This window comes from Podarcis muralis, chromosome 17 (genome assembly GCF_964188315.1).
Source record: "Podarcis muralis chromosome 17, rPodMur119.hap1.1, whole genome shotgun sequence".
Lineage (NCBI taxonomy): Eukaryota > Metazoa > Chordata > Lepidosauria > Squamata > Lacertidae > Podarcis > Podarcis muralis.
Window position 1 is genome coordinate 33,948,143 of NC_135671.1, and position 60,948 is coordinate 34,009,090.

The window sequence follows — 60,948 nt, forward strand, 5'->3', positions numbered from 1 at the left end:
CAACATATCAAAGCATCAAAATAAAAGGCGTACATTTCCCCAGTTTCCCCCCTCCCTAAACCTTCTCTCCTGGTTTTTCCCTCCATATTGACTTCACCTGCTTGCTTTCTTCTATCTTCATATGGATTCTCACAGGTTATTGTTATCTCTTATCGTTTTAACATCATCTTTATAGTTGTTATATTTATTTTTATAGTTTTTTAATAGTATATATAGGGACACAGGTGGTGCTGTGGGTTAAAGCCTCAGCACCTAGGACTTGCCGATCGAAAGGTCGGCGGTTCGAATCCCTGTGGCGGGGTGCGCTCCTGTCGTTTGGTCCCAGCGCCTGCCAACCTAGCAGTTCGAAAGTACCTTCGGGTGCAAGTAGATAAATAGGGACCGCTTACTAGCGGGAAGGTAAACGGTGTTCCGTGTGCTGCTCTGGCTTGCCAGAGCAGCGATGTCACGCTGGCCACGGGACCCGGAAGTGTCTGCGGACAGCACTGGCTCCCGGCCTATAGAGTGAGATGAGCGCACAACCCTAGAGTCTGGCAAGACTGGCCCGTACGGGCAGGGGTACCTTTACCTTTACCTAATAGTATATATAGTTTTTATATTTATTCTCTTCCGGTTTCCCCCCCATATTGACTTCCCCTGCTTGCTTTCTTCTATCTTCATATGGATTCTCTATATAAATGATTGTTATCTCTTATCGTTTTAACATCATCTTTATAGTTTTTATATTGATTTCGGTTAACTGCAAGTGTTTTCTCAAACCCTACTCGTGAGTGCTTTTCTTTACATTGTTTCTGTAATGGTTCCCAGTCTTTTTTTTAAATTCTCTATTGTCTTTGTCTCTGAGTTTTTCTGTTAATTTCGCCTTTTCAGCATATTCCCTCCGTTTTTGTAGCCCTTCTTCCTTAGCTGGTATTTCTTCCCTTTTCCAGGTAACATCCTAGCCACGGTCGTGCCAAACCTAAATAGTTTATTCTTTCCTCTGGGCAGCTCTGGCCCTGAACTCCCCTTCCCCGCCCCCTCCCTCGCCTGCCAGCCAATCCGCTGGCTGGGGGGCGTGGCCGGGCCCCATTTAAACCGAGGCGCGAGCCGGAGAGCTTCCTCCAACTGCCGGCTTCTGCCTTCCTCGGTCTTCCTCGCTGGGGCTTGGCTCACTCTGCCGCTGCGGGCAGAGCTGCTGCCCCAACCCCCGAGCTACAGCGGAGAGCAGATCTGGGGGCGCCCTTAGCCGCTCTGCCGCTGCGACGGGAGGGAAACCCGCCCTTTGGAGCCATCATTACACCCCCTTCTACTCTTAGGTTGCCCAGCTGTGTGAGTGAAGGGCAAGGGGCTGCTTCGTGGCTCTGCGCAGCCATTGGGACCTTTCCTCAGACCTAAGAATGTGTGTGTGTGTCCCGCCTTCCCTGCAGCCCATATAGTCCATTTGCTCCATTTCCTCGCTTGGCCTCCTGGGCGCCTGTCGGTCTTTGCTTGCTCTGGGAGAGCGAAGTGGGTTAATTTCGCGGAGCTTTAGGGGGGGGGGGCAGTTGATTTCCTTCCCTGAAAGTCAACCTCTCTTCGCCCACCGGCTTTTACTGTGTTATTCTGCCGGCTGCAGGGCTTCCTCATAGCGAGCTTCCCTTCCTTTCCTGACAGTTAACCCATTGGTGTTAGCCGCTCTGGGCGAGGTATAAATAATTTTTATTATTATTATTATTTCTTCGCCCACCGGCTTCTGCTGTCCTGAGGCGTCCGTGTTGTTTTTGGCTACGTGGGTTTCATTACAAGCTCTGTTTACCGTTTACGGTTAACGGTTACGGCGGCCATTTTTGAAGTGGGCAAACGACCTATATTCTACAGGTCTGCGAAGCTTGGCTGTGGGCCGCCATTTGGTCGCACTCGTGGTCCGAGGGCGACCCATCAGAGTCTGTTATACACGTAGTCGCATTCAGCTGCAGCAATAGTAGCAGGCGTGTTAAAACTGCTTTTTGGCTCGGTTTTCTTGTGCTTAAGGCTTTGGCTGGGGGAAATTTTGCGCCGCTGTGCGGGATTGTCAGGTCTTGCTGCATTGGCCCCTAGCGAGCCGCTTCCATTATGAGTAATTGTGTGCTGAAGTTTATTTACTTAATTTTGATTAAATATCACTTTTTTATTTTTACACAATTAAAATTGATTTCCAGAATTTTGATTCTAAGTGAAGCTTTAAAGCATAATTAATAATAATATAAATAATAAATTTGAAATAAAAATAAAAGAAACAAATACATGTAAGTCTGCGCTTAAAAATCTTTGCATCCTATATCTACTCAAGTATTTTTAAGTCCCCTTCAGCAGATGTAGACCAAGTCTGATGCATCATAAAGGCTACAATCCTACATACACTTAGCTGGGAATAGGTCCCTTTGAACCAATTTGGGTTTACTCCAGAGTAGATAAGCATAGGGTTGCATTGGAAATCCCTCTGTTGACACTTTTTATTTCAAAAATATCTTTTTAATTTGCAGGCTTGCCACGTGACCTCCAAAAACAGACTCACCGTTATGAGAAAGCACATCAAATCTAGCCTTGAAACAGAGGCCTCCTTGCACAATAGTTGGGTTGTACCTGCCAATCTGAAAGCAAGCAAACATAGACACTGAACTTTCCAAGTTGCCAGAACACCTGTCATCAAAGTTGCATCTGCACCTGCATCACACAAAGTTGTCAACAAAGTTGCATCTGCCAAGGTCTCTCCTCAATTCTCCTTGCTTCATGATCCACCATTTACTGACAGAAGATTGGTAAGCAATTGATCATGAATTGTTAAAAAACAAAAAAACATAAACACCACCCTACATAGCAAGCTCCACAGCATGTTTCCCGCATAAGGTCACCTTGTCTGTTACCTTTGCCGGGAGAATTGCTCCTCCAGTAGTGTCTGGAATGCAGACAGACAAGGTGCATAGAGAGACTTCTCACACCAGTGAGTGGGAACGCTAGGAGGAGAAGCAGGCACTGGATTCAGCTGACCTAGACACACACCAGTGGTGCATCAAGTGAGCATCTTCCCAGCAACAGCACATTGACGTGGTGCTTGAAATGGTCCTTTGGTCCAATGGTGGAGTTAAGAATCAAGCTCAGTCACTGAAGTCACCCCCCTCCCATGCTAATACTTTGGCTTAAGAAAAAGGGAGCCAGTCGTTATTTGGGCAATGTAGGATAGAGAGGGATAGCAAGACAGAGAGGGATAGCAGTTGCATTGGAAGAAAGCATGGACACCGCAGGGGCTTGAACTCTGTCCTGGGAACCAGGAGTACCAACCACCAGTGTCTTTTGCTTTTTTTTTGAGCAATGCAACAAAGGGAAAAGCAAAACCTGAGAGAACATTCACGGGGGCGGGGGGACCTTAAGATGTTAAGAAGAGCTCTTTGGAGAGAACTGTGGAGAGAGCAACAGAAAAGAAAATGGGAAAAAGGAGACACCAATACAAAAAACATTGTCTTGAAAAAAGACCACTGAGTGGTGGAATGTGAACTTACCTAAAGCAGCACAGCCCAAATGCAGGTGACTCTCACTTCAGGTACAGTGAACTCTTGAAAACTTGAAGGAAAGAGGAGCTGGAACAAAAGAAGTGTTCTCTCACCTGCAGGTGAGCCTCCTTGTGGTAACATGGAATAGGGCCTCTTCTGACAACTTAGTCACCGCAACCCGATAAGAGTTTTGGCACAATGAGTTGCAGACAGAACACAGTAGAGATTTTCTCCCTAGCCAAGAAAGGCATACTCTGGGAAGCCTGAAGGAAAGAAGAGGTGGAACAATAGAAGAAGTGTTCTCCTACCTGCAGGTGAACCTTTTCTTACCACCATGACTTCTGGGATGCAGCTGGAAGAGCTGGCTTCATTTGAGGGTTGGGAGCTCTTTGGAGATACCTGTGAAGAGACCACCAGAAAAGAAAACGGGGAACAGGAGAGACCAATACAAAAAACATTGTCTTGGAAAAAATAACCACTGAGTGGTGGAATGTGAACTTACCTAAAGCAGCACAGTCCAAATGCAGGTGACTCTCACGTCAGGTATTGTGAACTCTTGGAAACTTGAAGAGCTGCAACAAAAGAAGAAGTCTTCTCCTACCTGCAGGTGAGCCTCATTGTGGTGACATGGAATAGGGCATTTTCTGACAACTCAGTCACCTCAACCTGAAAGAGTCTTAGCACAATGAGTTGCAGACGGAACACAATAGAGATTTTCTCCCTAGCCAAGCAAGGCATACTCTGGGAAGCCTGAAGGAAAGAAGAGATGGAACAATAGAAGAAGTGTTCTCCTACCTGCAGGTGAACCTTTTCTTACCACCATGACTTCTGGGACTCAGCTGGAAGGGCTGGCTTCATTTGAAGGTTGGGAGCTCTTTGGAGATACCTGTGAAGAGACCACCAGAAAAGAAAATGGGGAAATGGAGAGACCAATACAAAAAACATGTTCTTGGGGGGGGGGGGAGACCACTGAGTGGTGGAATATGAACTTACCTAAAGCAGAACATTCCAAATGCAGGTGACTCACTTCAGGTACAGTGAACTCTGGGAAGCCTGAAGGAAAGAAAAGATGGAACAAAAGAAGTCTTCTCCTACCTGCAGGTGAGCCTCATTGTGGTGACACAGAATAGGGCTTCTTCTGAAAACTCGGTCACCGCAACCTGAAAGAGTCTTTGCACAATGTGTTGCAGACAGAACACAATAAGAGACTTTCTCCCTAGCCTAGGGAGGCATACTCACCTAAATGTCCTTCAGTCATGGAATGCCATTTTGACTGCCATTTTTGTTTCAAGCTGGATGAGCCTTTGATCTAGAGGGGCACAACAGAGAGATGAGATTCAGACTTAAACCTGCCGTTAAGCTTGGTATGAAAGAAGGAAAACTGTTCACCCTTTTGTTTGTCCATCTGAGGGTGACATTGTGTCCTGCGGATCCCATTCTTGGTCTGCGATCTAGAGTCGCTAGTTTCTCCCCAGCCACCTTCCACCAATCCTACAGAAAATGAATTTCAAAAAAACAAACACCTTTTCTTACCACTATGACTTCTGGGACTCTGCTGGAGGAGCTGGCTTCATTTGAGGGTTGCGAGCTATTTGGAGAGACCTTTGAAGACACCACCACAAACAAAAATGGGAAAAAGGAGAGACCGATACAAAAAAAATTGTCTTGAGAAAAGACCACTGAGTGGTGGAATGTGAACTTACCTAAAGCAGCACAGCCCAAATGCAGGTGACTCTCACTTCAGGTACAGTGAACTCTGGGAAGTGTGAAGGAAAGAGGAGCTGGAGCAAAAGGAGTGTTCTACCTGCAGGGGAGCCTCATTGTAGTGACACAGAATAGGGCTTCTTCTGACGATTCAGTCACCGCAACCTGAAAGAGTCTTAGCACAAAGAGTCGCAGATGGAACACAATAGAGATTTCCTCTCTAGCGTGAGATCCAGAAACACTAGTTTGTCCTACCAGCAGGTGAACCTCATTGTGGTAACACAGAATAGGACCTACTCTGTAGTGGCACCCTGATGGCAGAAGTTCCTTCGATTGGAAGCACAGATGATGACCACATTGGTTTTTCAAGTTCTCTTCTGGAAAAAAAAATGATTGAATGAACAGGATTGCTCAGTACAGGCCCCTTGGGAACCTTCATTTGTATTTTATGTGTTACTACATTTATATCCTACCTTTCATGCAATGAGCTGAAGGTGGTGTGATGGTTGTATCGTGACCAAAAAGAGCCTTAGCAGAAAGAGCTGCGGATGGAACACAATATAAAATTTCTTTTCAGCGAAGCAAGAGATGCTTGCCCAGATGCCATTAATTCAGAATGCATCTGTATTGTTACTATCGTTATGATCTAGCATTCAGACATCACTTGTTAGGTATTTGTGTGTGTTGCCACCTCTGAAAAGTCAAGAGTGTTTGATAGTTACCTTCCTTCAGCAAGTGAGATGTTAAAGGCAAAACAAACAATTAGTTAGATCTAGTTTTTAAATCGTTATTTTAAAAGTATCACCTTGAAAACTGAAGTACTGGAGATGATCCAAGGTTTAATATGATAGAGTCAATGCTGTGTGAGCTATGAACTAAATAGCTTTTCCTAGAAGTTGCTTAGCAAAAATAAAACAATTTTTAAATCCAAAAACATGGTTGCAGCGTATGAATTTTTCAGTGAAACTGTAGGCTGTAATGAGAGTTATTGAGTTATTGCAGTCACAGCCACATTGGGTACTGGTGATAGTTTTGCCTGCCCTGTTTGCATCATTACCTTTTGAGGTCCATTTCCCATATTTTACATAATTTTCTGCACAGGTGGTATAATGGTCCCCCTCATTATTTCATCCTCACAACAACCCTGTGAGAGGTAGGTTAGGCTAAGAGGCAGTGACTGGCCCAACGTCACCCAGGAAGAGCTTTCCTCAGAGAAATAATACACTTTCACGCAGGGTCCTGGAGTTGCTACGTCCCTGAGTAGTTGCTCTGCATTTCCTCCTCCACAGGAGCCAAAGACAAACCACCTCTTTCTTATCATTGCCATCAGCAGCTTCATCTTCCAAATGCCTTCTTTACTTTTCCACACTGGAATTGGCAAAGTCACCTTCAATTTGCTTGTGGTTCTTCTCTTCCTAAAATGTGGGCATGTTTGGGACCTTACGGATTTAGAAACAACTCAAGGAACAAAAAAAAACCCTCAACAATATTTTGGTGCCCATTTTCTGCAATTCCCCCATAGCTTCAAATTAGGTAAAATACTCTGACCCATGATGAGTGCATTTTGCTGCTTCTGCGGCACTTGCTATTCCCCAAAATCTTGGCACACTCATCCTAAGAGAGGCTTATAGATGCTAGATGCCACTCTCAGGGCTAGATGAAAAACAAAAAACTTATTACTTCTGGAAGGTGGTACACATAAGGACTTTCCAGACTCTAGCAAGAGAGAAGAAGTATGCCTGCAATGCTCCCCAAATCCCTCCCTTCTCATCTCCTATTCCTGGCTTCAGTAAAAAGTGATTATCAAAGTATTACTAAGAACATTGCAGAGGGCTTTCAGTTATTGTGTTACCAGCTACACTTGGATCCACCAACATTTCTTGCTCCCAAGTCTTTCCTATGCTAAAGTCTTCCCAATCTTTGCTTTTCTAGCTTCAGCAATGAAAACCTCACACATTTCCTAACATCAGATGGCTTCTCTAGTTGCCTTTTAAAAGAAAAACTTTCTATTTCCCCTACCCATTTTTCACTGTGCTTTAAGCAAACTTCCTATCCATCTATGTGCTTTTGTGTGCTGCTTTTTACATCCAAAGGCTAGTTAGTTTGAAAAGTAAGCAAAACTTGATTTATCCCTTTCATATTCCTTCATTTTCTCTTGGCTGCTCCAGTTGTCACGTGGTTTTTTTTGTTTTGACAATTATCCTTAAAATCTTCATCTTGGGATTTTTCTGAGTTTTCAGTTTAGATTTTACTTGGCTAAGCTTTCTTTTGGGGACTTCTGTTCTTATCCTGAAGCAAAGTACTTAACTGAGGTACTATTTCTGGGTTAGCGGAGTCTGTAACCTGAAGCATCTGTAACCCGAGGTACCACTGCAATCAAAACCTTTCTAACCAAATGAAATTTTATCTTCCCACAAAGAAAAGAGGTGCAGAAATGTGCAAAGAGAAAAACAAGAGCCAAAGAATAATTTGCCCAAACACAACACTTGATACTGCTTCTTCCTTTCTCTGCCATCCCTTCTTACAAACAACCCTTCATCTCATGCGCTGCCAGGTTTTTTAAACTTCTGGGTCATTGCAATCTTTATGAACATTCCATAACACCTCAGCAGTAGAGCCAATGGGTAAGGAAGGCTGTTGTCTGTATGTGTTTGCTTACACATCCAGATGTGTCTCATTGCAACCTCAATCAAACCAGCTCTGCAGAGATGCTTTCCTGAGAAAGGCTCAAGGCTGCCACTATCATTTATATTAGGGCTGAGCTACATAGTATGTTGGGGACGCTGGTGGTGCTGTGGGTTAAACCACAGAGCCTAGGACTTGCCGATCAGAAGGCTGGCGGTTTGAATCCCCACGACGGGGTGAGCTCCTGTTGCTTGGTCCCTGCTCCTGCCAACCTAGCAGTTCGGAAGCACAAAGTGCAAGTAGATAAATAGGTACTGCTCTGGTGGGAAGGTAAACAGCGTTTTGTGCACTGCTCTGGTTCGCCAGAAGCGGCTTAGTCATGCTGGCCACATGACCTGGAAGCAAGATGAGCGCCGTAACCCCAGAGTTGGCCACGACAACCTAATGGTCAGGGGTCTCTTTACCTTTACCTTACATAGTATGTTATTCACATACTTTAAAAAAGAAGTGTGCATAGACAAAAAAACATTTTTATTTTGTAGAATAGAGCAGCCATGGAGCTAGGCCAGGGGTCTGCAACCTTTAAGACAAAAAGAGCCACTTGGACCGAAGAAAAAAAACCTGGGAGCCGCAAAACCATTGCGACATTTAAAACAGTGGGGAGTGTCAGGGCACACAATGCGCCTCCTCCCCTCGCTAGTATCCGCCCCAGAGCCGCGGCAAAGGTGTAAAAGAGCCACATGCGGCTCCGGAGCCGCGGGTTGCTGACCCCTGAGCTAGGCCAACAAATAAAGACATTGTGCACTGTAGCCTCTACTGCCTTTATTATGTTCCTTGTGCTTCCCCCTCCCCCCCCCACTGTTACTGTCAGGCACCTTGAAGGTTTGTCATCAGGCAGAAAGGTAAAATGAAAATATTTCAGATAAAATAAATACATAAAACACATACACAAACGCCTTATCAACTTCTCCCCTGCCTGAAGATACAGTATTCCATTTCAAAATACACATTTCCCCACGATCAACAGCAATGCGCCATTTTTGTCATGTGGAAAAGACAGGGAAGAACAGGCCAAATCTATGCAACGACGTTTTCTTAGAGGGGAGTGTCAGAAGAGGCCTTCAAGTCACTTTGCTGGTCCTGGAAGGAATGAAGCCCTTGCCTCCAGCATAGATCAACCAGCTTAAATCTGCCCTTGAAGCAGCTCCTTGGCATCTGAAATATAAGGTATGGCTCAGACTTAAAGCAGCACATCTATGCTCACCAGCCAGCAGCTTTTCTCTGGTTCTTAATGACCACAATGGCAATTTGAAAGAGGTGTTCCCGCTCCCCTGAGCTTGCCTTAAGAGAAGGCAGAACTGGCACAGATAAGATTTTTCACTCATTGTTTGACATTTGACCAAGGTTAATTGTGTATTTTCCCTTTAGTGGTTAACTACCATTGCCTCATCACTTACTGAGATGATCTTTCCAAATATAGCCACATACAGCTGCAGCAGAGGGAACGAAGTTAAGCGGGGTTCCCATCCGCTTTTCCGAGAAACCAACTCCATCAGAGTCCTCTCTCCTATCAAGTCATCTAACAGCAGCCATTGTCGGTGATCTCAGTGGCTCAGAGTGTCCATTGCCAACTTCAGATGGAGCACTGCTCTCCCCCTCGTCCCTCCCAACCCCCTTTCCTTTTGTGCCACGCCTTTTAGAGTGCAAACCTGAAGACAAGGGCTGTCTTGCTTTTGACCTTTGTAAGCCACTCAGAGCATGGGAGGGGGGCTTGAAGAGTGAGGCAAATATGTCCCTCCCCCCCAAAAAAAATTATTCCATGCTCTTCTCAAGACAAGCACCCAAGTCTGCATAGTTTATATGCTCAAACACACTAATATATACATACTATGTAAATCACAAAGCCATGGTTTTCCCAGTAGTGATGTATGGAAGTGAGAGCTGGACCATAAAGAAGGCTGATCACCGAAGAATTAATGCTTTTGAATTCTGGTGCTGGAGGAGACTCTTGAGAGTCCCATGGACTGCAAGAAGATCAAATGCATCCATTCTTAAGGAAATTAGCCCTGAGTGCTCACTGGAAGGAAAGATCGTGAAGCTGAGGCTCCAATACTTTGGCCACCTCATGAGAAGAGAAGACTCCCTGGAAAAGACCCTGATGTTTGGAAAGATGGAGGGCACAAGGAGAAGGGAATGACAGAGGATGAGATGGTTGGACAGTGTTCTCGAAGCTACGAACATGAGTCTGACCAAACTGCGGGAGGCAGTGGAAGACAGGAGTGCCTGGCGTGCTCTGGTCCATGGGGTCACGAAGAGTCAGACACGACTAAACAACAACAACAAAATGTAAATCACGCAATGGCATCATGCAATGTGTGTGTGGAAATACCACTTGATGGCTTATGAATGAGCTCTCGGCATCCACTGAAGGGAGTGGATTGACGTTGTGAACAGGTGTTATTCATTATAGAAGCAGCAGATATATTAAGTTACATCTGGCAAAAGGTAACTGGTTTTTGTTTTTTTTCCGTTTTACAAGTGGCAAAAGAGCTCTGAGCAGCTCCACAGAGCCATCTACTGTATCGATAATGAATAACATCAATTCACAATGTCAATCCACTCCATTCATAAGCTGTCAAGTGGTGTTCCCCACACACACTGCATGATGCCCTTGCACCATCTCTACATAGTACAGTGGTACCTTGGTTCACAAACTTAATCCATTCTGGAAGTCCATTCTAAAACCAAAACGTTCCAAAACCAAGGTGTACTTTCCCATAGAAAGTAATTCAAAATGGATTAATCACTTCCAGACTTTCAAAAACAACCCTTAAAACAGCAATTTAACATGAATTTTACTATCTAACAAGACTGTTGATCCATAAAATGAAAGCAATAAAAAATGCACTGCAGTCACACAATCAATCAATCAGTAGCTGAACTGGGTTCCACACAGTCATAAAAGCAAAAAAAGCCGCAATAACAGACAGACCTCAGTGTAACACTCAAATTGGAAGCATAACACTCAAAACAGCACGTTCGCAAATCGAAACACTTCTGGGTTTGCAGTGTTTGGGTACCAAGTTGGGTTCCAAGGCGTTTGAGAACCAAGGTACCACTGTATGTATATAAGCCAAAGAACCCGCTGTAGGTAAAACAATAAAGTTTATTATTTAGACAAGGAATAAGGTGATGATTTAAGTATATATTATATATGTTGTTAAGCTACAAAATGCCCCCCCCCCAAGTCTTGGACTCTCTTGAGATGCTCCTTTGATACTTCCTTTTCACATTCCTAAGGATGTGTTCCCCACTGTTTGTTCCTGCAAAAGACAATAACAAGTAATTGCTAGCATATTATCGATATTAGGATGTAAACAAAAAAACCAGGAACTGGCAGGAAGACATTTTTGAGGCAACAGACTAAAACCCATCCATGCCTGTCTCTCCATTTTAAGGGTTGTATAAACACTAAATAAAAACCCACAGACACCTGAGGAGGTGTCTGATTTACCTGTAACCTGTGAAACTTACCTGTAACTATCCAATGTCCCTCCTTTCTATGACGTATTTCTGATGTATGACTGATGTTCTTACAGGCCAGGACGCGGGGAGATCCGACTCAAAAGGTATAAAAATTATGGTTTCCTTTTGTTGTGGGTTCTCCTCCCTTCTGTGTGTGGGGACCCTGTTGCAACAGCTTTTTTTCTGTTAGGATGCGGGTGGTGCTTTGGTCTAAACCACTGAGCCTACTGGGCTTGCCGATTGGAAGGTTAGTGGTTCGAGTCCCCGCGACAGGGTGAGCTCCCGTTGCTCTGTCCCAGCTCCTACCAACCTAGCAGTTTGAAAGCACACCAGTGCAAGTAGATAAATAGGTACTGCTGCAGCAGGAAGGTAAATGGCATTTTTGTGCGCTCTGGCACTTGTCACAGTCCTCTGTGCACCAGTAGCGGTTTAATCCTGCTGGCCACATGACCCAGAAAGCTGTCTATGGACAAACACCAGCTCTCTCGGCCTGAAAGCGAGATGAGCGCCACAACCCCATAGTTGCCTTTGACTGGACTTAACCGTCCAGGGGTCCTTTACCGTTTACCTTTTATTTTCTATTAATAAAGATTAGGCTTATTAGCTGCCTAGCTTCCAGATACTCTTCTTGGCCTCTGTTTCTTCTCCCCAACCAATAGATACTTTCCTGAGGGAGTCTATATGGGCCTCTAGAAACCCCATAAGGGAGATAGAGGGGTTATTTTTTCTTATAACACTACATTTAACATAGATAAGAGACAGCAGAATTACAGCCTGCTCCAATTTATAAACTAAGAGAAAGGCATGTTCAACAAATGGGCAGCAGAGGGCACTCAGCGTCCACCTGGTCTATTTTTAAATCCTTAAAGTCAGGTATGATTTAATTTAGTGAGATTGTTCACAGGTTTATCCTGGGGTCAGAGCACACAAGCATGGACTTTATTTCTGACATTTTATAATGTCAAACTCTTATAAATCCAGATAGTTCCAATGCTTACATAGCAAAATCAGAACTGCTGGTATTGACTTGGAACTCTTGTGTAATTCAAGTGTGCAAATATATTTATTATAATATTCAAATCAGATTAAGGGACATTGAAAAACAAAACATTGAGTCAACTGTAAATAAAATTTGCTGCCCCAAATTTTATGGTTTAAATCCGACAGATAACAGGGTCACTTATATTTCAAAATTAATAATTGCAGTCCAATGCAGGGCCTTGACATTAGCCCAACTGAATGTTTCCCCTCAGCTTTTGTCAAGGGAAGATATTTAAGCATCTCCAGAAATGATAGACATTCCAGATGTTTTTTGAATGTGCCAGGCACAGTAGAACATATTCTTTTCTACTGTCCATTGTACAACCAGCTGCACAAACACGTGCTATCCCCTTTTCTGGGTAGTCTAACATCATGGCATAATGAAAATATCAGTTTCTATCTGTCTGACATTAACCCAGAAGTAACTGCAACGGTGGCTTGCAAGAGTTTTTATCGATAGTCTTAAGAGTGGTGAATGGCACTTTTTAGCGGGAGGAAACCCCAATGAAAATCCTCGTTATTGCATATTTTTACATGGCTGTTTATTTGTATATATTTTAAAATTTTATACATGGACATTTTTATGATGGCCTATATTTGTAATGCCTAATAAAGGTTTGGCAAAGTAAATAAGTAAGACAACATTCCTTTTTGCCCCATGTAAAATGCCCTCTGCTTTTAGGTTGGCCAGTCTGGAGAATTTCCCACGAGCTTCAAAAATGGAATAAGTCACATCAGGCAAGAGAGAGGGCAAAAAGTGGTACATTGGGCACCTGTGCAGCAATTGAAATGTACCGGCAGACAAGAATCTGGAAGAGAACATGAAGATGGGCTAGACTCATGTTAAGTTCTGAAGTGATCAGTATGGTTCTGTTCATGCCTTCCTTAAGGAAAATCTTTTCCCTAGTAGCTGGATTGTCAGAGTTTTAAGGTATTATTAGTTGAAGCAGTGCCAGATTTACACATAAACTAAACAAGCTATGGGGACGTGGGTGGCGCTGTGGGTTAAACCACAGAGCCTAGGACTTGCTGATCAGAAGGTCGGCGGTTTGAATCCCCGCGACGGGGGTTCAGTTCCAGCTCCTGCCAACCTAGCAGTTCGAAAGCACGTCAAAGTGCAAGTAGATAAATAGGTACTGCTCCGGCGGGAAGGTAAACAGCGTTTCCGTGCGCTGCTCTGGTTCGCCAGAAGCGGCTTAGTCATGCTGGCCACATGACCCAGAAGCTGTACGCCAGCTCCCTAGGCCAATAAAGCGAGATGGGCGCCGCAACCCCAGAGTCACCCATGACTGGACCTAACGGTCAGGTGTCCCTTTACCTTTAAACAAACTATAGCTTAGGGCCCAACTCTCTTGGGGCCCCCAAAAAAATTTAAAGGAAAATAACCTGCATATACATTTACAAAATATAAGATAAAAAACAAATAAAATAAAACCTACATACAACAACAGTGTTTTGTGTTGTATAGGCTCCTATGATGTAAGTAATGGGTCCCGCCTGCTAGCCTGCTCCCTAAAATATCATTGCTTTGCTCATTCCTATATATAGAGTACCTATCTTATTTTGTTATGTGCAAATGACTTTAGATAACTATTGGGTCCATAAATTACCATAATAGCATATATTCAACACACAAAAACAGGGACAATTTGTTGTTGACAAAGGACAGCTGGACATATAAAGGGGCCCATTACCTTCAGTAGCTTAGGGCCACATCAAACCTAAATCTGGCCCTAAGTTGAAGCAAGGCGAGCTCGACTCCACCATCGAGAAAAACTCTGAAGCAGGTGTTTTTGCTGCTTAAGGTTGGTGGGACGAGGCAATAGCTTCTTTCACATGCTGTTTTGGGCAAGACTGCAATGCCCATCACTTACAAAGTCTACAAATGCCACAAGAAATATTCTTCTGTTAAAGGTGCCCCAGGACTTTTTCTAACAGGCAGACATGCCAAACTCCATAACTCTCTGTTTGCTTATTTAAAACCCTTCGGCCACAAAGGGAGCCAATAAAAACTTCAAAACCAGAAAAGGACCATCAGCAATGCAGAATGCAAGTAAGAGGAGGAGATTAAATAAATCACAGCAATTAAATACATCTGGAGCAGGCAAACCCTAAGCAGGTAATTAAATCCCATAAAACTCTGCTGGAATAGGAAAGTTTTCAATTGATGTTAATTATACTAAATTATTGTTAACTGATGTTAATTATTTTAAATGTATCCATTTAAAATTAACTACTGCCTGAGGCAAAGTTTTTTTGGGGGGGACAGAGGGTGGCACAGTCTCCAGATCAAAGGTGACCCGTGATGCGGCAAAAATACAATCATGGGAGATTGTAAGGTAGGAGTTGATTGTGATTAAAACCACTGAAACGAAATAACTTAAAGCAGAATGGGGCCAGGAGCTTCCTGCAGGACTGGGAGCACTCTGCTCGAAAGGACAAATTCTGTGCTAAGGTAACCCAAATTCTGCATCAGGAAATGCTGAATTCTCCATCCGGCATATATTGTACACATCGGGCATGTTTTCCAGTTTTGCATAACCTGCATTGTTTATTGTCTGCATAGTTTATTCTGCCTCCGTTTTTTCCAGGAAGAGGAAAGGAGCAATTCAGGGCACCAGAACTCCCACCACCACCAGGCTAGCCACTGGAAAACTTACTTAGTTACATCCGTGGCATCTGGGGTCCTCCCAAGCATTACCCACAGCCTTTCAAGTATCTTCTTCTTTGGCAATCACTCATAGCCAAGTAATATTGTCTTCCAAAACAGGGTTTTAGCAGTGAGTCCATAAGTGACTGTGGAGGCAAATTCTGGATCCACATGTCCTTCCATAGCGGGGACCTTGGTTTCTGGGCGGGAGTTAATCACAGTGAGGGTTTGCCAAGCATCCCTTCCTCTTAGCACGTTTCTCCCTTTCATCCTGAGTTCGAGTGTCTTCAAAGCCCATGACACCTTTGGTAAAGGCTGTTCTCCAGTTGTAGCGCTCGCAGGCCAGTGTTTCCCAGTTGCTGGTGTTTATACTACATTTCTTTAGATTTGCCTTGAGAGAGTCTTTAAACCTCTTTTGTTGACCACCAACATTCCGCTTTCCATTTTTAAGTTTGGAATAGAGTAGTTGCTTTGGAAGACGATAATTAGGCACCCGAACAACATGACCAGTCAACGAAGTAGATGTTGAAGAACCATTGTTTCAACACTGGTGATCTTTGCTTCTTCCAGTACACTGGAATTAGTTCGTCTGTCTTCCCAAGTGATGTGTAAACATTTTCAGAGACACCTTTGATGGAATCTTTCAAGGAGTTGGAGATGGCGTTTATAAGTGGTCCACGCTTTACAAGCATACAGTAAGGTTGGTAGTACAATAGCTTTGTAAACAAGCATTTTGCTTTTCCTGTGAATGTCCTCAAACACAGCACTGCACTTCATTTGGGAGAAAGCTGCACTTGCAGAGCTCAGGCGATGCTAGATTTCAGCATCAAAGTCGGCCCAGGTACTGAAAGTGATATAAGTTTGATAGAAGTTGTTTATTTTAAAGTTATTATGACTTTTATATTGGATCAGATTGTTACTATTAATGTTTGATGTTTTATTATGTTTTTATGTCTTTGAAGCCGCTCAGAGTGGCTTGGGCAACCCAGCCAGATGGCTGGGGTATAAATGAATTATTATTATTATTATTATTATTATTATTATTATTATTATTATTAGGCAGAATATGTATCTTTCATATTTCATGCCTCAGGCATCAAACTGTCTAAGTTCCACATCTCAGTCCTGCTTCTCCTCGTTGTTTCCATATTTTCCACATCTCGATTTTGAAGCTTTATAATTCCCGTCCCTGAGTTCACGATTCTCAATCATGTCAAACATCACATACTTTCATCCATCGAACATAGCTTTGTTAGTATATATTTTTCCAACTGTCTTTTTATCAGCGCAGCTTCCTCTAACTCCGTTCCAATCTGGGATGTTGTCCAAGTCTGTTATCTGAAGTTTAATGCCGCAGCAACTCCCAATCATTTACATGCTTCAGGGATCCATACCAAGGGGAGCCCTGAAAAATTAATAATTATAATTTGGACTATAATTTGGTCTTTTTTATTTTAGTTTTTTTATTTTAATTGGAGTATTATGATTAGATATATTAATTGGATATTTTTTATTGGAAAATCAATAAAAATGATTTTTAAAAAACCAAACTGTCTAAGTTCCAAGTCTGAACTTTTCCAGAATGAGTTGCACCTCTGCTGTTGATCTGAATAGCCAAAGTATTCTCCTTTGGCAGCAATGGAACTCATTCATTCAGGAAACCACTGGGTGCCCTTGTGTTTATTTTCAATCTGTTTCTGCTACTGTATAATAGTTGTCCTGTGGTTTGGAAGTTCCAGCTCAACTTGGCTCCCTTGGGAAGAATTGTTCCACTACTACACCATCCGCACAAACCAGACTGTTATTGTAGGGATTTGCCCACAAACCCTACAAGCATTGTTTTTGGTTGCGTGCAGCAGGAGGAGAGCGCAAAATATGGTTTGAAGCTCAACATCAAAAAAACGAAGATCATGGCCACTGGTCCCATCACCTCCTGGCAAATAGCAGTGGAAGAAATGGAGTCAGTGAGAGATTTTACTTTCTTAGGCTCCATGATCACTGCAGATGGTGACAGCAGCCACGAAATTAAAAGACGCCTGCTCCTTGGGAGAAAAGCAATGACAAACCTAGACAGCATCTTAAAAAGTAGAGACATCACCTTGCCAACAAAGGTCCGTATAGTAAAAGCTATGGTTTTCCCAGTAGTGATGTATGGAAGTGAGAGCTGGTCCATAAAGAAGGCTGATCGCCGAAGAATTGATGCTTTTGAATTATGGTGCTGGAGGAGACTCTTGAGAGTCCCATGGACTGCAAGAAGATCAAACCTCTCCATTCTGAAGGAAATTAGCCCTGAGTGCTCACTGGAAGGACAGATCCTGAAGCTGAGGCTCCAATACTTTGTCCACCTCATGAGAAGAGAAAACTCCCTGGAAAAGACCCTGATGTTGGGAAAGATGGAGGGCAGAAGGAGAAGGGGACGACAGAGGACGAGATGGTTGGACAGTGTTCTCGAAGCTACAAACATGAGTCTGACCAAACTGTGGGAGGCAGTGGAAGACAGGAGTGCCTGGCGTGCTCTGGTCCATGGGGTCACGAAGAGTCGGACACGACTAAGCGACTAAACAACAACAAGCAGGAGGATAGGGCAACATATTACAATGGCGCATTTTCCAAAATAAAAATATTCTGCTTCAATTTCTTCCTTGTTGCACATACAGTGGTACCTCGCAAGACGAATGCCTCGCAAGACAAAAAACTCGCTAGACGAAAGGGTTTTTTGTTTTTTGAGCTGCTTCGCAAGACGATTTTCCCTATGGGCTTGCTTCGCAAGACGGAAACGTATTGCAAGTTTGTTTCCTTTTTCTTAACACCGTTAATACAGTTGCGACTTGACTTCGAGGAGCAACTCATAGAACACAGTGTACATAGTAGCCTTTTTTGAGGTTTTTAAAGCTTTTTGAGGTTTTTGAAGCTTTTCCAAAACTTTTCCGACACCGTGCTTCGCAAGGCGAAAAAAATCGCAAGACGACAAAACTTGCAGAACGAATTAATTTTGTCTTGCGAGGCACCACTGTACTGCCAAAACATTCCTTTGAAATTCCTGCAAAATGCACGAGTTTCTTCTCTGTCCACAAGCTGGCACTGTTTTGCATCCTGTTTGATTCTCTGTGCAGGAAGGAGGGCGGATGGCTGGATGTAGAATTCCAGTCCTTTCCTCAGCCTGACTCAACATCACCCCCAACAGGGCAGAATGAGACAGCTGCGCTAGGCTGCAGATTTTGGGCAGCAAATTGTTAGTTATTTAACCCAAGGGTCCCAACTCTACAATTGATTCTATGATTCTATGGACCACTTGAAAACCGAGAGTCTTGGTGGCTCGCTTAATGATTTCCCCACCTGTTGCAATTGTAATGCATGCTAAATGCTGTGTGGGTTTTTTATTGCTTCTTTCATTTCTTATACAGTGGTACCTCGGTTTAAGAACAGCCCTGTTTATGAACTATTCAGTTTACAAACTCCACAAAACTGGAAGTAGTGTCCTGGTTTGTGAACTTTACCTCAGTCTAAGAACGGAAGCCGAATGGTGGAAGGGCACTGGTGGTGGGAGGCCATTAGGGAAAGCGCGCCTCGGTTTAAGAACAGACTTCCGAAATGGATTAAGTTCGTAAACCAAGGTACCACTGTATATTGTATTTTGTTGCATTACATTTTGAATTCCATAGAATTAAGTGAATTAAGTGTCCTGAGTCAGCCTTCTGAGCCCATCTGCGTGATCTCAGTCATATTATTCCATGCCTACAAAAATACCCAAAATCAGTTTTTGAATTCATTTGTAATTCTACCTACCAGGAAAGCAACATGGATACATGATTTCTTCCTCAATGCAGAAACACTAGTCTGCCAAATAGCTATCAGACCTTCCTCCTGGAAAGTTCACGTTGAAGTAAATCATGTGGATCAGAACTCTCCCATGTTGTAGAGATAAAAACCATAAAATCATTACTCATGAAGTCCTGTTCTCTCCCCTGATCCATCTCTAAAGAAACAGAATGCTACAGAGCAAAAGGCATTTGGGTATCATTAGCAAATTCCAATTACCCTCCCAGGTAATATAAAAGTGTTGTCATTTTTGTTGTTAAACTATACTTTTCTATGCAGCTCACATGCATAAAATGCTAACATGCAATTAAAATAACAATACAGTGGTACTTTGGTTCTCGAACTTAATCCATTCTGGAAGTCCGTTCAACTCCCGAAACTGTTTGAAAACTAAGGTGTGGCTTCCGATTGGCTGCAGGAGCTTCCTGCACACAAGCAGAAGCTGTGTCAGACATTCGGCTTCTGAAAAACGTTTGAAAACCGGAACACTCACTTCTGGGTTTTCGGCGTTTGGGACCTGATTTGTTCAACAACTAAATCGTTCGAGAACCAAGGTACCCCAGTATCCTAAAATAAAAACTTGCAGCAAAGAAACTCCAGCAGAGAGAATAAGGTCAAAGTAAATAAATAAAAAATGTACAGCCACATGAAACAGTAAAGAGTAAAATGTTACTAACTGGGACCGTTTTTATGAAGTCTTGGTGCAGGAATGACCAGGCAAGCCTCTGCAGGGAGGCTATTCTACAGTGGTGCCATCACTGAGAAGGCCGTCTCTCTGGTACTGCAGGTACTCTCTGGTACCTTCCCACTGCAGTGGTACCTATTTATCTACTTGCACTACCGTGCTTTCAAACTGCTAGGTGGGCAGGAGCTGAGACAGAGCAACAGGAGCTCACCCCGTCGCAGGGATTTGAACCGCTGACCTTCTGATTGGCAAGCCCAAGAGGCTCAGTGGTTTACACCACAGCTCCACCCACATTCTACTCTGGAGTAAGAATATGGGAGCCAGCTGTACATCATCTAGCCTAATGAGAGGACCCTTCCCCTCTGAACTGCATTCAATGGTAAAAAGAGGTGTGGGATATAGCTATTAATGATAAATTAACATGTGCCATTAAGGTAAGATGAGGAATATGCAGGAGAAATTATTTTGAGGAGATGTGGAAGGTGTTTGTAGAATTTGTACTGTTAAAACGGGAAGGGGTCAAACCATTGCAAGAAGGGTTGAAATTTTGGGAGGTTGGATAGTTACAATGGAATGGTCTCAGCAGTGGGGTGTACATTTTTATTCTTGTTTATTTATGATTATTACTTTGATAAAATAAACTAATTTTTAAAAATAGTCAATTAAAATGTGTTTGTTTTTTTAATGGAACTGCATTCAAGTCAGGCTCCTTGGAATGTAGGAAGACCAATACCAGAAACTTTATTGTCAGTTAACTTGTGTTTTGATTTGCACTTACATACATAATCCTAGACCAGTTTTCTTAAAAATAATTATAATATTATTTATAATATAATTTTATTATTTGAACCCTGCCCACCTGACTGGGTTGCTCCAGCCACTCTGGATTGCTTCCAACATATACAAAACCGTAATAGAACATTACACATTAAAAAGCTTCCCTATTTAGAAATTGTTGGTTTCTGGCCTTTTTTATATATATATAATTTGCTCTGTATTTCATATATTTGCATTTTTGGAAAGTTTGCTGTGAGCCAGTTTGGGAAAGTGACATATAAGTAAACTCAGTCAATGGTATACAGCATCAGTAGCCAAACTAAGGCCCAGGGGCCGAATCCGGCCCAATCGCCTTCTCAATCCGGCCCGTGGATGGTCCGGGAATCAGCGTGTTTTTACATGAGTAGAATGTGTGCTTTTATTTAAAATGCATCTCTGGGTTACTTGTGGGGCATAGGAATTCGTTCACCCCCCCCCCAAAAAAATAGTCCGGCCCCCACAAGGTCTGAGGGACAGTGGAAAAAGTTTGCTGACCCTGGTATACAGTATAAGCCTAAGGTGATAAAAGGTGATCTGATCTACAAAGGCCACTTGGTCCTGTAACGACAGGACTGGATCAACAAGCACCCCAAACTGGGAATCAGATCCTTACACAGGATGCAACCTGCTCTAGAACAGGGATAGGCAGAAGGTAGCTTGGAATTACTTCCAGAACTCAGTGCGGCTTGCGGTAGATTGGCAAGGATTTCTACCCTCTTGTTAAACAGCAACAACACAAACACACAAAATTAAGCTGCCAGAATGAAGAAAACTGGGGAAGGAAAATGGGTGCTGCTTTAGTGCAATGGGTATCCTCTATCATCATACTGGTGAGGAACTGCCATCATTTTGTCCGACATCATTTGGTCTTACTACCAGCCTCTGGATTTGGCCATTTTGGGTAAAAAACATTCACCTTTCTCAAGCTGGAATTCAGCTGATGTAGCTTCATTAATGCGTGACCCAAAAATTCCGGACCCCACCCAATTGATGCCAAAGTTTGGTGCTAGTTTTGCCACAAACCCGTTTTGTGCCAACCCCCCCCCCCCAAAAAAAAATCAAGCAATTGACACATCAAATCGGGGTCACAGGTTAACCTCAACTGACTTCAAACATGTCACATGTGGGAAAGCTCCGGGACCCCCTTCTAAATCCAAAGCGTGCATTCTTTATTCTTTCGTTACAGCTGTCGCTTAAATTGGGCGCTTTTAAAATTTAGTGCCTTTTTCTAACACCCATGGCAACAGAAATATGATGCACCAGAGTCAAAAAGTCCAGAATTCTCGTCTCTTTCCCCGGGCCTTTGACACTTGGGACATGTGCTCTCAGGACACACACACACCTCAAAAAAAATTCCGCGACTGCAATTTGTTTTAAATGTTCTTAATACTGAATTTTAACTTGTAACCCGCTTTGGGACCCACTGATGAAGTTTAGCACGCTACACCTCACGGTCCAAAGGGTGGACTGTGCGGAGGCCCAGACTAGGACAGCACTTTTGTCCGGGCGGGGGGGCGGGGGGGCGGGGGGAGAACTTCGCCAGTTGCAGCTTCCCCCTTCTACCCTACCAACACAGTTTTCCCAAGGCAGCGAGAAATGGCTGGGATTCCCCCTGGCTTTTACGCAGAGCCTTCTCCCTCCGGCCTCGGACGTGGCAGCACAACTGAGAGCCAACGGCTCGGCTGCCTTTCGTCGGGAGCAGCTCCGATTGAACCCGGGGAGCTCGCTTCCAAGTCGATGCGGCTTGGATCCCATCCGGCTTCCCTTTCGCTGGACGGAGCGGGGCTGCGCCCAGAGGAGCGACCAGAGCGGGGCTGGCCGGACCAGGCCAGGCTGGAAAAGGGGCGGTGGGCGAGACCCCCTTCGCTTCGCGCTCCGGGCCTGGAGGAGCGACGCCCAGGCGAGTCTCTGCCCCGAGGCAGCTGCTGCCGCTGCAGCCGCCGCCCCCGAACACGCTCCGCCCCTCGACGGGACGCTCTCGCTCCGCCCCATCGGGTTGCCCGAGCATTTCGGGGGCGGGGGGACCCGGAGGAAAGCTTCGCCCAGCGCCTCCGGGGCCGGCGAGCGCGGGGTTGGCTCTCCCTCCGCCGCCCGTCCGCCCCGTCGTGCCGGACTTTGGCCCCGCTCCTTGGCCCCGCCTCGTGGGGAGAGGCGCCAGGGGTCCTTCCCAAGTGGCCCCGGCCCCAGGCTGCTGCGCTCTCGTGCGCTCTCGTGCGCCCTGAGCGCCACCGGAGCTGCTCTTTGTTCCAGCGCTGATGCCGAGGCGAGGAAACTTTGTTTGTTTGTTTGTTTGCGCTCCTTGCCAGGCGGCCCGCCCCTCCCCCCCCTCCTTCGATCCCTGAGAAGATCCGGATTGCAGAGGACTTCCAGGAGCCGACGGGAGCCCCTGCCCCACCCTGGCGCTCCAAGTCCAGCTTTCTGCCCTCTCCAGCCGCTCTCACCAGGGACCAGAAGACTTGGCGTCTTCCTCCCCGGTGACTGAACCCCAGCGCGGCTCTGCTCTCCTCCCCCAGGGACCCGAGGCTCTGGACTGGGTTTGAACCGCATGGACTGAGGAGCTGGATCCCGCCCGATCCCGCAGCGGCAGGTTGCTCTGCAAAGATCATGCAAAAAGATCCCGACGCGCTCCTCCACGCCCTGTCCCGGCAGCCGCTCAGCGCGGAGCCTCTGGCTTGGCCTCGCCACCAGGGCGACGTCCAGGTGACGGTGCGGAGGCCCATATCCCGAGCTGGGGACTTCGCTGCTCCCAGGGCTGCGCTGAGGAAGACCTTGGTGGCTGTGGATGTCGTGTGCCTGCTCGTGGGTGAGTGGGGGCGCGGAGGGGCTGGGATTTTACTGGCCAGGTAACCAGGAAAGTGGGAATTTGCCAATTAGCTTTCTCGAGATGAATCCAGGCAAAGGTTTCTCTTAATCCCCCTAATTAGTGATTTGCAATTGCTTAATTTTTTTGTTTGTGTTGGCGTCTTATGGCGTGTCGCTCATTTCACCTTCTGGTTATTTGCACATCTGGTAATGCAGCATGGAGCAGTTTTAAGATCACCAGGCAGCCAGTGCTCATTTCTCCAGCTTTTCACAGAATCATGGAGCTAGAAGGCACCCTGAGGGTCATTTAGTCCAACCCCCTCCAATGCAGGAATCTTTTGCCCAACATGGGGATCTAACCTACAACCCTGATATTAAGAGTCTGACTGATGCCAATTCTGCAAGCTGGAAGGGTCTATCTAAATAGGAACATGTGCAGCCCAACACTCTGCTCAAATATTCTTGTAATTCATGGAGCACTTTGCTTTGGTCCTTGGCAATTACTGCAAGGGACATTAAAGGTAAAGGGACCCCTGACCGTTAGGTCCAGTCGTGGCCAACTCTGGGGTTGTGGTGCTTATCTCACTTTACTGGCCGAGGGAGCCGGCATACAGCTTCCTGGTCATGTGGCCAGCATGACTAAGCCGCTTCTGGCGAACCAGAGCAGCGCATGGAAATGCCTTTTACCTTCCCGCCGGAGTGGTACCTATTTATCTACTTGCACTTCAACGTGCTTTCAAACTGCTAGGTTGGCAGGAGCAGGGACCGAGCAACGGGAGCTCACCCCGTCGCGGGGATTCGAACCGCCGACCTTCTGATCAGCAAGTCCTAGGCTCTGTGGTTTAAACCACAGCGCCACCCACAAGGGACATTAAGCCTCCATATAGTTAGCCCAGCTAGAAGAGGAATACCTTATTCTTTTCCCCACTGAGAATCAAGTTTAAGACACTAACAGCAGCATAGTTCTTTCTTTACCCTTTTGACCAGTGCTTTGAGTTGTTGCGCCAGAGGCTGCTGTTGAGATCCCAGCTAAGGAGTAATAATAATATATTATTATACCCCGCCCATCTGGCTGTATTTACTCCAGCCACTTAGGGACCATGCTGGATACCTGGAAGGCATGTGGAGGATTCGAGGAATTGTAGCAGTGGCATTTCTTCTCTGGCTCTTTAGTTCTGGATGCCATTGCAAGATTCCTGATGGGGAACTGCTATGATTAAAACATCCTGACTGGCGCGCGCGCACACACACACACACACACAAACATCTTTGTATTGGAAGTTCTTCAGCTTTTATTCCTGACTTTTGGCCCTGTTCCTCCCTGGACGACTTTTAGCAACACATTGCAGAGATTTGCGCATGGAAGAACCCAAGGCACCCGGTTTGTGATCAGAGGTGACCTTGCCTTGAGTCAAGGTGAGGAGGCTGCCTTCAGGGCAGAACTACGCATGAGAAGGAGCCCATACAGCTTTCCTGGTTAATGATAATACAGAGGAGGGGTCATCTTCAGAGGAGATCTGGTGGGTGGAAGGGCCGGGCTTCCTGCTTCCACACACCCACTGGTTTTCCCAAAACACCCCTCCCCTTCTTTCCCCAGTCAGGCATATTTCTGGTCACGGGTCATTGGGGAGAACTGGTGAGTGGAGAAGGGTTAATTACCCCTGAAATCTGTGCTTTTGTAAGGAATCACAGGGTTGTGATAACATCTAGTTTCTCCCTTAGATGTTGGATTTTCAGATGCCTGGCCCGTGGGGCACAGTTGCTCTATTAAGCCCTGGTGTAATCAGTAATAATAATAATAAATCATGTATTACTTATATCCTGCCTATCTGGATGGTCCTCCTCAGCTACTCAAGGCGGCTCCCAACAGAATATTTAAAACACAATAAAACATCAAACATTAGAAGTTTCCTTAAACAGGGCTGCCTTCAGATGTCTTCTAAAAGTCAGATAGTTATTTCCTTGACATCTGGTGGGAGGGCATTTCACAGGGCAGGTGCCACTACCGAGAAGGCCCTCTGTCTGGTTCCCTGTAACCTCACTTCTCGCAGTGAGGGAACCACCAGAAGGCCCTTGGAGCTGGACCTCAGTGTCCGGGCAGAACTATGGGAGTGGAGAAGCTCCTTCAGGGCCGAGGCTGTTTAGGGCTTTAAAGGTCAGCACCAACACTTTGAATTGTGCTTGGAAACGTACTGGGAGCCAATGTAGGTCTTTCAGGACCGGTGTTATACGGTCTTGGCGGCCACTCCCAGTCACCAGTCTAGCTGCCGCATTCTGGATTAGTTGTAGTTTCCGGGTCACCTTCAAAAGTAGCCCCACGTAGAGAACATAGCTGTAGTCCAAGCAGGAGATAACTAGAGCGTGCACCATTCTGGCGAGACAGTTTGCGGGCAGGTAATAAAATAGAAGGGGAAGAAATGGAGGCAGTGAGAGATTTTATTTTCTTGGGCTCCATGATCACTGCAGATGGTGACAGCAGTCACGAAATTAAAAGACGCCTGCTTCTTGGGAGAAAGGCGATGGCAAATCTAGACAACATCTTAAAAAGTAGAGACATCACCTTACCAACAAAGGTCCGTATAGTTAAAGCCATGGTTTTCCCAGTAGTGATGTATGGAAGTGAGAGCTGGACCATAAAGAAGGCTGATCGCCGAAGAATTGATGCTTTTGAATTATGGTGCTGGAGGAGACTCTTGAGAGTCCCATGGACTGCAAGAAGATCAAACGCGTCCATTCTTAAGGAAATCAGACCTGAGTGCTCACTGGAAGGACAGATCGTGAAGTTGAGGCTCCAATACTTTGGCCACCTCATGAGAAGAGAAGACTCCCTGGAAAAGACCCTGATGTTGGGAAAGATGGAGGGCACAAGGAGAAGGGGACGACAGAGGATGAGATGGTTGGATAGTGTTCTCGAAGCTACAAACATGAGCCTGACCAAACTGCGGGAGGCGGTGGAAGACAGGAGTGCCTGGCGTGCTCTGGTCCATGGGGTCACGAAGAGTCGGACACGACTAAACGACTAAACAACAATAAACCTATGGTCAGAATTTAATGAAATGTCATGGTGGAGTCATTGCCCTAGGGCACCCAGCCACCCTATCTTACTTTTAGCTTGTTCTGTGTGGTTTAATGCAAATGTTGGTTTCCGATTCAGCAAAGTATGGAGAAAGTCAAGAAGCTTTGGGGGTTCAAAACTCAACCCCTAGAAACCTAATCCAGCAACTCTTCTGGTTTATGCCATTCCCCCAGGCACAGCCCATTTGTTCCCTAATCATTGCTCCAAAACCTCAGGGCTAGAAACTTACTTGGTTGCAGTTTAATTAAAACTGATTTTCCCAGGGAACTCAATTCTATCCCCCAATACCAGATTTGGGGTTTATACAACCCCTTAATTACCTGCTGGATGGTGTTGATGAATACATAAGGGAGTTGAGGGAAAGCTTGGGAAGGCCCCTTGATCAAGGGGCTGGGCTCAGAAGCGGGAAACGCAAGTTCAAATCCCTGCTCAGCCAGAGAACTCTTGCTCCCGTCTCTTTAAATTGTTTTCTGGCCAGGTTCCCAACTGGAAGTAGCTTGGAAGTAGAGGCGGGAGGAGGTGTCAGGAGGGAAGCATTTGAGAATTGAGACTGATGGGAAGTGGAAGCCACTGGGGTTTGGAAACCATAGCTCTAGTGCAGGGGTCAGCAAACTTTTTCAGCAGGGGGCTGGTCCACTGTCTCTCAGACCTTGTGGGGGGCTGGACTATATTTTGAAGGGGGGGGGGAAAGAACAAATTCCTATGCCCCACAAATAACCCAGAGATGCATTTTAAATAAAAGGACACAGTCTACTCACGTAAAAACACACTGATTTCCAGACAGTCTGCGGGCCGGATTGAAAAGGCGATTGGGCCAGATCCGGCCCCCAGGCCTTAGGTTGCCTACCCATGCTCTAGCCCAGGGGTCAGCAAACTTTTTCAGCAGGGGGCTGGTCCACTGTCTCTCAGACCTTGTGGGGGGGGGCTGGACTATATTTTTTGGGGGGGAATGAGCAAATTCCTATGCCCCACAAATAACCCAGAGATGCATTTTAAATTAAAGCACACATTCTGCTCATGTAAAAACACCAGGCAGGCCCCACATTTTAAATAAAAGGACACAGTCTACTCATGTAAAAACACGCTGATTCCCGGACTGTCCATGGGCCGGATTTAGAAGGTGATTGGACCGGATTCGGCCCTCAGGCCGTAGGTTGCCTACCCCTGCTCTAGCTGCTAGCGGGACAGGGGACAGTGTGGCCCCATTCATTCCCCACCTCTCTGCTGCAGCAAGGGCAAGAGTCTTCCACTGTAGAACAAACAAAGCTGAGGCAGTGCGTCGTGCAAGAACCAATGTCTGTCTTCTTTCATGCTTCCCTGGTTATTCTGGCGCGGATGTCACCAATATGCCACTCTGCGTGTGCCTGCAGAGGCCTTCCCCATTGTCCATAGGTTGCCTTGCCCTTTCCTCTGATGAAATTAGGCCTTTCAGGGGCTAATGCAATAGGTTGGGTGTGAGGTGTTTGGTGTGGTGCCCATAGCAGTTTCTGGAAATGGGCCCATGGGCCCCAAAAGTGGGAAACGTGAGTCACCTGAAATATTTACTGGATATCTCTCTTTTTTGATACAGTCATACCTCATGTTACGTTCGCTCATGTTACGTTTTTTCAGATTGTGTCCCACGGCGACCCGGAAGTACAAGAAAGAGTTACTTCTGGGTTTCGCTACTCACACATGTGCAGAAGTGCTAAATCGCGCCATGCACCTGCACAGATACAGCACTTCAGGTTGCAGGCTTTTCATGATGTGAACGGGCTATAGATATACAGTGGAACCTCAGTTTTCAAACATAATCCGTTCCGGAAGACCATTTGACTTCCAAAATGTTCGAAAACTGAAAGAGGAAGCCTCAATTATATAGGTAAACTCAAAATGGAAGCTACTTCCAGGTTTTCGGTGTTCGGCTTCCAAAACATTTGTCAGCGGAGCCGTTTGAGAACCGAGGTTCCACTGTATTCTTTTCCCCTTGGTTTCAATGTATCCATGTTGCTTTGGGTTTTTTTTGTTTTGTTTTTTTCTTTGGTTGCAAGTCACTTTGAGTTCCTTGGGCAAGAAAAAGCAACTGACAAATGTAATAAATAATACGTTGGCAAATTTTGCATGGTTTGTAATCATCTAGTAGGCAAAAGGGACACACAAGAGGCGTTCTCAGACCCCTGGAAAGCCCAATGGAAACTCATTTGGTGTTTGAAATTCCTCTGAACTTTTAAATGCCGGGTGGGGAGAATATGAAAAGGAGTTACTTAGGACTCCCATTTTTTGCCCCATCACCTAATTCTCCGCTTATGTGAAACATGACGGAATTTCACAGTTCCCAGCCCTTGGCACTGTGAGCCTCTAAAGGGCTAGAGCAAAACTTTGCCAGGAGCAAAACTATCCTATTAGAGGGAGGAGTTGTCCCTTCACACTGATCCTTGGATGCCAGTCCTGTGAGCTGCTGCCTCTATGCAGCCGGGCCATCAGGGCAGGCCCTAGCAGAATGAACTCGCTATGTTTTGAACCAAGGGAAGCACCGTATTTTTCGCTCTATAAGACGCACGAGACCATAAGACGCACCTAGTTTTTGGAGGAGGAAAACAAGAAAAAAAATATTCTGAATCCCAGAAGCCAGAACAGCAAGAGGGATCTGGCTTCTGGGATAGCCTCTTGCTGTTCTGGCTTCTGGGATAGCCACGCAAAGCCTCTTCCGGGCAGGCTAAACCAGGATGAAGGCTTCCCTTGCCCAGAAGAGGCTGCGTGCGGCTATCCCATAAGCCAGGACAGCAAGCAGGATCGCTGCACAGCGATCCCTCTTGCTGTCCTGGATTATGGGATAGCCGCACGAAGCCTCTCCTGGGCAGTGGGATGAAGGCTCCCCCAAGAGCCGTGCTCCCTTTAAAGAGCGTGTGGAGCGTTGTGCAGCTCTTGGGGGCTTTTCCCCAAGGAGGGAGAAGTGCAGCCCTTCCTCCTCCTCGGGGAAAAGCCCCCAAGAGCCGCACACATACTCCATGCAGCTCTTTAAAGGGAGCACTGAGCAGAGCTTCCTGCCTGCATTTGCTCCATAAGACGCACACACATTTCCCCTTATTTTTTAGGAGGGGAAAAGTGCGTCTTATAGAGCGAAAAATATGGTAATACACAAGCCCTTCCCATCTGAGGAAGGAGCCCTGCAAGGCCATTTGAAGTAACCTGTGATCATGCACAGTCCTGCTGACAGGAGCTTCCAACCAAAACTGCAAACCCAGATTTCAGCAGTGGTGTGATGGCCTGGGACTCTGTCTCGGACTCGGAACCAGAGGAGTCTCCGTCCGCACCGGATCCTTTGCCTCAGGCATCATCTGAACCAAGTCTGGGGCCTGATCCTGAAGAGTCCCAGTCTTCACAGGTTCCCCTGCAACAAACACCAGCTGGGCCGAGTCAGGGGCCTGAGCCTGCCCTGGCTCCAGATGCGGGGATTACCTTGTTGCCTTCAGCTGGGCCATCACTTACAGCTGCTCCACTACCGGTTTGGTCAGGGGAGGCTGAGGCGGCCCCTGGGTCTAGTAACCCACCAACGTCGCCCGAGCTACAGAGACTAAGGTCTGAGAGAAGGAGAGACCTGAGTACTCGCAGGAAGAGTGCTCGCCTTCGAGCAAAACAGGGAGGTGAGTCGCCGGGGGATCAGGACCAGCCGTTACCCTGACAAAGATAAAAGGCTGTCGGACCCCGCCCCAGGTTGCAGGAGCAATATTGCTGTATGCCAGATCTTGCCTGAGATCCTGTACCTGTCCTTGCCTGGTTTCCTGCCTCGTGTCCTGCCTTGACCCTGTCGGACTGACTCCTAGTGGAACCTTCAAATTCTGGACCGGACCTGGATCACGGTTCTCAGGTTACCCCCAGGCCCAGCACAAGTGGTCAGCTGCGACCGAGAGTTCCCAGTGAGATTTGTAGGGATCCACTGGAGATCTCTGATTGGGAGCTACCAAGTGAAGCCACTTGGTATTTGACACCAGCTTTAAAAGGTGCCACCTACAGCCCCTGTTGCCAAGGAACAATCAAGAGCTCATTTACAATTTCCCAGCCACATCTTTTATATGCCTGTTGTCTTTGTCCATGGAGTTTTCTTGGCAGGGATACTGGAGTGGCTTGCCGGTTCCTGCTCCAGGTGGATCACGTTTAGTCAAAACTCTCCACTAGGACCTGTACGTCTTGGGTGGCCCTGGACGGCATAGCTCATAGCTTCTCTGAGTTATTCAAGCCCCTTCGCCATGACAAGGCAGTGCTTTTTCTTGGGTTCCATGATCACTGCAGCTGGTGACAGCAGTCACGAAATTAAAAGATGCCTGCTTCTTGGGAGAAAAGCAATGACAAACCTAGACAGCATCTTGAAAAGCAGAGACATCACCTTGCTGACAAAGGTCCGTATAGTTAAAGCTATGGTCTTCCCAGTCGTGATGTATGGAAGTGAGAGCTGGACCATAAAGTAGGCTGATCGCTGAAATTGATGCTTTTGAATTATGGTGCTGGACGAGACTCTTGAGAGTCCCATGGACTGCAAGAAGATCAAATCTATCCATTCTTAAGGAAATCAGCCCTGAGTGCTCACTGGAAGGACAGATCCTGAAGCTGAGACTCCAATACTTTGATCACCTCTTGAGAAGAGAAGACTCCCTGGAAAAGACCCTGATGTTGGGAAAGATGGAGGGCACAAGGAGAAGGGGATGACAGAGGACGAGATGGTTGGACAGTGTTCTTGACCAAACTGCGGGAGGCAGTAGAAGACAGAAGTGCCTGGCGTGCTCTGGTCCATGGGGTCATGAAGAGTCAGACACGACTAAACAACAGCCACATCTTTACCTGTCCCATCAGATCTGTGTGATGTTGGGTGACAGGCTGATGGGATGTGGTTTGGGGAAAACAGCCTTGCAGACCAAATTAGGGTCCCTGACAAGCCTGATCCAGGGGTCAGATACCAGTTTCTTTGAGAGTTAAAGGCATGGTAATTAATTTTGGACCTGGTGAGTTACTGGTGCCATCCTGCTTCTCAGTTTCTTGGCATATCTGTTGTGTGTAGGCAGGTATGTGGGGAAACTGTTTTGAAATACACTTTGGAGTTTACGCCTAAAGTTGTCTTATCTGCTTTTGTGATGGTAGCCTGTCGTACCCACAGGATTCCTGATTCAAATCCCTGGACACATTTTTGGGGAGAGGCTCATAGCTCACAGGTAGTGTGTGTGTGCCTTGCACAGAGGCCTATAGTTCATATCTTTTGCTTCGTCAGTTAAAAGGATCTTGAAAAGCAAAGCTGGGGTAGAAGATTGCCTGGAGAGCTGTTGCTTGCCAGAGCAGGCAGTACCAAGCCAGCTGGGCCAAATCAGCAGTTTGGTATAGTTCATTGTTTATTTATTGAAAGTACAGTGGAACCTCTACTTACTACCATAATCCATTCCAGAGGTCCGGTCATAACTAGAAACGTACATAAGTAGAGGCGCACTTTTCCATAGAAAGTAATGGAAAAGTGAATTGATCCATTCTAGACAATGAAAAACACCCCCGCCCAATGAAGTGTCAAATCGAGATGTGGATAATATGGAAACAACGAGGAGAGTTAGGACTGAGATGTGGAGAAATGCTTCAGAGATCCAGACCGTGGGGAGCTCTGAAAAATTAATAATTATAATTTGGACTATAATTTGGTCTTTTTTATTTTAGTTTGTTATTTTAATTGGAGTATCATGATTGGATATATTAATTGGATGTTTTTTTATTGGAAAATCAATAAAAATGATTTTAAAAAGAAAAACACCTCCTAAAACAGCATTTTAACTTGGATTTTACTGTCTAACGAGACCATAGATCCATAAAATGAAGGCAATAATCAATGTATTGTACTATAAAATAAAGAAGACAGTATTGAAGATGAAAAAAAATTAACTTTTTTTTCCTTACGTGCGCTGAGGGTGGGTGGGCTTACCTGGCTACAAGCTCGGGGTGGGGCAAGGGTCAGTAAAGAGCTGATTCACTTTGGCCAGGGTCACTTTTTTTCTTCTTGCCAGGCCAGGTTCTTCTCTGGACTTCCTCAGGTTAGTTCCTTGGTGGGGTTTGGGGCTGCAGTGCGCCCGGCTGTGCCTCTTGCAGGCGGCACCTCTTCCACAGCTTTGGGGGTGGGATGGGGGCCCTCTCCCTGGCAGCAGAGGCCTCAGAGCTGCCCAGCAGCCGGCCAGGCCAGCTCCGGGCTGCTGGCAAGGCCTCTGTTTGTATGTAGAGGAAAGTTCATAAGTCAAAGCACCTGCTGAAGGTCGTAACTGGAATCGTACATAAGTAGAGCCCTACGTAAGTTGAGATTCCACTGTATGTATAGTCCACCTTTCAGGGCAATGCCCAAACAAGTGACATACTCTAGAGAGAAGATAAATTTGTTACGTCAAAATAGTATACAGCACTAAGAGGCAGCACTTTGCTACTGTAGGCCTCAATGGAGCTATAGGATTTTGTTATAGAAAAAAGAGCAGTTGGGGAGAGAAATAACTAAGAATCACATAGCCTACAGCCCCTGCTCATAATCTCTGCAGCCCCTGCTCATCTTGATGAGACTCTTTGAGAACTTCTTAGCAGGTTGTACAGGTGGAAGCAGTGTTAGAAACTCAGGTACAGTGGTACCTCGCAAGACGAATGCCTCGCAAGACGGAAAACTCGCAAGATGAAAGGGTTTTTTGTTTTTTGAGCTGCTTCACAAGACTATTTTCCCTATGGGCTTGCTTCGCAAGACGGAAACGTCTTGCAAGTTTGTTTCCTTTTTCTTAAAACCGTTAATACAGTTGCGACTTGACTTTGAGGAGCAACTCATAGCACATGGTGTGGTAGCCTTTTTTGAGGTTTTTGAAGACTTTGGTGATTTTTGAAGCTTTTCCAAAACTTTTCCGAAACCGTGCTTCGCAAGACGAAAAATATCGCAAGACGAAAAAACTCGCGGAACGAATTAATTTCGTCTTGCGAGGCACCACTGTATTTAAGCTAGGCGCCAAATGATTCCTTACACCAAGGCTACAGTTGCCAAAATGGAAAGTCTAGTTGCCTTTTGGGTAAGGTTACCAGATTTTTTTCAATGAATCCGGGGACACCTTTCAACATCAATAGATTTTGTATGGGGACTAATTTGTAAATCTGGGGACTGTCCCTGGGAAACAGGGATGTCTGGTAACGTTACTTTTGGAGCAAGACGTCTCTAAAGTCTTATTTTTCAAAGGACTGACTGACTGCGATTGATTATCTGGCTAGTTCAGATGACAACCTTGAGCTCGGTTAAGAGCTTTGAGAACTGAAAGAAGAAAACTCTATCCAGGGACAGTCCACGATTTATTGGGCTATTCCTATCTCTTTTTCTTAATGGTGACACAGACCATTCATAACATAGGAATTTTCTTCACAACTGTGAGCAGGGCACTGGGGTGAAGTAAGTGAAGACAAGCAGCAACAATTAACTATAACATTGTTCACTGCTCCTGTTCAGGCTGCACAGAAAAATCATAGTTCATTCTGATTGTGCAGATAAAATATACGTAACTGATAAAATTCTACAGGATGTGGTATTAGTGTGAAAGCAGCCAAAATCCAATGACCTCCAGGTATGCACCTCCAGATGGTGGAGATGTCAGGCACAATCCTGATGCCCAGGCATCTTCACTGGGTCACAAGTGGTTGACAGTTAGGTGAAAATGCACCTAGCTCCTGACTAATTTCTAACATTGGGTGGAAGGCGTGACTTGTAGCTTGTCTGTAGCAGGAAGAAGGGCCGGCTCTCTGCCCTGAGGAAACTTGGGAGTTTAGAGAGTTTCCCATCCTTACCTTTGTTGGTGATGCATTGCGGGGTGGGCAGCCGTAGTATGGAGCCTGCAGGATGGGAATCCATATTGGAATACATTGGTACAGTGGTGCCTCGCAAGACGAAAAGAATCCGTTCCGCGAGTCTCTTCGTCTTGCGGTTTTTTCGTCTTGCGAAGCAAGCCCATTAGCGCTATTAGCGGGCTTAGCGGATCAGCGGCTTAGCGGATCAGCTGATAAGCGGTTTAGCGGATCAGCTGTTAAGCGGCTTAGCGGATCAGCTGATAAGCGGCTTAGCGATCAGCTGTTAAGCGGCTTAGCGGATCAGCTGATAAGCGGCTTAGCGATCAGCTGTTAAGCGGCTTAGCGGATCAGCTGATAAGCGGCTTAGCGATCAGCTGATAAGCGGCTTAGCAGCTTGGGAAAAGGGGGGGGGGAGGAAAAAAGACCTGCAGGAACTCGCAAGACATTTTCGTCTTGCGAAGCAAGCCCATAGGAAATTCGTTTTGCGAAGTACCTCCAAAACGGAAAACCCTTTTGTCTAGCGGGTTTTCCGTCTTGCGAGGCATTCGTCTTGCGGGGCACCACTGTACCTTGGGTTAAGAACTTACCGTATTTTTCACTCTATAGGACGTACCTGATTATAGGACACACCTTGTTTTAGAGGGGGAGAACAAGAGAAAAAAATTATCCCCCTCTCTGCGCAGCGCCCCTTCAGCAAAGCGGCAGGAGAAACGGAGCCCCTTCCATTTCTCCTCCCACTTAGCTGAAGGGGTGCTGCGCCTTAGCTGAAGGGACACCTACCCTTCAGCGAAAGGAACCCGAAGCCTCCAGAGCGCAGCGGGAGCTCCCGCTGCACTCTGGAAGCTTCAGGCAGCTATCTTTGAAGCCTGGAGAGCAAAAGGGGTCAGTGCACACCGACTCCTCTCACTCTCCAGGCTTCAGTGAAGGCAACCCGAAGCCTCCGGAGCGCGGCAGGAGCGCTCCCACTGAGCTTCAGAGGCTTTGCGTTGCTATCACTGAAGCCAAGGAGCCTGCATTCACTCCATAAGACGCACACACATTTCCCCTTAATTTTTGGAGGGGGAAATGTGCGTGTTATAGAGCGAAAAATATGGTAATTCGTTCTGGAGGTCTGTTCTTAACCTGAAACTGTTCTTAAACTGAGGTACCACTTTAGCTAATGGAGCCCACCGAGCCGCCGCCATGCGATTTCTGTTCTCACCCTGAAGCAAAGTTCTTAACCCGAGGTACTATTTCTGGGTTAGCGGAGTCTGTAACCTGAAGCATATGTAACCTGAAGCATCTGTTATCCGAGGTACCATTGTATAGCACTGGGACATGTGCTCTGCAAACCTAGACAGAGAACCTGGGGAGCAGGTTTGCCTTAAGGTTGCAGAGGAAGGGCAATCTGAAGGCAGAACCTGATTGCAGGCAAATGTTTCAGGGGATGGGTCCGATTGATCTGCAGTCTGGAAAGAACAAGGGCTTAGGGAAGCAACTGGCTGGCAGGCAGGCAGGCAACCTGGTAGCATTGGCATTAGGGAGATTGGGTGGCCATGGAACTGGCTGACACGCAGAGGCAGCCAGGAAGAGGTGGAGTGATAAACCTCAGTCCAGGGGGGAAATGAGGCCCTTCAGGGTTCTCCACCTGGTCCTCAGGATTCTATCTAGGCCACGCCCACTTGCCAGGCCACACCCCTCACCAACCCACCTCAAGTGTCAGGAATGGGTCTTTTAGCTGAGGTGTTGCCCTTCTTACTTGCCTGGATAGAGAGGTGAGACTTACAATAATACAAATCTTTATTACAGTCATAGGTAAAGGGAAAGGTACCCCTGCCTGTACGGGCCAGTCTTGACAGACTCTAGGGTTGTGCGCTCATCTCACTCTATAGGCTGGGAGCCAGCACTGTCCGCAGACACTTCCGGGTCACGTGGCCAGCGTGACATCGCTGCTCTGGCGAGCCAGAGCCGCACACGGAAACGCCGTTTACCTTCCCGCTAGTAAGCGGTCCCTATTTATCTACTTGCACCCGGAGGTGCTTTCGAACTGCTAGGTTGGCAGGCGCTGGGACCGAACGACGGGAGCGCACCCCGCCGCGGGGATTCGAACCCCCGACCATGCGATCGGCAAGTCCTAGGTGCTGAGGTTTTACCCACAGCGCCACCCGCATCCCTAGACCAGCATTTAAAATCTAAAAAGCGCTTTATAAAGCTAAAAGGTATTAAAACACAAGGTGAATATAGAAGTCTATAAGAATTTAAAAGAAGCTAAAAGAATCCAAAAGAAGGCTCAGGAACATTGGGTGGGTGTGGAAGAGCGCCAAAGGCTGATATATAAAGGCTTTAACTATCATTTACAGAGCACTCTGATATGTCCATTAAAACTGATATGTGGCACAGGGCATCCTACGAATCTTGAGTGCTGCTGTGCGGAACTGAGCAACACTCGGTTGAAATGTGTGATACTGTAGAAAAGTAATTTATTGATTGATTACATGAAATTTATATACTGTTCGATTGTTTGAAAACAAACAAAACAAAACCTCAAAGCAGTATACAAAACAAGAAAATCCAGGAAAAAATTACAGCAAGACTTTTTTTAAAAAAAATAAAAAAAGTTAAAATGGTAAAAGAGTTTAAAATCCACGCCAGCATTTCCAAGCATCTGGACAGGCTTGCCTAAACAGGAATGTTTTTGGCATGTGCCGGAAATGAATAGAGCGAAGGCGCCTGCTTGATATGAACCAGGCAGGGAGTTCCAAAGTATGGATTGCATTTTCACATTGCTGTTAATCTTGTCCTCATTTGCCCCCTCCCCAACTTGAGGAAGAGAGTACAGTGGTACCTTGGTTCTCAAACTCAATCTGCTCTGGAAGTCCGTTCGGCTTCCAAAACGTTCGCAAACCAAGGCACAGCTTCTGATTGGCCCCGGGAAACAATGCTGAACGCCAAAATGGACGTTCGGCTTCCAAAAATCATTCGCAAACCGGAACACTTCTGGGTTTGCGGCATTCGGGAGCCGATTTGTTCGGGAGCCAAGGTACCACTGTAGAGGGCTAGCCAAGCGAGGCTGGCATCTGGTTCTTCCTCTTCGTTCTGAGAGTGGGCCACTGGGGAATAAAGCCTTGGTGGAGCTGGAATTTTGGTTGGTGGGAAGTAGACTGTGGGACAAACAAAGCTTCCATCAATTGTCTCTCCCCAATGGGTCACAGAGTAAGAGGCTCCTGGTTTTTTTAGCCCTGGTGGTCCAGCCCGCCTGCTTTGCCCCCTGCCTGGCAGTGTTCCCAACCCCTGTGGGCGTCCCCTCGCCTCCTTCCAGGCCCAGCCCTGTTTTTCTATCCCTCCCCCCCCCCTTGCACTGAGGAAGCGCCACAGGTTGAGTCTTGCTCGCCTGGGCGTTGCTGTGGGAGGGGGCCAGGCAGGCTGCCACTTGTTCCCAACAGATCCGGAGCAACACCCAGCAGAAGAACGCCAGAGGAATGTCGCCGAGGGCACAGAGCAAGTCCCTTTGGCACGAAGCAGCTCCATCCAGGAGACTGAGCCGTAACAGGCAGCTGCATAACAGGGACGGGAACTCTAGCGTGAAGGTTTGTGGTCACGCAGAACAACAGCAAAAGAAGTCAAAGGATGACAGTAACAGATCCGTAGCTCGCGGTGCCAACTGGGTGCTTCATGCCTCGTGGTCGCAAGAAAGTCCTCTCTCTCTCTCTATATAATTCCTCTGGGGTGTTGCTGAGTCCTGGCACTCAGTCACTAGGCCTCTCCCTCTCTGGACCGCAACACCTGAGCCCTTAGCTCTGGGCAGCTGACCAAGCAAGGCAGTGTGAGTGTCTCAGTGCAGCCGAGAGCCCTGTATATTAATAGCCCTCTCCAAGTGCCAGGGAATCTCTGCATGCATTGAGAGGGCCGAGGCACCATATAAGGTGAGATGGGTAGTGATTATTCCAAGCAAGAGGGCTATTGTGGGAAGCTGGAAAGTTTATTGTGAGATGACGAGCAGGGCCTTTTTTATTTTTATAAGGGCGGGGGAGATATATTTGTAAGAATTAATCATAATTAATAAATGGAAGACGAGTACAGCCTACAGTCGTGCCTTGGAAGTTGAACGGAAGCCGTTCCGGAAGTTCGTTCGACTTCCAAAACGTTCAGAAACCAAAGCCTGGCTTCCGATTGGCTGTAAGGAGCTTCTGCAGCCAATCGGAAGCCGTGTCGGACATTCAGGTTCCAAAGAACATTTGCAAACCGGAACACACACTTCTGGGTTTGCGGGGTTTTCCGAGTACCAAGGCGTTCAGGAGCCAAGGTACGACTGTACTTGCATTCTTGGGTCTTGTGCTGAGGTACGTTTTTTCAGATTTCTCGCCTGTACAGTTCTAAGCAACATCTGGAGAGCCACAGGTTCTCCCCCTACCCATTCTAAAAGAAAGTGTGGTGATCTTTAGTCTGTCCACAGATCTCCCAGCTGCAAGCTGATAAGCAAATGGATGTGGTTCTCTTGTCCCTCCAAGGCTGACCTGCCCACCAGGCAAGGTGAGGCAGTTGCATCAGGGCGGCAGGCTCTCAAGACCTGGAAGAGGTGGCAGATCTGCCTCCTGAGCTTATTGGCCGCCTCCTCCTCATGCCCACTGGTGCCATTCTTCTGCTGCATCTTCCACTGTGCCCACCCTCGTGTGTGCCCACCGTTGCTGCTGGGTGGCAGTGGGCGGGTGCGCAAAGGTGGGTGCAGAGGTATGGTATGCAGCCGAGGAGATGAGGGCATTTTCTGTTTGGCCACTAACAGCCAAATGGCCATCGCTGACCCGGCCATAAATATACCGTATTTTTCACTCCATAAGACGCACCTAGTTTTTAGAGGGGGAATGCAAGAAAAAAAATATTTTTAAAGGGAGCGCTGAGCAGAGCCTGTATGCATCACAGTCTCTGCTCAGCGCTCCCTTTAAAAACATTTTTTTTCTTGCATTCCCCCTCTAAAAGCCAGTCAGTCCCTTCTCCCTCCTCGGGGAAAAGCCCACAAGAGCCGCTCGGAGCGTGTGTGCGGCTCTTGGGGGGCTTTTCCCGCCTGCCTCCCGCCTGCATTCGCTCCATAAGACGCACACACATTTCCCCTTACTTTTTAGGAGGGAAAAAGTGTGTCTTATGGAGCGAAAAATACGGTAGTTCCATCTGGGTTGAGAGCTCATTCACTCCATGGCTTTCTCTGAAGGGACTTGCTCTGGTAAGCAGGCCACTCCAAGGAGGCAAGGCCCATGTTTCTCTGGTGTCTCTGGCTGGAGCAGACACTGATCCACCCCAGATCTGTGGCTCAGGTCCTTGAGCTCTTTGTGTTGGTTGCTTTGCCCTAAATTTAGCCCTCTTCCTTCTCCCCGCTGCAAACCTTCACGTCCATCTCGCTGCCCCTGAGAAGGGCAGAATGGCAGGAGTCCAACGGATTCCGCTGGAAAACCAGAGCCTTCTCAAAGAGCTCTTTGCATGTGCCGAGCTCAGCGGATGCCAAAAGGCTTGGCTGTTTGACAGAGAACCCTGATTGTCTTGGCCTATGGCGGTCTTCGCCTTGGCGTCTCCTGCGGCACAGCTGTCTGTGCAACTTGACCCTTGCTGGACCACTCACACCCTACAGGGACCTTCTTGCTTTTTAAAAACCTTCCGTTTGTCTCCTCCTCTTCCAGGGAGGCTAAAGTAGAGAGAGCAACTTCTAGGGAGGCTAAAGTAGAGAGAGCAACTTGCTCAAGGCCCGGCCACTCAACTTCTTGGTCACACCTGGGAATTTGGCTAAGGTTTCCCACTCCCATACTCTAGTGCAAAGGTTTTCAACCTTTTTGAGTCCATAGCTCCCTTGACCAACTCCATTCTTTCTGCAGCACCCCTGTGGGACTCAGGAGCCCAGTTCTTTCGCCCCTTCCTTACAGAGCTAGTAGCCTCTCACTCTTTTTCAAACACCCTTCCTTGTGGATGGTTCCCTCAGCCTCCTCTCTTCTCCCCTCTCCTTGGGAGTCCTCAGAGCAGCTGCTGCTGCCCCCCCCCACCCCAAAGAGAGGCGCCTCCTCACATTGCCCCACAGGAGCCTGGGAAGCACCTCCTGGCTAGCCCCAGAGGCACCATTCACCTGGAGAAGAAGAAGAAGTAGAGTTTGGATTTGATATCCCGCTTTATCACTACCCTAAGGAGTCTCAAAGCGGCTCACATTCTCCTTTCCCTTCCTCCCCCACAACAAACACTCTGTTTGGTGAGTGAGGCTGAGAGACTTCAGAGAAGTGTGACCAGCCCAAGGTCACCCAGCAGCTGCATGTGGAGGAGCGGGGAAGCGAACCTGGTTCACCAGATTACGAGTCCACCGCTCTTAACCACTACACCACACTGGCTCCCACCACACTGGAGAGTTTGTATCAATAAAAAGCTGCTGCAACAAACAGCCACGCCAGCCTTTGGGAGGCAGAGATGCAAGAGGGCATCAAAGGAGGGAAGGAAGAAAAGAGGGACAGAGGCCAGTGTTGCCTGTGGCACCCCTGACCATCATTCAAGGCACCCCAGGGTGCCATGGCACACTGGTTGAAAACCACTGCTCTAGTGACTCAGTTTCATGACTGCTTCTTGTGTTGTTCTTCCATCTGTAGCATCCATGCAGTAGCTGAGAAGGGAGTTGGGTCTGCATGCCTTATATGTTGGAAGGTGGGGGGTCCAAGCAAGTCCTTTCCACCCATGCTGATCCCCTCCCATCCATCTGGCAGGTGGAGTCAGAGTCAGTTACTAGGGCATGGCTGGGGAGCCTTTGGGCCTTCCAGATGTAGCTGGACTCCAACTCCCATCATCCTTGAGCAGGGGTCAGCAAACATTTTCAGCAGGGGGCCGGTTCGCTGTCCCTCAGACCTTGTGGGGGGCTGGACTATATTTTGAAAAGGGGAAAAAAAGAACGAATTCCTATGCCCCACAAATAACCCAGAGATGCATTTTAAATAAAAGGACACATTCTACTCATGTAAAAACACTCTGATTCCCGGACTGTCTGCAGGCCGGATTGAGAAGGCAATTGGGCCGGATCCAGCACCCGGGTCTTAGGTTGCCTACCCATGTCCTTGAGCATGGGCTGAGGCTGATAGGAGTTCAGGTCCAACAATAACTTGAAGGGCTACCAGGGAACCAAAAAAAAAGTAGCATTACTTGGTGGCAGGAATAAAGAACGTGAATTGTCCCCAAAGAACGGTTTGACCCAAAATGTGTTGGGCTGCAACTGAAATGCACAAGCAGAGGTTATACTTCCAATTAACAGTTCCAGCGACAGACAACTGATGCCAGGGAGGGAGTGTGTTCCCGCAGGTGGGGCAGGTCCCTGCTCTGCCAGTCCATTTGGTTTCCTTGCTAGTTGCAGAGGAAGCAAAATCTCTTCCTCCACAGCTAGCATGATAATCAAGGAAGCTGATGGAGGAGAAACAGATTGCTCTTCCACCATCTCCCCATCTCCGTCTTGTTGAAAGGCATTTCCCACTTCCGGCCTCTTTGATTCCATGCTGACCATGGAGGGAAGGGGGCTTCTGCTGTTCCCTGCTGGCTGCTAACCTCTTGAAATGCATGTAAATATTTTTTGCAGGCTAGTTATTTTGTGTGCTTATTTGCAAGACTGCAGAGGGATATGGAAAGTGCCACAGTGAAGCAGACTTGGGCTCCCCTAGATCGCTTGCAAATGTTGCTTTATGAAAACCAAGCATTACACTAGGCTGATCCATGGAAGAGTGTTGCCATGAAAGCAAAATGGAACCTCCACAGTATAGGCAGTATACCCCTGAATCCCAGATGAGGGAGGTAAAGGTAAAGGGACCCCTGACCATTAGGCCCAGTCGTGGCCGACTCTGGGGTTGCAGTGCTCATCTCGCTTTATTGGCCGAGGGAGCCAGCGTACAGCTTCCGGGTCATGTGGCCAGCATGACTAAGCCACTTCTGGCGAACGCCGTTTACCTTCCTGCCACAGCGGTACCTATTTATCTACTTGCACTTTGACGTGCTTTCGAACTGCTAGGTTGGCAGGAGCAGGGACTGGGCAACAGGAGCTCACCCCATCGCGGGGATTCGAATCGCCGACCTTCTGATTGGCAAGTCCTAGCAAATGTTGCCTGTCATCTTCAGTGTATGTGGAAACGTCAAGTAGGTGTTTGGCACTGAGAAAGCTTTTGCCATGTATATGAGCCAATAGGGTAATTTCTAACAGTTCTTCCTGGGTTCTTAAGTGTTGCACCAATACTATCCCTGGGTGTGGTAACTGGTGATCCCTCAGGGTGCGGTGGGGAGTTCGTTATGCCAAGGCCCTGGTGTTAATTAGGACAAATGACACACATTGTGTCCTATGGGCCAAGCTCTTGGGCAGAAAGAGCTGCGGCTGAAACACCTTGTTCCATGTTTGCCCCAGGGCTTCTAACGTGCCTGGGTTCACATTCCAGTCCCCAGTGTGTGTCGCTTGTTTCTTACCAGGGGATTTGATGGAATGGATGGAAGAACCTATTTTTGTGGACCATTTCACTCCTGTCAGTCAAATCTGCTTCCTTCCCACAGCTGCCTCCCAGAAGTCTTCCTAGTTGCAAACCACTGGGGCTAAATCTGCTTTGTTGGAAGAGCACGAGACCCTTTATCTCAGGGTTGTGGGTTTAAAGAGATTCCTGCATTGGAGATGATTGGGCTAGAAGCTGCTAGATGACCCTCATGGTCTGCTACAACTATGATTGCCTGGAGACCCCAGCCACTGAGAATCAAAGCAAGTCCCCGGTTTGCATAGCTCCATCCTGGGTTCTGTTTTTTTGCCCATGCTACAGTAGGATAATCGTGGGATGCGGGTGGCACTATGGTCTAAACCACAGAGCCTAGAGCTTGCCGGTCAGAAGGTCGGCGGTTCAAATCCCCATGATGGTGCGAGCCCCTGTTGCTCGGTCCCTGCTCCTGCCAACCTAGCAGTTCGAAAGCACGCAGTGCAAGTAGATAAATAGGTACCACTTTGGCAGGAAGGTAAACGGTGTTTCCGTGCACTGCTCTGGTTTGCTAGAAGCGGCTTAGTCCTGCTGGCCACATCACCCGGAAGCTGTGGACAAACGCCGGCTCCCTTGGCCAGTAAAGCGAGATGAGTGCCACAACCCCAGAGTCGTCCACGACTGGACCTAACGGTCAGGGGTCCCTTTACCTTTACAGTAGGATAATAATAATATTATTATAATTTATTATTTATACCCCGCCCACCTGGGCAGCTCCCAACATCATCATCATCATCATCAATGCAATAAAACATCAAACATTAAAAACTTCCCTAAACAGAGCTGCCTTCAGATGTCTTCTAAAAGTCAGATAGTTGTTTATTTCCTTAACATCTGAAGGGAGGGCGCCAATACCAAGAAGGCCCTCAGAGCTGGACCTCAGTGTTTGAGCTGAATGATGGGAGTGGAGATTCTCCTTCAGGTATACTGGGCCGTGGCCATTTAGGGCTTTAAAGGTCAGCACTAACACTTTGAATTGTGCTTGGAAACATACTGGGAGCCAATGTATGTGGTCTCGGCGGCCACTCCCAGTCACCAGTCTAGCTGCCGCATTCTGGATTAGTTGTAGTTTCGGGTCACCTTCAAAGGTAGCCCCACGTAGAGCGCATTGCAGAGTCCAAGCAGGAGATAACCGCTCTGGCAAGACAGATGGGATGCTGGGGACTAGCCTTACGTAGGTAGGTAGGGAGATCTGTAACCTACAAAAGGCTGGGCTTTGCAGTCCCAGCTCAGCCCTCGGCCTCCAGCCTTGGCCACCACAGCTGTAGATCTCAGAACCCTTCCCTCTCCCTGACCTGCTCTTTCTCTTGCCTGCTTCCTTGGCTGCAGCATCCATCCCGTTCTTCATCTGCGAGGTTGGCCTTGTTTCCCCTATGCGCCGCGGCTTCTTCTGCAACGACAGCAGCATCAGGTACCCGCTGCAACGCGCTGAGACCGTCAGCGACTCTGTGCTCATCTCCGTGGGAATCCTCATTGCCTGTCTAGTGGTGAGTCTTTCAGAGGAATGAGGGAGGGAACCGTGCGCTTTTGTCCTTTAACATCCTGTGCCGTGCCTTGTTCCTGGCAGCAAAACACCACCCACCCGACCATAGCATTTTGCTGATTTGTCTTCTTGCATGCATTTATTGCATGCCTTTCCACCCCAGGTTCCTCTGAAGAGCTCAGGGTATACAGGACCCTCTCCCCTCTCCCTACCAGACCCCCTTCTAGAACATCACAGCACCTATATCCTGATGCCACACTATATTCCCTTACAGTTTTTTGCAGGAGCCCTTCTTCTGTTTTCCTCCAGCGCAGATGACTCTCCATCTCCATTTCATGCAGCATGCTGTCAGGCACCATGCTGAGGAGGGCTGCACTTGAGGAGGAATGGATCTTGAATCTTCCCAGGAGCAGTGGGACAGTATAGATTTGGAACAGTGGTTTGCAGAGGGATAGTTCAGAAGGCAGAAGCTGGGAAGTACTGGATGGGAAACAGCTAGGAAAAGAAGCACTGGGAGAGAGAGTTAACAGACTCGCTTTCTCTGGAAAGCGTCCATCCGCTCAGCCCAAGGTCAAGGAGAGCAGATAAGGTGACTGCTCAGAAAGCACAGTGGTTGCGAGATCAGGTTACAAGGCGTGGTAGTGACGTGGGTGACTAGGGAGGAAGTGGGTGTAACCCTTAATTGGGAGCACCTTCATTCCTAGGAAATGGATTCTTTGTTCTCTCGCTATGATCATTAAAAAGACACAGGTGGTGCTGTGGGTTAAACCACAGAGCCTAGGACTTGCTGATCAGAAGGTTGGCGGTTCGAATCCCCGCGATGGGGTGAGCTCCCGTTGCTCAGTCCCTGCTCCTGCCAACCTAGCAGTTTGAAAGCATGTCAATGTGCAAATAGATAAATAGGTACCGCTCCAGCAGGAAGGTAAACGGCGTTTCTGTGCAACTGCTTTGATTCGCCAGAAGTGGCTTAGACATGCTGGCCACATGACCTGGAAGCTGTACGCCGGCTCCCTCGGCCAATAAAGCGAGATGAGCGCCGCAACCCCAGAGTCGGCCACGACTGGACCTTAATGGTCAGGGGTCCCTTTATCTTTACCTTTATGATCATTAAAATTTCTAACTGGTACGAGACTCCTTTCACTGTGTTCTGCTTATCTACTGCCAAAGGGGGGGACAGGAAGCTGAGTCCCTGAAACCTGACCCACCCACCCCTTTCTCCAGTGCTGTAGCCAAACTTAGTTCAAAGAGGAAAGTTTCCTCCCAGCCGTATTCATTTTTCATTTGGCTAGTGTGGAAGCTGTTCTCTGTGGAAGCCCATGGAACCCATTTGCTAGGTTCAGTAAAATTTTCCTTTCCTTTGGTTCTGATTGGCTAGCCCAGGGGCAGCTTACTGATGGCTGGGACAGTGTGAATCTCCACTCGCCATTAAGAAATGTGCCCCACTGCCAGCGCTGGAATTGCTTGTGACCGGGCCGCCTTCTGTGTTCAGAGCCAGTGTGGTGGTGTGGTTAAGAGCGATAGACTCGTAATCTGGTGAACTGGGTTCGCGTCTCCGCTCCTTCACCTGCAGCCGCTGGGTGACCTTGGGCTAGTCACAGTTCTCTGAAGTCTCTCAGCCTCACTCACCTCACAGAGTGTTTGTGGTGGTGGAGGAAGGGAAAAGGAGATTGTTAGCCGCTTTGAGACTCCTTCGGGTAGTGATAAAGCGGGATATCAAATCCAAACTCTTCCTTTTCTTTCTTTCTTTCCAACGCAGATCACCCTGGGCGAAAGCTGCCGTGTGTACAGCCTGCCCCACAGCTCACGCTCCATAGTCTCCAACCGTTACGTGGCTGCCCTCTACAAGGAGATCGGGGCCTTCCTCTTCGGCTGCACTGTGGGCCAGTCACTAACCAACATGGCCAAAGTTGCTGTGGGCCGCCTCCGTCCACACTTCCTGGCCGCCTGCAGGCCTGACTTTGCTCACATCAACTGCTCTGCTGGATACCTGGAGGACTACATCTGCACTGGTGGCCCCTCAGAGGAGAAAGAAGCTAGGTGTGTATGGTGACATCTCCTCTCTCTCAAAGAGGGATGTCCTTCTGATGGTGATTGTAGGGTCTGGGTCAGTTCAGCTGGGAAGAGGCAGTAAATAAAATTGTAAAGGACCCCTGGACGGTTAAGTCCAGTCAAAGGTGACTACGGTGTTGTGGTGCTCATCTGGCTTTTAGGCCGAGGGATCTGGCATTTGTCCACAGACAGCTTTCCGGGTCATGTGGCCAGCTGCCTTTCAAACTACCTGGTCCCAAACAGTTGAGGATTTTAATGTCAATTCCAACCCAGGGGAAGTTACTGAGGAACTCAGTGGAATTTAGCACAAGTCATTCTTTGCAGGTCTCAGTTAAGGGGAGGGAGTTGAGGTCATGAGATATGGCACACAGGGACATTTGGTGCCAGAATATCTGGCTACCATCTCAAGATCTGGGAAGGAGAAAGATTCTGTTGCATTAGGATAATCTGGAGAATGAGAAATAGGAAACCTGGCAGCTACGTGCAGAAACTTATCACCTTTGAGTGCCAGGTGTGGGAGACAAATGTGAGAGAAGGGCTGTCACTTTCATGCCCTGTATGTTATCTACTCGGAAATATCTGAGTCGGTGTTTGGAAACTGAGTTTGGAAGCTGAACAAGTTGGGCCTTGACTTTGACCCACCTGTGCTGCTCTCATGCTCTCCTGGGACCAGAGCCAGCCTGGCAGTGCATGTAATCCAAGCAGTCACGGGGGCAGCAAGCTTTTGGGGTGCATCATAAGTGCTGTGAAGTAGCAGGTGAACTCTGGCAGGTATGCCCCATGCAGTCATTTTGAACCAAAGGGGTAGGGAAATCTCGGATCACACAATTCGCTCCCTGTCATTTCCACTGGCACTGATCCCCGCTATACACACAGCGAGAGAGAGAGCAATTTGAATAGAAATGAAGAAGAGCACTTCTGTATCAGATCGAACGCCCATTTGGTCCAGAATCCTGTTCCCACAGTGGCCAACCAGATGCCTCTGGGATGTCTACAGGCAGGACCTCTTGCACTGTTGTTCCCCAGAGACTCCTGCCTAGAGACATTCTGTCTCTCATCCTGTAGGCAGGTATATAGCCAATATTTACAGCCTTTTCCTCCAAGGATTTGTCTAATCCCCATTTAAAGTTGTCCAGGTTGGCGGCCATCATTGCCATTTGTGGTAACAAAATCATATACAGTGGTACCTCGGGTTAAGTACTTAATTCGTTCTGGAGGTCCATACTTAACCTGAAACTGTTCTTAACCTGAAGCACCACTTTAGCTAATGGGGCCTTTTGCTGCTGCCGCGCTGCCAGAGCACGATTTCTGTTTTCATCCTGAAGCAAAGTTCTTAACCTGAGCACTATTTCTGGGTTAGCGGAGTCTGTAACCTGAAGCGTATGTAACCTGAGGTACCACTGTACAGTCATACAGTCATACCTTGGGTTGCGAATGTGATCCGTGTGGGAGGCATGTTTGCAACCCGCAGCGTTCGCAGCCTGAAGTGCCATGTCTGAGCATGCACGTGACGCGGTTTGGTGCCTCTGCGCATGCACGTGACGTCATTTTGCACTTCTGCACATGCACAAGCAGCGAAACCCGGAAGTAACCCGTTCCGGTACTTCCAGGTTTGGCGCAATCCGTAACCCGAAAATGCACAACATGCAGCGTTCGTAACCTGAGGTATGACTGTACCTTGGTTTTGGAACAGATTAGTTCCCGAACGTTTTGTCTCCCGAACACAAGCCCAGAAGTGACTGTTCCTGTTTTGGATACCGAACATCTGACGGGGCTTCCGTGGCTTCTGGTTGGCTGCAGGAGCTTCCTACAGCCAATCAGAAGCTGTGCTTTAGTTTCCAAACGTTTTGGAAGTCGAACGGACTTCCGGGACAGATTCCATTCGACTTCCAGGGTACAGCTGTACTTTTAACACTGTGGAAAGAAACATTTCCATTGATTCCTGAATCTCTCACTGTTCAACTTCACTGGATGACGTGGATTCTAGTATTCAGCGTGTTGTCAATAAAATATAACTAGACAGTGGCTCCTTCCTAATGTAGGCTTACTTCTAGGGACAGGTGGGCTCAGGCCATCCTGTAGTATATTTTACATTTCTTCTGTGGAAAGGGGTTTGAGCCATCACTGAACAACACTGGCCTGCTTTGGATAGAGCTGAAGCAACTGACACCCCCCCCCACCCCCCGAAATGGCAAGGCCCGGTGTGTACGTTTATTCTCTTAGTTCTGGAGGGACTCAAGTGAGATGGATGCATCTTGGCTGAAGAGGCAACAGGTACAAGTGGGATAGAGAGAGCTTATCCAGTCCAGAGTAGAGTTGATGGGAGCAGGCCGGTGTGTTGAAGTCTGGGCTGCCTCGAATGCTTAGAAGGTGAGATGAGGGTTTTGATTTTAAAAGCTAAAGGGACACATGCAGTTGGGAGTGTAAAACCCTCCCTCGCCTGCAACTCACCTCCTTCCCAGCCCCTTTTCTCCCTGCCAAGGCTCCAATAGGGATTTTATGTGGTTTGTTATCAGCTGGCTGAGGTCATTCACCCTCAAAAGAGCAGAGAGATGTTGGGAAGAGAAGCTGGGTCAAAGTTCGGCATCCCTTAAAAGAACAATGTGCACATTGTAACATAGAATCTTGTCGCTAGTCACCGTTGATCTAAAACCCAAAGACTTAGGTGTCTAGCTTTCACACCTTAACCAAAGACTATTTTATTTTTGTTTTGTTTTGTTACAAGTACAGTGGTACCTTGGTTCTCAAACTTAATCCGTTCTGGAAGTCTGTTCCTAAACCAAAGCGTTCCAAAACCAAGGTGCACTTTCCCACAGAAAATGGATTAATCTGTTCCAGATTTTTAAAAACAACCCCTAAAACATGAATTTTACTATCTAACAAAACAATAAAATGAAAGCATTAAACAATGTTTTGCAGTCACACAATCAATCAATCAGGAGCTGAACTGGGTTCCACACAGTCACACACACACAAAAAGAACCACAAAAACGCAAAATAAATAGCAAAAACAGACAGACCTCAGCATAACACTCTAAACAGAAGTGTGGCTCTCAAAATGGAGCATGTTTGGCATCTGAAAAAAGTTTGCAAACCAGAACACTTACTTCTGGGTTTGCAGTGTTTGGGTTCCAAGTTATTTAACTACCAAGGCGTTTGAGAACCAAGGTACCACTGTATATCGCGCCTTTCCGCCAAGGAGCTCAAGGTGGTCTTCCTTGCAAGAAGGAGAGCCCCTGGCCCAAACTCATGCAGTGAGCATCATGGCCGAGTACAGATTTGGGAGGGGGGAGGGGCTCTCCTGCCCTTGTCTAACACTTTAACCACTTCCTTGAACCTGGGTCACCACACAGTTAATATCAGGGATATCTTGGTCTTGTTGAAATGAATGGGTTAGATTGCATTTAACTCAGTGGGACTTACCCAAGCTGTTGCCCAACATTTTCTCAGTTGAACCCTACTGCTAGGAAGTAGGAATCGAACAGAGGGAAGTTGCTTTGCATAGGTGGTGTGAGGTGTCTGAAGGAACAGTATTGTAAATAGGTTACAGGGACTGCATTGTCATGATCTGTGAGCAGAAATCCTCTGCCGTAATAATCTAGCAGACTGCAGGCTCTGTTCTTACCTAACAAAGCAATCATTTTCTCTTGCAGGAAGTCATTCTACTCCGGCCATGCCTCCTTTGCCATGTATACCATGATGTACCTGGTGGTAAGTCCTTATGCGCAGTTTTATGTGGGGAAGGTCTTCGGGTGGTTGTGTTGCGGGCCACCTTGTGAGCCACAGGGTAAAAGGGGGCCTGATTCACCGTGCAAGCAGCTGCGTCGCTGTCCACAGGAAACACAGCTGTTCAGAGCAGCAGCTTCGTGCCATAGGTCTGAGCTGCTTCCTGCATAATTCCAGGAAATATTTACACGGTGTGGTGAAAATAGGTTATGCATATGAGGAGCTGCTTCATGTGGATAGTTTGTCGTGTGGAGCAGCCTCCACCAAGTTTGTTTCGGATGCTTGCAGGTGAGCGAATGAGACTTGAGAGCTCTACCTAGCAACCCATTCTGGGTACAGTGGTACCTTGGTTCACGAACTTAATGCGTTCTGGGAGTCTATTCGACTCCCGAAACCATTCGAAAACCAAGGAGCAGCTTCCTATTGGCTGCAGGAGCTTCCTGCACTCAATTGGAAGCCGCGTCGGACGATTGGCTTCTGAAAAACATTCGCAAACCAGAACACTTACTTCCGGGTTTGCGGTGTTCAGGAGCCAATTTGTTTGACAACTAAGCCATTTGAGAACCAAGGAACCACTGTACCAGAAAATTCTACAGACTGGTGGGGAAATAATTTGGAAATAGACTCTTGGAGAAGTCTTCCTTCTCCAAAGCATCTTTTCTGCATTCCCTTAACTGTGAATTTACATGTTAATTGTATTTGTTTATTAAAATCGTTTGTACACTGCCTTTAAGTAAGAAGCTACCAATGTGGTGCACATCAATATAAAAAGAAATATATTTAACTTTGCTCCTGGACTTCTGTTGCCTAGAAATCTTGCAGGGGCTTTCCACTCCTTCCCAGAGGAGGAGCAGAAGGAGGAGGGTGCTCTTCAAGTATACCCAAATATCCTTGGTTTATGGGGCACCTCCCGACCCCAAACTTAAATTGGTTTAAGGGTTATTCCCTCCACCCAAACAACATCAGGAGCTGTAGTTTGGAGGGGGATCTCGAACACAAAACTTTGCATCCTCACCAAGCTACAACTCCTAAGGTGCTGCAGGGAGACCATTCCAGCAAAAACTGATATAAAACTCTGATTAAGTTTGCAGGGTAAATATAGTTGGGATGAGAAAAATCCATGGAAGGAAGAGTCTGGCACCAAGGCAGGAAAGGCTTCCAAGAATCTCTGGAGCTTTTCCACTGAGGAAGGAAAAGGTGGCTGGCTGGGGCGGTTAATTTCCCTTGCTGACCAAACAATCTAAAATTGAATGTTAAAGTAGTAGAAGCATTAAGACAGAAATGGGGAAACTGTGGACCTCCAGACGGATTTGGGTTCCCGCCAGCCCCCGTCAGCCTGACGGGGGATGATGGGAGTTGTTTTCCCACAACAGCTGGAGGGTCACAGGTCCATCCCCCCCCCAAGTTGAACAGGAGAAGTGTTGCTTTTAACAGCCATGTTTTCTTACATTACAGCTGTGTTTTGTTCCTAAATATTGCCCGGGGGTGGTGGTTCTGCTGCTACTGAAATTATAATGAAACGGTCTTCATATTGATTAGATGGAATGAGAGGGCTTGTAAGCAGATAAAGAGGTTGGAAGTGAAAATAGAAACATTTTATACTAACACGTTCCACTTGTTGACCAGGGACTGCCCCCCCCCCAAAAAAAAAATCTGGTACCTGGCTGGTCCTGGTGAGTCACTGCGCCTTTTGAGGGTATTTTGGAGATACCTCTTCAGTTACGTATTAGTGGCTGATGTTAGGTTTGTTCAGGTTTTAGACCTGTCCCTTGGGTTTCTAAAACCTGCTTTTACCTGTCCGAACCTTCAGATCTTGCTCTAGGTGACTCCATCAAGGGAAGTGAGGTGGGTTTTTTGTAGCGGCACCATAGAGATGGGAAAACCAAGAGACTTTCAAGGCGTCTTCTCTATGGTCTTTTCAGCACCTTTTTATCCACTTAGGCTTTTGAACTGTTTTCAGTCTGTGAAATAGTATTTATTTATTTATTTATTTATACATACATACATACATACATACATACATACATACATACCCATCTGACTGGGTTTCAGTGGTACCTTGTTTTGCGACCAGGATCCATTCAGGAGCCCCAGCCGCTAGCCGAAAAGGACACAGGGCAAAGTGCTACGTCTGCGCACCTGCGCGGAACGGTTTGTGCTTCTGCGCATGCGCGAGCAGCAAACCCGGAAGTAACCTGTTCCGGTACTTCCAGGTTTGCTGCAAACGTTCGCTGGAATGGACGCTAGACGAGGTGGACGTTCGCAGAGGTATTACTGTAATAATTAAAAAGCGATAAAACATCAAACATTTAAAACTTCCCTAAACAGGGCTGCCTTCAGATGTCTTCTAAAAGTCTGGTAGTTGTTTTTCTCTTTGACATATGGTGGGAGGGCACTTTGACAGGGTGGGTGCCACTACCGAAAAGGCCCTCTGCCTTGTTCCCTGTAATTGGCTTCTCACAGAGAGGGAACCGCCAGAAGGCCCTTGGCACTGGACCTCAGTGTCCGGGCAGAACAATGGTGGTAGAGGCGCTCCTTCAGGTATACTGGGCCAAAGCCGTTTAGAGCTTTAAAAGTCAGCACCAACACTTTGAATTGTGCTCAGTAACGTACTGGGAGCCATGGAAAGCGTATGTGCAGTCTTTGGTTGTTCTTTGCATATAAATAAACGAATTGATATCAGAATCATTTTTAGTGCTTGAATAAGTAAATCCATGTACATGTTAACACCAAAGCACTGTGCTAAGATATACCATGCCATTTCATGTGCCTGGTTCATTCTGAGCTGTTGAAAACCTAATTGCCCTAAAATGATGTTAGTCTGGTTTTTCCTTAATCAAAAAACCAAGCACCCTCTTTGCTTTTGAATTGGTGCAGGGCTGTCTACCAGAGAGTAAATTAGTACAGCAATGGGAGAGAGCCTCCAGGGATGTCTATGGTTTCGTTTGCACCGGGCAGGGGGAGGGCTCATGCAGTGGTGTTTGAGAGTAGACCTTGTGTAAATTATCTCACGCGTACACAGTTGGATCCCTCTTTTCTTCTGTGAAATGTTGGAGGATATGCGCATTTATACTAGGCTCTGGGAAGAAGGTGGAATGTGCATGATTTAGATGGAAGTGGATGGGAACCAGGAATTTTGGCTCCAGGTAAAGTTATTGGAGTCGGGCAGACATACCTTTCTCTACGACAATTTCCTGTTATGAAATGCGGAAGACGTAGATTATTATCTCCTCCTTGAGGGCTTGGGCTTAAAGGCTTAGCAGATGTGGATTTGCAGGCTCCTGTGAGCTTGTCAGTTGCAGAGCAAAGGAGGGCACAGTGCCGCCTCAGTGTCTTGTGAGAAACTGCCAATAGGGCTTCAGAAAGACCATGCAAGACCAAAATGGGACTCCAGAGTCTTTGGGGCTTTGGTTTGTGCCTCCTATTCCCAGTTTGGCTATTTTTATTTTGTTTGCTTATTATTATTTTTGTTGTTGTTGTGGCTTCTGAGAATCTGTCATGCTTTACTCTCCTATATTTAGAAGAGGGATTTGCCTGGCAGCCTAACAGGGACTCTTCCCCTGTGGGAGATCAGTCTGGAAACAGGGAGTGGCTGAGAGGAGGAAGCGAGATGGAGACACAGGACCTGTCTGGCTGTCTGGTTTCCCTGAAACAGATGTGGGCAGCCTGCGGCTCCTGGGCCACGCGTGGTCTTTGGCCTAATTTAATCTAGCCCGTGGCCTGTTTTCATGTAGGTGTTGTTAGAGGGGAAGAGGAACAGGGAAGAAATTGTCCTGCACAACTTTGATTCTGACCATGCTCCTCACCAGAATGCAGCTAGGACAAAACTACCTCCAAGGGAATGTGGTCCTCAACAGAAAAAACAAAATTGCCTCCCTATGACAGGGTGCAAAAACTTACCGTACTTTTCGGTGTATAAAAGGTAAAGGGACCCCTGACCATTAGGTCCAGGGTTGCGGCGCTCATCTCGTTTTATTGGCCGAGGGAGCCGGCGTACAGCTTCTGGGTCATGTGGCCAGCATGGCTAAGCCACTTCTGGTGAACCAGAGCAGCACACGGAAACGCCGTTTACCTTCCCACCGGAGTGGTACCTATTTATCTACTTGTATGTTGACGTGCTTTCAAACTGCTAGGTTGGCAGGAGCAGGGCCCGAGCAACAAGAGCTCACCCCGTCGCGGGGATTTGAACCACCGACCTTCTGATCGGCAAGTCCTAGGCTCTGTGGTTTAACCCACAGCACCACCCACATCCCCTTTCGGTGTATAAGATTAGGTTTCCCCCCTTAAAAATCATGCTAAAAAGTAGGAGTCGTCTTATATATGTGTAGTGCATAGAGTGGACGTTAGATTGGTTGCTGCAGCGTCTGTCAGCGGCTATTGTGTGTGTTATTGGTTGCTGCGTCAATGGGTGGTGTTGATTGGCCGATGCTGCGGTAATTGGGCGGGCGATTGGCAGCTTCTGCCAGTGAGGGGACAGATGGGAGGCAGATTTAGCAATGCTTGTAGGTGAGCAAATTTTGGCATTCTCCCCTAGAAAAGCTCAACAACTTTTTGCCATCCCCCATTTTCTGAAATTTCAGTGCCCGAAAATAAGGGGCGTCTTATAGACGGAAAAGTACGGTATTCTATTTCTATACAGTGGTACCTCGGGTTACATACGCTTCAGATTACATACTCTTCAGGTTACAGACTCCGCTAACCCAGAAATAGTGCTTCGGGTTAAGAACTTTGCTTCAGGATAAGAACAGAAATCAGGTTCCGGCGGCGCGGCAGCAGCAGGAGGCCCCATTAGCTAAAGTGGTGCTTCAGGTTAAGAACAGTTTCAGCTTAAGAACGGACCTCCGGAATGAATTAAGTACTTAACCTGAGGTACCATTGTACTGCCCTTCATCTGACAATCACAGGGTGGTTTACAATATAAAAACCCCAAAATATATATAATAACAAAAGAAAAACCAATCTTCTTGGACTATAACTCACACCAGCCCCAGCCTTAATAGCTAGTTATCAGAGATTATGGGAACTGTAGTTCAGCAAAATCTGGAGAGCTATAGGTATCCTCCCCTGTCCAGTGAAATATCTCCCGCCACCCACATTTGTAAAAACCGAGGTTCAATGGGCGGCTGGCAAAATCCATTTAAAAAATGTAAAAACACGCAGTGGAAGCCATTTGACTTCCGAGGCGCATTCGAAAACGGAAGCAATTGCTTTCAGGTTTTCACTGTTCATATTCTGCATCGTTCAGCTTCCGAGACACTCGAAAATCGAGGTTCCACTGTATACCGGAATATATGCACATCTATATATGTGCGCACACAAAGTCGAGTAGGAGATCAGTTTTGCAAGGTGAGCGTCGAAGGAACACACCAAGAAAACAGATTCACCGTACATCTGAAACAATGAAGCAGGCAGTTGTCTCTCTTGGCCTGCCTTCTGACAGCTCAAGACAGCATATGTGTGGGCTGTCTCTGTTTATCTATGCTGCAGCCCTGGGAGCTAGGTTTGGCAGAGAGGTACTGACCAGCCCAAGGTCATCCAGTGAGATTCATGGCTGACTGGGGATCTGAACAGGGGCCTCGCCAGTCCCAATCTTCACTCTTCCTACATTGCAGCGCTCGCTCCCTGCCTTTTGCTCTCTTTACCTAGGGAAGCTTAAGCCACCATAAGCTTGTTATCCTTCAAGGGGCCACCGAATTCTTTGCTGGCTTTGCTGCAGCTGACTTAGTGGGGCGGCTGCTCTGTAATTTACCCATACATTGTAGGTTGAATATCTCCGCCTTCCCTTACTAAACCCCCTAATGTCCCATCCCCCTTCTGTATTTGGGAGCCTGATCCTTCCCTTTGCATGCTTCTGTTGTTTTCCTTTAAAAAAATGTTTTTCAGGTTTATACATTTCACTTAATTCACAATCATTTTAACATTTCAGAACTTGACTTCCTTCCCCCTCTTTCTGTGGTTCCTTAAATTTCTTTTTAATATCTTCTGCATATCCTAATTAACTTAATTTGCTCATTTATTAATCTACTTTAAATATATACTCTTATAAAACTGTAAGTTATTACAATAATCCTGCCAATGTTCTTATCTGTTTCTAATTTATCTGTAAATATTCAATAAACTACTTCCATTCTTTTATAAAAAGTTTGTTATCTTGATTTCTTATTCTTCCGGTAAGTTCCACCGTTTCTGCGTATTCCATAAGTTTTTGTATCCAGTCTTCCTTTGCTGGGACTTCTGCTTCTTTCCATTTTGGGGCGAGTAGCATTCTTGCCACTGTAGTGGCATACATGAATAAGTTTCTATACAGTTTAGGTAGTTCTGTCCCTATAATTCCCAAAAGAAAAGCTTCTGGGGATTTTTACAAATGTTATTTTGAACATCCTTTTCAATTCATTATATATCATTTCCCAGTAAGCTTTAACCTTACTACAAGACCACCACATATGATAAAAAGAACCTTCTTTCTCTTTACATTTCCAACACTTATTTGATTTAGATTTATACATTTTTGCCAATTTAATTGGTGTTAGATAGGGCCTGCTGTTTCCAATGGACTGGGGTCCTTGTAGGTCTCTGGCTGATGTCTCAAGATGTGTCTAAACCATGCGTAGGCAAACTAAGGCTCGGGGGCTGGATCCGGCCCAATCACCTTCTTAATCTGGCCCACGAACGGTCCAGGAATCAGCGTGTTTTTACATGAGTAGATCGTGTGTTTTTATTTAAAATGCATCTCTGGGTTATTTGTGGGGCATAGGAATCCGTTCATGTGTTTTTTCCTCAAAATATAGTCTGCCCCCCCCCCCCACAAGTTCTGAGGGACAGTGGACCGGCCCCCTGCTGAAAAAGTTTGCTGACCCCTGGTCTAAACAGATTGGCAAAACTTCCCTCAGAAGTTCTCTGTGCTAACAGCCTTTTTCTGCCTCTTCTTCCCCCAGTTTTACTTGCAGGCCCGCTTCACGTGGCGGGGAGCTCGACTGCTGCGTCCATTGGTCCAGTTTGTGCTGCTGATGCTTGCATTGTACACAGGGCTGACCCGCATCTCTGACTACCGGCACCATCCGTCGGATGTGGTTGTGGGGCTGCTGCAAGGGGCACTTGTGGCTTGCTGGGTGGTGAGTTCTGATTCTGCCCTTAGTTGACCCTTTCTCTTGTCTTTTGGGGGGAGGAGAGTGTCGCTCCCTGTTGAGGTTTGAGAGAGAGAGAGATCTGGATGCGGAAAACCCACCTTCTGATTGCTCTGCAAATCTTACTTAGCAGCTCCTCCTCTTCCAAGCGCATCAGAGGGGAGAAAACCATTTCAAGCAAGTGAGGTGAGGTTCTTTGGGAGTGAAATTCTGCAACCAAAGTTCAGTTCTGTGTGACTGTACGAAGGCAAAGCATTCCTAACCAAGCCTGCTTTTAGTTCTCTCTGTGGGGATCGGTGTTTCTGGCAAACTGTATTTGTTTATGCATTAAGAACACTTTACGTTGCATTTCTGTTAGGAAACGTTAAGAAAAAGCCGCCTGTTTACAGGAGTGGAAAGGGCAACCACATAACCTTCAGGAAGCCCACAATAAGAGCCTGAAGGCAACAAGGCCTCTCCACCATTTGTCCACCAGAAACTCATATTCAGGGATAGACTGCCTCTGAACATGGAGGGTTGATTCAGCTATGATGGCAAATAGCCAGTAACAGACATGGCCAAGAGGGATTTGTTTATTCCCCTTTTAAAGCTGGACAAGCCAGGAGCCATGCCCACATCTTGTGGCAGCAAATATGGCCTGTGCCAAAATGTTTATGCAAAACCCAGGAATGAAGATTCCTTGCTTGTAACCTGCTAGCTTCTTTGAGTGACCCTGAATGAGTATTGAGTATTGAGAAGAGAGAAGCTCTAATCCTTCATTTCATAAATTTCAATATGCTGTCACCTTCTGTCTTCTTTTTTCTAAACTATAGTGCCCCAAACACATTAGCTTTTTCTTGTAGGGGAAAATGCCCTTAATCTCTGGTTGTTCTGGCTTTTCATTGCTTCCCCCATTTTCTATAAAGTCGCAAGAATCTCTGTGGTTGCAATGCTTGGCAGGTTGTGTTGCGTGTTATACTAAGTGATGCAGAAAAATCCACTTGGATGAAGGGAGCAGGGGTTTGGTGTGAGCCGCCAGGAAATAACTAAGGATGGGCACACCCTTGCTAGCATTGTGTGCAGGCGGCCGGGAGGAAATCCTTCAATTTCCTACCCTGGCTATGGGATCCCAGCTCCACTCATCAGCCTCCAGTCAAGGAAGTATGTTGAACCCTGGAGTTGAGATTCCTAGGAGCTGGGAATAGAATCAAGGAATCTTAACTCAGTAATCTTATCCCTCACTGTGAAGGAGGAATGGGTTCTTAATGTTGATAGTGAGCAGCGAAGAATTATGCACACTGTACGTGGCTCACTAGTGTAATGGGATCGATGCCATAAACCTTTGAAATGTTTTTTGTGCCTAAACTGATGTCAAGGGAGGGTAGGGGCAATGTTTAATTTCTAAAAGGAAAAGTAGAGAGCCGTGGAAGGATGCCCTGTTCCTTAACGCCATGTGTGTTGTGGACAGGCCTGTAAAACAGTTCATTATTATGATCGCTGCGTTGAAAACTCTTAGCCAGGTCTTCAGTAGGCTCGGCAGTGAGGATATCATTTGAAAAACGACCAGGTTCTGTAGAGAAGTGGTCTGCCATCAGTGCCAGATTTACATACAGTATAAGCTAAATAAGCTATAGCTTAGGGCCCCACTCTCTTGGGGACCCCAAAAAATTTAAAGGGGAATAAACCTGGATGTTCATTTCCAAAATATAAGATAAAAAAACAAATAAAATAAAACCTACATACAGCAACAGTGTTTTGTGTTGTGTTGGCTCCTACGATGTAAGTAATGGGCCCTGCCTGCTAGCCTGCAACCTATAATAATAATAATAATAATTTATTATTTATACCCCGCCCATCTGGCTGGGTTTCCCCAGCCACTCTGGGCGGCTTCCAACTGAATATTAAAAACAGTACAGCATCAAACATTAAAAACTTCCCTAAAGAGGGCTGCCTTCAGATGACTTTTAAAAGTAAAATAGTTGTTTATTGCTTTGACATCTGCTGGGAGGGCGTTCCACAGGGCAGGAGCCACTACCGAGAAGGCCCTCTGCCTGGTTCCCTGTAACCTTACTTCTCGCAATGAGGGAACCGCCAGAAGGCCCTCGGCGCTGGATCTCAGTGTCCGGGCTGAACGATGGGGGTGGAGACGCTCCTTCAGGTATACTGGACCGAGGCCGTTTTGGGCTTTAAAGGTCAGCACCAACACTTTGAATTGTGCTCGGAAACGTACTGGAAACCTACAATTTCACTCAATTCAATAATAATAATAATAATAATAATAATAATAATAATAATAATAATAAATTGTACCCTGCCCATCTGGCTGGGTTTCTCCAGCCACTCTGGGCGACTTCCAACAAAGATTAAAAATACATTGAAATGTCACACATTAAAAACTTCCCTGAACAGGGCTGCCTTCAGGTGTCTTCTAAATTTAGGGTGCCTCCATTCTGCATGGACTGGTTGCATTGCAACATATGCAAATGGCTTTAGATACCTATTAGGTCCATAAATGACCATATAGCATATATTCAACACAAAAAACAGTGACAATTTGTTGTTGACAAAGGACGGCTAGACATATACAGGGCCCCATTACCTTCAGTAGCTTAGGGCCTCATCAAACCTCAATCCGGCCCTGGCCACAACTTCCAACAGCCCCAGGCGGCACGGCCTTTGGTCAAGCGGGATGGAAGTCAAAATTATCTCCAGCTCACCAGGTTGGGAGAGGCTGCCTTCATGGGATTCTGTGTTCAGTCAGGACTGGCAAAGTTGTGTGCTGTGCCTGCTCCTTCTGCAGCTACCTGCCTCTTGAGAGGGTATTGGGTGGGCCTGGCTATCTCTGACGCCCTCTTTCTCTTCTCTCCGCTTTCAGGCCTTCCATGTATCCAGCATGTTTCACTGCAAGCACCAGCCTCGCCACCTGCCGCCAGTCGCCTTGGACACTCCCAGTTCAGACTGCCACACCGATTGCTAGGGCATGTTCGCTGGGGGTCAGAGACGCACTCTTGTCTGGCTGACTACACGAGCCTTGAACTGTTTTGCCACTTGCTTGGCACTCGCTGCCCGCATCGGCGCCAGTCTGGGCAGCCACTGCCTTGCCACCTGCTAGGGGCCACTAAGGAGCTTTTGCTCACTGCCATGCCAACCTCCACTGCTGCACCAGCTGCTGGGAGCACCAAGAAGAGGGAAAGGCTGTTAGGGCACCTCTGTGCCAGAGATCCCTTTGTCTTCCCAATGATGGACAGGGCACTCTTGTTTTCCCTTTGGGTTTGTACACTTCAGACCACTCCTTTATGAACTTTCCCTCTATCAAAGGATCCATCACCGCTGCCACTTTGGGTTTCCTTTTAGATGATATTCTCAAGAGAAGGAAATCCCCCATCTTATTTTATTTTTTCAACACAGGAAGATCTGCCCTTCCTCCTCTCTAGTACTGGGATGATCTCACCCTTGAAACATTATGCACTCGGGCTGCGTTGCTAGGAGAAAGGCTGGTGGCTCCTTGAGAATCCAGTCTCTGCTGCGCTAGTGATGTCTCTCAGCTGCTTGAAAGGCCAAGCGATGTGTCTTGCAGAAGCATATTCATGAAGGAATGAACCACAGGCTTGGGAGGTGGAGTTGGGAGGAAAGTGCCTGGAAAATCGTGGAGGACTGCAAGTTCATACCAGGGCACCCTGATGCTGCCAGATACCTCCCACCCTCCACCCCACCCAATGCTTCCGCTCCCCATAATGTGAAACGTGTTGTGTTTTTTTGTAATAAATGGTACTGACAATCACCTAGATTAATAACTGACTTACGGGAGGGTAGACTGCATGTGGACCTCAGAACATCCCTCATAGCCGAGCACAAGGTTCCAAAAGCACTGGCGGCGCCATTTGGATCCTGTGATTCCGCTGGCGCAGGATTTGGTACCTGATACAGAATGAGTTCCTGAGATATTTTACCTTTCACTCAAAACAAAAAGTGGTCGTTTAGTTCTCATGGTTGTGAAGATTCAAACCCTTTCCCTTTCCTATCCAGTCACACCTTTCTTTGAAATCACACCAATAATGCAGTTGGTTTGA

The 60,948-nt window shown here is 47.0% G+C and overlaps 1 protein-coding gene across 1 annotated transcript; it reads left to right on the forward strand.

The window, feature by feature from the left end:
• The first annotated feature begins 22,954 nt into the window (after window positions 1-22,954).
• Window positions 22,955-60,659, forward strand: LOC114587688 (phospholipid phosphatase 3-like). Its single transcript, XM_028712316.2, has 6 exons — window positions 22,955-23,153; window positions 43,847-44,004; window positions 45,757-46,037; window positions 49,703-49,760; window positions 56,711-56,887; window positions 59,754-60,659. The coding sequence occupies exons 1-6, from the start codon at window positions 22,955-22,957 to the stop codon at window positions 59,853-59,855; spliced, it is 975 nt and encodes a 324-aa protein (XP_028568149.2). The 3' UTR covers window positions 59,856-60,659.
• Window positions 60,660-60,948: the final 289 nt, after the last annotated feature.

Coding starts and splice junctions, on each gene's coding strand:
- LOC114587688 (XM_028712316.2), top strand. CDS start 22,955: ATGCAAAAAGATCCCGACGCGCTCCTCCACGCCCTGTCCCGGCAGCCG. Junction 23,154..43,846: donor TGTCGTGTGCCTGCTCGTGG/GTGAGTGGGGGC, acceptor CCTTGGCTGCAG/CATCCATCCCGTTCTTCATC. Junction 56,888..59,753: donor CACTTGTGGCTTGCTGGGTG/GTGAGTTCTGAT, acceptor CTCCGCTTTCAG/GCCTTCCATGTATCCAGCAT.